At 36.2% G+C, this 72,089-nt stretch overlaps 1 long non-coding RNA gene across 1 annotated transcript; it reads right to left on the minus strand.

The window, feature by feature from the left end:
- Positions 1–27,146: 27,146 nt before the first annotated feature.
- LOC146999713 (uncharacterized) lies at positions 27,147–40,921 on the minus strand. Its single transcript, XR_015046420.1, has 3 exons — positions 40,873–40,921; positions 39,240–39,374; positions 27,147–27,204 (listed from the first exon to the last, which is right to left on the minus strand). It is a non-coding gene; the product is annotated as an uncharacterized LOC146999713 (long non-coding RNA).
- Between the last annotated feature and the right edge of the window lie 31,168 nt (positions 40,922–72,089).

A 72,089-nucleotide genomic window follows, 5' to 3' on the forward strand; every position in this document is an offset into this window, starting at 1 on the left:
AGGGAGGGAGAGAGGGAAGGAAGAAAGAAAGAAAGAAAGAAAGAAAGAAAGAAAGAAAGAAAGAAAGAAAGAAAGAAAGAAAGAAAAAGAAAGAAAGAAAGGAAGAGATTAAGTAAGAAATTTACTGTATGGAATTCTTTTGGGTTCTTTCATATTTTTTTTATGAATATTAGAGTTTTGTGAAAACGTTTTTAGAGATCTTAGATGACTGTTTTATAGTTTTTATTTTTTGGATTTTTTTGATTTTAGTTTATATTTAGTGTCTTTTACTAGGTTTTAGAGTGTTTTTTTTTTACGGTTATATTTTAAGGTTTTACTATTTTGTATGAGTGTATCTGTGTGTGTTTGTGTGTGTGTGTTTGTGTCTGTCTGTCTGTCTGACTGACTGTCTGTCTGCCTGTCTGTCTGTCAGTTCTTGAGTATTTTTCAAAAATTTATGGTTTTATTTTGTAGTATAAAAATTTATTTTTGCCAGTGTGTGGTGACCCATCCATTTTATCCCAGAACTTTGGTGGCAGAGGTCTTGGATTTGAGTTAATGGTCAGACTAGTATGCATGGTGAGTTTCAGGATAGACAGGAATACAAAGAGAATTTTTTAATTGGGGGGGTTTAGAATCATTTTTAGATTCTTGAATATATAAATATGAATATAAACATAACATAAACCTAAATAAATAAATATATATAATTTTAGGGTTTTTTTTTATGAGTTTTGTAGTTTTTTTTTTTTCGCGTTTTAGAGATTTTTGGCGTTAAGAATTTTAGTATATGTATACTATTTTTTTTCTTTGTTTATTAAGAATTTAGGATTTTTTTTCTTGATTTTCATTCTTATTGGGCTTTATTTCATTTTCTTAACGTTTTCCTATTTTGTGTGTTTGTGTTCTTGAATGTTTTTACAAAATATTTAAGTTTATATTTTTTGGGTTTAAATGTTTTAGTTTTGCCAGGCAGTGGTGATCCATGCCTTCAATCCCACACTTGGTTAGGCAGAGGCAGGTATATTTCTGATTTCTAGGGCAGCCTGGACTACAGAGTAATTTCCATGTTGCCAGGGTATACATATATATTTTTTTTAATGATTTTAGTGTATTTACGGATTTGGGATTTCATTTAGGCTTTATTTTACTTTATTTTGTTACCATTTTAATGTATTTCTTTGGGTTTGGTCATTGTCTTTGTTCAGGCTTCTAGTGTATTTTTAGTGTTTTTTCTTTTTCTTTTTAATGATTTTAGTGTATTTTTGGGTTTGGGGTTTAATTTAGGTTTGATTTTACTTGACTTTTGTAGCATTTTACTGTATTGCTTAGGGTTTTGTTTTTGGTGGTGTTGTTTTTGTACTTGATTTTTTCTAAAACATTTAGGGGTTTATATTTGAGATTTCCTAGTTTTGGGTTTGCCAGGCAATGTTGACCCATTTCTTTAATCTCAGTAATTGGGAGACAGAGTTAGGTTTTTTGTTTTGTTTTGTTTTGTTTTGTTTGTTTTGTTTTGTTTTGTTTTGTTTCGTTTTGTTTTTTAATTAGAGTTCTTTGAGGCCTCCACATGGAGCTGGAAGTCAACCAGAGATACACAAAAAACTCAAGAGAGAGAGAGAGAGAGATAGACAGAGACAGAGAGAGAGAGAGAGAGAGAGAGAAAGAGAGACAGAGAGACAGACACAGACACAGTGAGAGAGAAATTTAGGAAGAAACAAAAAACAAAGACAAAAAGAAAGAAGAAAGAAAAAAATGAAAGAAAGAAAGAAAGAAAGAAAGAAAGAAAGAAAGAAAGAAGGAAAGAAACAAAGAAAAAACAATGAAACAAACAAACAAACAAACAAACCAACAAAGAGAAAGAAAAAAAGAAAAAGGAAAAAAAATGAAAGAAATACTGTACATAAGAAAGTTACTCTATGGAAATTTTTGGAATTTTGAAAGCGTTTTAAGGGTTTTTAGAAGGGTCTTTTATAGTTTTTTTTTGTATGAATAGTGTTTTTAAGATTGTGGAGGGGTTTTTTTGGATTTACTGTTATATTTTAGTGTTTTAGTATGAGTTTGTGTATGTGTGTGTGTGTTCATAAGTATTTTTAAAAACTTTAAGGTTTTATTTTCTAGATTAAAAATTTTAGGGTTTCCAGTTTGAGGTATCCCATGCCTTTTATTCAAGAACTTTAGAGGCAGAGGTCTTGGATTTCTGAGTTCATTGTCAGGCTAGTCTCATGTAAGTTCCAGGACAGCCAGGGATACATAGAGAAACCCTGTCTACAAATAATCAAAGAAAAAAAAATATAAGGAAAAAATAAGGAATATTTTGGATTCTTAAATATGTATATATATATTTATACTTTTAAGAATTTTAGAGTTTTTTTATGGGTTTTGTAAGATTTTTAGAATAGTGTTTTAGAGATTTTTGGTTTTAAGTGTTTTAGTATATTTTTATAGTTTTTTTTCTTTGTTTATTATGAATTTTAACATGTTTTCTTGAATTTCGGTTCTTATTAGGGTTTAGTTTTTTTTTAATGTTTTACTGTTTTATTTGATTGTGTGTGTGTTGTGTGTGTGATTTTAAATATTTGCTTAAAAATTTTTAGGGTTATTATTTGGGGGTTTAAGAGTTTTAGTGTTGCCAGGCAGTGATGATCCATGCCTTCAATCCCACATTTGGTGGGCAGAGAAAGGTGGATTTCCTAATTGAAGGCCAGCCTCATGTAAAGAGTGATTTCAAGGACCTCCAGGGTATACACAGGGAATCCCAATCTCCAAAATCCAAGCAAGAAAGAGAGATAGAAAGAAAGAAAGAGAGAAAGAAGGAAGGAAGGAAGGAAGGAAGGAAGGAAGGAAGGAAGGAAGGAAGGAAGGAAGGAAGGAAGGAAGAGAGAAAGAGACAGAGATAAAAACATCGGGAAAAAGACAGCATTTATAAAATATACAAAATTAATTAAAAATATATGAACAAAAAAATAAACAAATGTTTTAGGGATATTTCAGATTCATGTGAATTCTTTTTAGATTTCTATGGTATTTTAAATCAATTTGTAGAGTTTTTAGAATAGTGATATAGAGTTTCTTGTTTTTCAGGCTTCTAATGTATTTTTAGTGTTTTTTTTTTAATGATTTTAGTGCATTTAAATATTTGGGTTTTAATTAAGCTTTAATTGACTTCAGCCTTTTCCTGGGTGATCAAATAAAATGCATGGGAGTATTTCGAAATATTTATATCTGTTGAGAAATTGAGAGAAAGTAATACAAAAAGAAACAAAGAAAGAAAAAAAAGAAAAAAGAAAAAAAGATGGAGAGAGTGAGAGAGAGTGATAGGAAGGAAGGAAGGAAGGAAGGAAGGAAGGAAGGAAGGAAGGAAGGAAGGAAGGAAGGAAGAGAAAGAAAGGGAGAGTGGGGAAAAGATGGAAAATAGAAAAAAAAACAACTAAAGAAAGAAAGAAAGAAAGAAAGAAAGAAAGAAAGAAAGAAAGAAAGAAAGAAAGAAAGGAAGAGGGAGACAGAGATAAAGTAAGGAAGGAAGGAGGAAAAAGAAAGAAAGAAAGAAAGAAAGGAAGAAAGAAAGAAAGAAAGAAAGAGAGAAAGAGAGAAAGAGAGAAAGAAAGAAATACAGAATTTATACAATAAATATGTAATTATTCATAAATAAATAGATATATAAATAAATGTATATAAAATAAATAAATAAATAAATAAATAAATAAATAAATAAATAAATAAATAAATAAATAAATAAATAAATAAAATATCTTAGGCATATTTTGGCTTCTTGAGTATTCTTTTCAGATTTCTAGGGTATTTCAAAAGTTTTGTACAGACTTTAGTATAGTGATTTAGAGTTTCTTGGTTTTAGTGCTTCTAATGTATTTTTTTGGTGTTCTATTTTGTTTTGTTTGTTATTTTTTAAGATGTTAGTGTATTTTAGGGTTTCAGTTTTAATTTATGCTTTAATTGACTTCATTTTTTGAAGGATTTTATGGTATTATTATCGTTTTGTTGTTGTTGTTTTAATTTTTGTTGTTCTATATTTTCCAAAATAAAATTTAGTGTTTTATATTTGGGGTTTAATTGTTTTGGTTTTGCCAGGCATTGTTGACCATGCCTTTAATTCCTACAATTGAGAGGTAGATGTAAATGATTTTTTTTTTTTTTTACTTAGAGTTCAGCATGGTCTCTACAGTAAGCTGGAGGACAGTAAGAGATACACAGAAAAACTCAATAAAAAAATCAAAAAAATCAAAAAAAAAAAAACTAGGGAGAGAGGGAGAGAGAGAGAGAGAGAGAGAGAGAGAGAGAGAGAGAGAGAGAGAGAGAGAGAGAAAGTTAGAAAGAAAAAACAAACAAACCAGAAAGAAAAAAAAAGAAAGACAGGGAGTTAGGGAGGAAGGAAGGAAGGAAGGAAGGAAGGAAGGAAGGAAGGAAGGAAGGAAGGAAGGAAGGAAGGGAGGGAGGGAGGGAGGAAGAATAAAGTTAGGACGGAAAGGGGAGACAAAGAAAGAAAGAAAGAAAGAAAGAAAGAAAGAAAGAAAGAAAGAAAGAAAGAAAGAAAGAAAAGGAAAGAAATAAAGATAGAAAGAAAGAAAGAAAGAAAGAAAGAGAGGAAGAAAAAAAGAGGAAGAGAGAAAGAGAGGAAGAAAGAAACAGAGAAAGAGACATAGAATAAAAACAGCTGAAAAGACAGAATTTATAAAATATACAAAATTAATTAAAAATGAACAAAAAAACAAACGAACGTTTTAGGGATATTTAGGCTTCATGTGTATGCCTTTTAGATTTCTATGGTATTTTAAAAGGTTTTGTAGGTTTTGTAGAGTTTTTAGAAAAGTGATTTAGAATTTCTTTTTTTTCAGGCTTCTATTGTATTTTTAGTGTTTTTTTTTTTTTAATGATTTTAGTGCATTTAAATGTTTGGGTTTTAATTTAAGCTTTAATTGACTTCAGCCTTTTCCTGGGTGATCAGATAAAATGCATGGGATTATTTCGAAGGAAGAAAGGAAGAAAGGAAGGAAGGAAGGAAAGAAGAAATGAAGGAAGGAAGAAAGGAAGGAAGGATAGAAGGAAGAGAGGAAGGAAGGGAGAGTGAGGAAAAGATAGAAAAATTAAAAAAACAAATAAAGACAAGAAATAAAGAAAGAGGGAGACAAAGAGATAAAGTAAGAAAGGAAGGAGGAAAGCAAAGAAAGAAAGAAAAAAGAAAGAAAGAATTTATAAAATAAATATGTAATTATTCATAAATAAATAGATAAATAGATAGATAGATAGATAAATAAATAAATAAATAAATAAATAAATAAATAAATAAATAAATACATATCTTAGGCATATTTCGGCTTCTTGTGTATTCTTTTCAGATTTCTAGGGTATTTCAAAAGTTTTGTAGAGGCTTTAGTATAGTGATTTAGATTTTCTTGGTTTTTGGGCTTCTAATATATTTCTTTGTTGTTGTTCTATTTTGTTTTGTTTGTTCTTTTTTTTAATGATGTTAGTATATTTTAGGGTTTCAGTTTTAATTTATGTTTTAACTGACTTCATTTTTTGAAGGATTTTACGGTATTTCTTATGGTTTTGTTGTTGTAATTTTCGTATTCTCTTTTTTCCAAAAAAAAAAAAAAATTAGGGTTTTATATTTGGGGTTTCATTGTTTTGGTTTTGCCAGGCAGTGTTGACCATGCCTTTAATTCCAAATATTGAGAGGCAGATGTAAGTGATTTTTTTTTCCTTAGAGTTCAGCATGGACTCTACAGTAAGTTGGAGGACAGTAAGAGATACACAGAAAACCCCAGTTTAAAAAACTCAAAAAAAAAAAAAACAAAAACGAGGGAGACAGGGAGAGAGACACAGAGAGAGATACACACATACAGATCGAGAGAGAGAGAGAGAGAAAGAGAGAGAAAAAAGAAAAAAACAAACAAAGAAAAAGAAAAAAGAAAGAGAGGGAAATAGAGAGGAAGGAAGGAAGACAGGAATGAAAGAAGGAAGGAAGGAAGGAATGATTGAAGGAAGGAAAGATGGAAAGAAGGAGAAAGTTAGGATGGAAGAGAAAAAGACAGACAGACAGACAGACAGACAGACAGACAGACAGAGAGACAGACAGACAGACAGACAGACAGACAGACAGACAGACAGACAGAGAGACAGACAGACAGACAGACAGACAGACAGACAGAGAGAAAGAAAGAAAGAAAGAAAGAAAGAAAGAAAGAAAGAGAGAGAGAAAGAAAGAAAAAAGAAAGGAAGGAAGGAAGGAAGGAAGGAAGGAAGGAAGGAAGGAAGGAAGGAAGGAAGGAAGGAAGGAAGGAAGGAAGGGAAAAAGAGAAAGAGACAGATAAAAACATAGTTAAAAAGACAGAATTCATAAAATATACAAAATTAATTAAAAATCAATGAACAAACAAACAAACAAATGTTTTAGGGATATTTTGTCTTCTGTGTATTCTTTTTAGATTTCTATGGTATTTAAAAAAAATTGTTGGGTTCTTAGAAAAGCGATTTAGAGTTTCTTTTTTTTTTTTTTCAGGCTTCTATTGTATTTTTAATTTTTTTCTCTTTTTATTGAGTTTAGTGTATTTAAATGTTTGAGTTTTAATTTAAGCTTTAATTGACTTCAGCCTTTTCCAGGGTGATCAGATGAAATGCATGGGATTATTTCAAAATATTTATATCTGTTGAGAAATTGAGAGAAAGTAAGAAAAAAGGAACAAACAAACAAAGAAAAAGAAAAAAAAGATGGAGAGAGTGAGAGAGTGTGATGGGAAGGAAGGAAGGAAGGAAGGAAGGAAGGAAGGAAGGAAGGAAGGAAGGAAGGATGAAGGAAGGAAAGAAGGAAGGGAGGAAGGATGGGAGAGTGAGGAAAAGATAGAAAAATAGGAAAAAACAAATAAAGACAAAAAATATAGAAAGAGCGAGACAGAGATATAAAGTAAGGAAGGAAGAAGTAAAGGGAAACAAAGAAAGAAAGAAAGAATGAAAGAAAGAAAGAAAGAAAGAAAGAAAGAAAGAAAGAAAGAAAGATAGAAAGAATGAAAAAACAAAGAAAGAACGAAGGTAGAAAAAAGGAAGAAAGATAGAAAGACAGAATGTATAAAATAAATAAGTAATTATAAATCAACAAATCAATCAATCAATCAATCAATAAATAAATATTTCGGATTCTTGTGTATTCTTTTCTGATTTCTAGGGTATTTCAAAGTTTTGTAGAGTCTTTAGTGATTTAGACTTTCTTGGATTTCAAGCTGGTAGTGTACTTTTATTGTCTTTTATTATTATTTTTTAATGTTGTTAGTGTATTTTAGTGTTTCAGTTTAAATGAATACTTTAACTTTTTTACCATTTTAGTATATTTATTATGGTTTTATTGTTGTTCTAATTCTTCTTGTAATTTTTGTTGTTTCTTTTTTCCAAAAATATTATGGTTTTATAATTGTGTTTTCATTGTTTTGGTTTTGCCAGTCAGTGTTGACCATGTCTTTAATTCCAGCTATTGAGAGGCAGATGTAAGTGATTTTTTTTTTATTTAGAGTTCAGCATGATATCTACAGGAATCTGGAGGACAGTAAGAGATACACAGAAAATCTAATCTAAAAAACTCAAAAAAAATAAACAGAGGAAGTGAGAGAAAGGAGAGAGAAAGAGAGAGAGAGAGAGAAAGTAATACACACACACACACTCTCACACACACACACACACACACAGAGAAACAAAAAAAAACAAGGAATGAAAAAGAAAAAAGAAAGAGAGGGAGAGAGAAAGGAAGGCAGGATGGTAGGAAGGAAGGAAGGAAGGAAGGAAGGAAGGAAGGAAGGAAGGAAGGAAGGAAGGAAGGAAGGAAAAAAGGAAGGAAGGAAGGGACGAAGGAAGGAAGGAAGGAAGGAACGAACGAAGGAACGAAGGAATGAAGGAAAGAAGGAACGAAGGAAGGAACAAAGGAAGGAAGAAAGGATGGAAGAGAGAGAGAAAGAAAGAAAGAAAAAAAGAAAGAAAAAAAGAAAGAGAAAAAGAGAGAGAGATAGGAAGGGATAAAGATAGTAAGATTCAGAAATAGAAACTTAGGGAGAAAGAGATAATTTTAAAAATATACAAAATTTATTTAAAATAAATAAATGAATGAATGAATAAACAAACAAACAAACAAATAAATAAACAAATAAATAAGTAAATAAATAAGCAAGCAATCATTTTAGGGATATTTCGGCTTCATCTGTATTCATTGTAGATTCCTATGGTATTTTAAAAGAATTTGTAGAATTTTTAGAAATGTGATTTAGAGTTTCTTCTTTTTCAAGCTTCTATTGCATTTTTAGTGTTTTCTATATTTTTTAAAAAATGATTTTATTGTATTTAAGTGTTTGATATTTCATTTAAGCTTTAAATGACTTCGGCCTTGTCCTGGTGATCAGATAGGATGCATGGGATCATTTAGAAATATTTATATCTGTTGAGAGATTTAGAGAAAGTAATACAGAAAGAAACAAAGAAATAAAGAAATGAATGAAAGAGGAAGAGAGTGAGCGAGAGTGAGAGGAAGGAAGGATAGAAGGAAGGAAGGAAGGATTGAAGCAATGATGAAGGAAGAAAGAAAGAAGGAAAGAATGAGAGGAGAGTGAGAAAATGGTAGAAAAAAAGAAAAAAAAGACAAAAAATAAAGAGAGACAGAGAGATAAATTTAGGTAGGAAGGAAGAAATGGAAACAAATAAAGAAAGAAAGATAGAGAGAGGGAAAGAAAGAAAGAAAGAAAGAAAGAAAGAAAGAAAGAGGAAAGAAAGGAAGGAAGAAAGATAGAAAGAAAAGAAGAAAGATAGAAAGACAGAATGTATAAAATAAATAAGTAATTATTAATAAATAAATAAATAAATAGATAGATAGATAGATAGATAGATAGATAGATAGATAGATAGATAGATAAATATTTTAGGCATTATTCGGATTCTTGTGTACTGTTTTCTGATTTCTAGGGTATTTCAAAATCTTGTAGAGTCTTTAGTGATTTAGAGTTTCTTGGATTTCAAGCTTGTTGTGTACTTTTATTGTTTTTCATTATTATTTTTTAATGATGTTAGTTTATTTTAGTGTTTCAGTTTTAATGAATACTTTAATTAACTTTTTTTTTTACCATTTTAGTATATTTATTATGGTTTTGTTGTTCTAATTCTTGTTTTAATTTTTGTTGTTTCTTTTTTTCCAAAAATATTAGTGTTTTATATTTGTGTTTTCATTGTTTTGGTTTTCCCAGTCAGTGTTGACCATGCCTTTAATTCCAGCTATTGAGAGGCAGATGTAAGTGATTTTTTTTTTTTATTTATTTAGAGTTCAGCATGATCTCTACAGGAATCTGGAGGACAGTAAGAGATACACAGAAAATCCCAATCTAAAAACTCAAAAAAATAAATAAATAAACAGGGGAAGTGAGAGAGAGGAGAGATTTTTTGTTGGCAGCTAGGATGGTCTTCAGAATAAATTCCAGAACAGTGAGGGATACACAGAGAAACCCACTCTCCAAGAAATTACAAATAGATCAATGAAAGAAACAGAGTGAGAGAGAGAGAGAGAGACAGAGAGACAGAGACAGAGACAGAGACAGAGAGACAGACAGAAAGACAGAGAGACTGACAGACAGACAGACAGACACAGAGACAGAAAGAGAGAGAGAGAGAGAGAGAGACAGAGAGAGACAGAGAGAGACAGAGAGAGATAAAGGGGGAGAGGAATAAGAAAAAAAAAGAGAGAGAGAGAGCGCGAGGAAGAGAGAGAAGGAGGGATGAAGGGGTGAGGGATGAAGGAATGATCAAAGGAACTAAGGAATGAAAGAAAGAAAAAAGAAAAAAGGAAAAAAAAAGAATTGTGATACAGGGTCATTTTTGGTCTCATGTGCACTTTTTTATTTTTAGAGGTTTTATTTAAGATTTTGAAATGTTTTTAAAGGATGTTTCAGAGAGTTTTTTTGTTTTCAGAATTCTAGTGTATTTTTAATATTTTTTCTGTTTTTTTTTAATTTTTAGTGTTTTGTAATTTTCAGGTTTCATTTAGACTTCAAGAATTTATTCATTTTAATATTTCATTGTGTTCTTTATGTTCTTTTTTGTGGGTGTATTCTTAAATATTTATTTAAAAATTGAGGGTTTTTATTTTGGTGGTGCATAATTTTAGAGTTGGCAGGCAATGGCTGCCCCTTTCATAAAAATGCTAGCCCTAAGATGAACTGGTAGGGGATCTTTTATTTGGAGGCTATCCTGGTCTTGAGATTGATTTCCCAGAGAGCCAGGGATAAACAGAGAAACCCAGTTTATTAAAATTAAAAAATATAGAAAATGAAAGGGAGAGAGAGAGAGAGAGAGAGAAAGAGACAGTGACAGAGAAAGAGAGAGAGATAGAAAGAGACAGAGACAGAGAGAGAGAGAGACAGAGTAACAGAGAGACAGAGAGACAGAGAGACAGAGACAGAGAGAAAAGATAAATAGATAGATACATAGAGAGAGAGAGTGAGAAAGAGAAGGAAAAGGAAAAAAGAAAGAAGGAAGGAAGGATGGAAGGAAGGAAGGAAGGAAGGAAGAAAAAGAAAGAAAGAATGAAAGAAAGAAAGAAAGAAAGAAAGAAGGAAAGAAAGAAAAAAGAAAGAAAGGAAGGAAGAAAGAAAGGAAGAAAGAAAGAAAGATAAAGAAAGAATAGTTCTTTAAGTTCTTTAACTTCATTTGATTTCCCGGATTTTTAGAAGAGTGCTTTTGAGGGTTTTTTTGTTTTCAGATGTCCAGTGTATTTTTTTTTCTAGTTTTTTAAACAATTTTACTGTGTTTTAAGATTTGAGGGTATTATTTTCCCTTCAGCAATTTATTTTTTAGTTATTATTATTTTTTATTTTAATTCACATTTGGATTGTGTGTGTGTGTGTTCTTGAATATTTATTTAAAATTTGTGGGATTTAACTTTGGTTTTTCATGGTTTTAACGTTGTCAGGCAATGAGGGTCATTGCCTATAAAACCTAGCCCTAGGGATGAACAACTAAGGGATTTTTAAGATGGAGGCTAGTTTATTGCATGGAGTGACACCCAGGATGGCCAGAAAAGACAGAGAAAGTCATTCTCCAAAATTCAAAAAGAAAGAAAAAAAATAGAGAGAGAGAGAGAGAGAGAGAGAGAGAGAGAGAGAGAGAGAGAGAGAGAGAGAGAGGAAGGAAGGAAGGAAGGAAGGAAGAAGAAGGAAAGAAAGAAGGTAGGAAGAAAGGAAGAAATTAAGAAAGCAAAAAAGGAAGAAAGGGAGAAAAGAAAGAAAGAAAGAGAGAGAGAGAGAGAGAAAGAAAAAACGAGTAAATAAATAAATAAACAAATAAACAAATAACTTTTTGGACATTTTGGACATTTTGGTCTAACTGTGTTTTTTTGTTTTTCTTTTTGTTTTGCTTGTTTGTTTGTTAGTTTTTACAATATTATTTTTTCATAAGGGTTTTGTAGGATTTGTTGAAGCAGCTTTTAGAGTTTTGTTTGTTTGTTTTATGTAGTTCTTAACTACTACTATAACATCTGCCAGCATTCTACCATGCTTCTGGAAATTATTCTGTCTTAGTACCATTTTACTGGTTATACTGTCAGTCTTTGTGGTTCCAATGTCTTATTCAAATTTTAAGGAAGACATTTATGTTCCATACAGTATTGTGTGGTTTCCCTGCCTTTGCTTGACCTCACTAACCCTGACCTAATCACGAGACAGGGACCTAGGGCCTGAAAACAAAACAACAAGAGTGTACAACTCAGTGTACTAAGTGGAGAGATGGGGTTGTTGTTTTGTTTGTATTTTGACTCTAAAGGTATACCTCCTAGTTAACTTTGTAATCACATCATTGAGATTTAACTTCCTTCAGAGAAGCATCAGAATAACAAGGATTAAAGAACCTTTCAAACTTTGTTTTATAGGAGACAAAAAAGTTAGCAATTTATTTTATTTGTTTACAAATGTACAAGCAAGTGAAAAATGTGCATGCTTCATTAGTCTGAAGATTGGAAATTAGAAAAGTACTTCAGAATATTCTCCATGATGTCTCTTTTAAACACAGACATTTTTTCTCCGTTCACCATCTGTATCAAAAAGCATATCTTAGTTGTTGGTCCCCAAGTTCATCAAACCCTAAAACAGAAAAGAACTTCATTAAATAAACTCCCAAGGATACAAATATGAAAGATTCTGTGAAAATGATTTATAGGGTAAGGGTTAGGTAGGGTTGGGATTAGGGTTAGTGTTAGGGTTAGGATTAGGATTAGGGTTACTTTCAATGCTTGTTGTTCTTTTTGATAATTGTTCTACAAAGGTAAAAGGAAAACATTACTATAACAATTCTGTTTATTTTTGGTGTTACTGCCATGCAGCATGAATGCTAGGCTAACAATCAAGCAGTTATGTATCTCCAATACTAAAATATTTACATGAGCAAAAATAATTCCATATGAAACATAAAAGGAATAATCTTCCAACTGACTTAAATTTTTGACAACGATTATGTCTAAATATACTTATATTTTTAAAATAACATGAAATAAAATTATGCTACCAATTGTGGGGTAAGAAAACTTTTTTTTTTAATGAAAAAGAATTTTCCATAATGCACAGAATGACCTTAGCCTCCCAAATACTTATATTTATAGGCATGCACCATGCAAACATGGACTTGGAAATATCCTAGTCTGGGAAGCTTAACTCTAGCTAGCGTTAATGCTTTTACCATATAATGTCATCATTTTGCTAAATAGCATAAGCAATCCTAGGAGGTAGTTCACTACATCATCTCCGTATCTACCTCCCCCCCCCACACACACATGTGTATGTGCCATGTCTTCTACCTTCTCTTCCATTCTTAAGGATGACATATACTTGTTTTTTACTAACTCCAAGGTTTTCCTTTGTCTCAACTATTGTCAAAAGTTACAGCAATTGTAATTTTGATTTTACATTTATGACTCTAGCTGGCGGTCAATGTAATGCCTATAGAACTAAATTTTATAAAGTTTGATTTAGAATGATCACAAGGTCATGAATACTCATGATCAATAAAGATACACTGCCTCAAAATAAAGTATAAAAATATGTCTGAGGACAAATTTTAGTTGCTGATTGGTTTTCTCTAGGTTCCAATCTCAAGTAACACAGGGAAGTAGTAACATAAAGTTCTCTTTGTATTCTTTATGTTGGCACACAACCATGGTAATTTTCATTTAAAAAAAATATTAAGACAAGCCCTTTACACCTTTTCTCCTTGGGCTACTACATACCTATTTTGTCCTTTATTCACTGTGATCAGTTTTGTACCTCACATTTCCACGCAAATCATCTTTATTAAGTAAATTGACCTCCAATTTGTTAAGTTTATCTTTAAAAAAAAATGCACCTGCATACATATGGAGACAAAGGGTTAATATTGGGTGTCTTCTTTGGGTGCACGCTACTCTTTCGGAGACAGAATCTCACTGAACCTAGAATTCATCCATTACGCTACACCTGGTTGCTACGAAGATCTGGGAATCTTCTTATCTTTGAATTAAATCTGAGTTTGGTCTTTGTAAAATGCTCACCAACACACCAACTTTTTTTGTTGTTGTTGTTGTGTTGGTGGTGGCTTTTTTTAGTTTTGCTAGTTTGTTGTTGTTTTTGGTGATGGTGGTGGTGGTGGTGGTGGTGGTGGTGGTGGTGGTGGTGGTGGTGGTGGTGTGTGCATGCATGCTGATCAGGGAATATAAGCTCGGGTCTCCATGCCTACACAGGAGAAAAATTACCAACTAAACCATCTTCCAGCCCTGAAAATCAATCTTATTTGGCCCATTTGCAGAATATGACACAGTTAGTGATCTTTTCTTCCTCAAAATTTTCCTTCACTCATGGTAGTTTTCTTTCTATCATTTGTTCTCTTCCATTAATGGCTCCCACTCACCAGCTGCCTCATGCAGAGTTACAAATATTGAAGTACTCTGAGGGGCTGTCTTTAGACTCCTCATTTACATGGATGATCACTCATCCTTTAAATTTCATCCCGAGGTCAATGTTTAAAAATTGCCTTCAATTGGAGTATTTATTTATTTATTTATTTATTTATTTATTTTGTCTTTAGTTCCCATCTCTTTCCTGAACTGACTCATAATGATACCTTCATCAATGCCTTCGGAGGCAAGAATTGTTTTACTGTTCATTTCCAATTGAATACTTTCCAAACTATTAACCAATCAAGTAAAAAATAAAATTAGTTAATAATATCATCGTTGTCTCATATCTTACTTGGAAACCATGTGATGACTGCAGTGATTGGTACAGTAATGGAGAGATGATATAAAATGTTTTGGTGATATTCTTCCAAAGGAATATTCTGCCAGGACTGTTGAGAAAGGTTGTTTCCATCCACTGTTGTTACTAAATTTGTACTAAGTTTAAGATTGTAAGAATGTATTTGCCAATTTGAGTGGTTTTCTAATATTAACAACAGAGTCCAGATGACAACAGTAAATAAGCTTTCTCTCTCCTTTAAGCTCTGGTGTATTGTGCTTCATTTTGTAGACACTGGTAATCCTCTCTTCATCTTTCTGCAAATGTCTGCCTCTTGAAAATTTATGATCTGGTCTACCATAAAACGCCTAGTGTTTTTCATTGATATAGTATGTGATCAGTGGTTTACATCTCAGTAGGACTACAACAGAGCCAAGGATAGATAGATAGTGAAACTTAATTTAGTTTCATGTGCCCAAATCAAGGCTTGTTTCTCCATTCCTACTTGATACTTAGTTATACTAGGTTAAATATAAAGTTAGTTATGGTACCAACCGCTGATTTTCTTTTTCTTCACTGAATTTCTATACATCCATATCAGACTTCTGAAATGTAGTTATATACTGATCACATAATTTTTTATTGATGTTTTTCCTGTAAAGCACAGTAATGAAAGCAGTCACATTTCATACCAATATGAAAAAGAACACTCAAAACAAATTAAATTGATCATTTCATATTATAAAGAGAAAAATAGCAGTATAAAATTATCTAATGGGAAATCATTATAGATTTTTTCCCATAACATATTATGAGAGAAGTATTCTTTTATATTTTACCTTTTCAAAATTAAATTAGTTTGTGTGTGTATATATAAAAATAAATATATATAAATAAAAATAAATATAAATGTAAAAATATGAATGTGAGTATGAATATAACTATAAATATAACTATGAATATAATGATAAATAAAAATGAATATAAATATAAATCATATATATATGAGAAATAATTATATTTCACAGTGTTTTTTCATTATTTCCTACCAAATATAAGGTCTAATTTATTTTTCATATATTGCCTCAGTTAAGACATAGTGGAAAACATAAGTCAATTAAAATATAGATAATGCCCACATATGTAACTGTAGTTGTTGTTTTTCCATATTGTTAAGCATAATAATCCATAAATTACATTTCTAAGACTATGTGCAGGACTTCTGTATTTCCACAATGAATGTAAATTAAATTTAAAATCTCATTAACAGTTACTTAAAGAAGAAAATAAAATTTTCACAGATTTCTAAGAATTTGATTTAGTTTCCTTGAAGGCATTAAGTTATAGGGTTTACCGTTTAGACAAAATCAAAGCCACATATTTTTACTAAAGGAACAGACGTGATATATTTTTTTTAATCTTCAGCCATATATAATTTTTCAAATGATACACATGTGGTCCTACAAATCTAACAACTCTACCTCTTTCGATTTTTCTTTTTGCAAAGCCTTTCTAATTTCTGGTTGCTGTCATTGAAAGAATCTTTCATATACATTTCCATCCATTTTTTCTTTATGTGAAGCTTCTTATAAATGTCACCTATATTAAAAATTAAAGGTCATTTTGAAGAAACTTTAGGTGATTCCATGTATTCATAAAAATAGATATAGATAATAGATAAAATCCATTCAATAATGCCAAGAAAACTTAAAATTAAATGAAAGATATCACCAACATGCTTCATACTTTAGAATACTTTAGGGTTTTGTATGTTCAGATGAAGGATGTTCAACCAGTAAAGTCTACAAAAATGTTCCACAACACAGAAAAAAAAAAAAAACACTCCATGTATTTTAGACAAGAAATATCTAATCTTATCTGAATTTTAATTTCCGTAAGTAAAATAATTTTAAGCTTCAAGAACAGTTTCCAAAGAACAAATGGACGAAACAAAGGATCAAAGGTGGGCTTTAATTCTTCATAGGGAAAAACTTTTAATACAGGCTAATTCTTTTCTAAATCTACAAAAGATGATGCAACTGAAAGAACAAACTTGACTGTGGAATTGTTAGACTCATTATTTAAAATATTCAATTTCAAATAAGATGGCAGCCAGGCATATTGGTTCCATTTTAATCCTAGTACTCTGGAGGCAAAAGCAGGCAGATCTTTGTGAATTCCAGGTTAACCTGGTCGACATAGTGAGTTCCAGGACAGCCTGAGCTACAAAATGAGACCCTGTCACAATCAAACCTGAGTTTGAATCCTAGCACCTACATGATGTTCACAAATATCTCCAACTCCAGTTCCAGAGGATGTGATGCCCTGTTCTAAATTCTGCATGCACCATAAAAACCAATGAGAGTATTGGAAAGATAATTCAGCAGTTAAGAACACTGGATCCCTTCCAGAGATCTGAGATTGGATTCCCTGCACCCACAAGGTGGCTCACAGCATATAACTTCAGATGCAGGGGATTCAATGGTTTCATCAAGACTCCACAGGTACCAGACACACATGTTGTACACATACACACGTGAAAGCAAAACAACCATACCTATAAAATGAAATGTAAAAAAAAGTAATAAGTGTTACTTTAAAGAATTCAGTTTTCCACTGTGCCATATAAAGAAAGAAGCACAGAGGCGTCCTTGAAAAGGAACTGACTAAATATAAAATTAAAACTGGGTCAATGAAAATATGTTTCATGTACAGAATTTTGTATACATATCACTTAGGTTTAAGTACATGGAACTGTAAAAGTGTTTACATAAATTTTTTCCTCTTAAAATCCTTTCAAAGAAGTTATGAAGATGCCTCAATACTTGAGGGCCTACTGTGAAAAGAGCAAGTTCACAAATTAGAATCTAGTACCCATCTACAAAACCAACCATGGATGGTTGTTTCTACAAGAACAGCACTGTGGTTGACAGAGTGAGAATTGCTAGGTCTTGCTGGATGCTTGTCTACCTGCATGTTTGGTGAAAGACCTGTCTTAAGGAAATAAGATGAAAAGTAATAGAGCATCACCCAACATCCTCCTCTGCCCTCCACATGTGTATATATGTACCACAGACAAAAACATACAAAAAATAAAAATTAAGTTTCATTAATGTCACACCAAAGCACCATTTTCATTTTCTGTATCACAGGAAAAAATTATTCCACGATGCTAAATCAAAAATATTTGCAAGAGTCTGTGTCATGAGTTGACCTTGGGATCTGACTCTGCACCTAATCCCACAAGAGCCAGAGGAAACTCAACTTCCAGGTGCTCTACCACTCACAGGATCAGAGGAAAGGCCCTCACATCAGGAGTAACTGAGTCCCAAAAGATCTAGGGACAGAGGAAATCCTGCCAGGCCAGTGGCCTGGATTTCTTCCTGACTGAACCTGTACATGGGGCAGACCTGAGGTCCTGGCTCAGAAACCACTCTTAAGACATCCAGAGGGAGTCCCACTCCAAGGTACTCTGAAGTGCCCAAGATCACATGATCACAAAGGAAGCTTGACTCTCAAGAGATGTGAAAACACACCCAGGAACACTGGAGTTCTGACAGAAGATCACAGCTGAGGACTCAGCATCTTTTGCAGCACCCTGTGTAACTAGGACCATCACAAGATCCAGGGCAACAAAAACAACCTCCCAGGCAGAGGCACGGGTTCCTTGTGGCTTGCATCTCTGTCCAGAGAAAACCTCGGGATCTGGCACCCCACCAAACCTTGCAACACACAGAGAAATCTAAACTCCCAAGAGCTCTGACACAGCAGGATCTCAGGAGATTTTTCACACCAGGATTTCAGGATTCAAGAGGCAACTTGAGGCCAGCACCTGGACACTTAGGCATGGAATCTGCAGACACCACCAAGGTCCCCACAGGACTCTCCACATAATCTTAGAACCTCTGGTGAATTGAACACAACTTCTGCTCCAATCCAATCTCGAAGGACCTGAGACAGCATTAAGGAGGGAAGCAGAAAACCCGGCCTTACCAGAGTCACAAATCCCTTCCAGTTGGCACTAGCACTGGGGCAACAATGGCTCGGAGTCTACGGACACCCCCAAGGTCCCCAGAGAACTTTCCATGGGATCTTAGGCCCTCTGGTGAGTGGAAAACAACTTCTGCTAGGAGACAGATTTGAACACCACATATCTGGGCACCTTCCCTGCAAGAGGAGAGCTTGCCTGCAGAGAGTACTCTGACGACTAAAACTCAGGAGAGAGCTAGACACCCAGGTGTTCTGATAGAGGCTAACATAATAACCTGAGGAACAAGCTCTAACCAGAGACAGCTATAACAACTCACTCCAGAGATTACCAGATCGAAAAAGGCAAACATAAGAATTTTTTAACAGAAACCAAGACCACTCACCATCATCAGCACGCAGTACTCCCACCCCACCCAATCTTGGGCACCCCAACAAACCCAAAAAGATAGACCGGGATTTAAAAGCATATCTCATGATGATGGTAGGGGACATCAAGAAGGACTTTAATAACTCACTTAAAGATATATAGAAGAACACTGCTAAACAGGTTGAAACAAAAAAAAAAAAAATTCCTTAAAAAATTGCAGGAAATCACGACCAAACAGGTGATGGAATAAATAACATCATCCAAGACCTTAAAAGAGAAGTAGACACAATTAAAAAAAAAAAAAAAAACCCAAAGTGAGGCAATGCTGAAGATAAAAACCCTAGGAAAGAAATCTGGAACCATAGACTTGAGCATCAGCAACATAATACAAGAGATGGAAGAGAGAATCTCAGGTGCAGAAGATTCCATAGAGAACATTGGCACAACAATCAAAGAAAATACAAAATGCAAAAAGATCCTAACTCAAAACATCCAGAAAATCCAGAACACAATGAGAAGACAAAAACTATGGATAATAGGAGTAGATGAGAATGAAGATTTTCAACTTAAAGGGCCAGCAAATATCTTCAACAAAATTATAGAAGAAAACTTACCAAACCTGAAGAAAGGCATGCACATGAACATACAAGAAGCCTACAGAACTACAAATAGACTGGACCAGAAAAGAAATTCCTCTTGACACATAATAATCAAAACAAAAAATAAAGAGAGAATATTAAAAGCAGTAAGGGAAAAAGGTCAAGTAACATATAAAGGCAGGCCTATCAGAAAAACACCAGACTTTTCACCAGAGACTATGAAAGCCAGACGATCCTGGACAGATGTTATACAGACAGTAAGAGAACACAAATGCCAGCCTAGGATACTATAACCAGCCAAACACTCAATTACCATCGATGGAGAAACCAAAGTATTCCATGACAAAACTAAATTCACACATTATCTTTCCGCCAGTCCAGCCCTTCAAAGGATAATAGCAGGAAAAAACAAAACTAAAAAACAAACAAAACAAAACAAAACAAGAACAGAAACCACGCCCTAGAAACAGCAACAAAGTAATTCTTCAACTAACCAAAAAGAAGGCAGACACAAGAACAGAATGCCAACTCTAACAACAAAAATAATAGGAAGCAACAATTACTTTTCCTTAATGTCTCTTAATATCACTGGACTCAATTCCCAAATAAAGAGACCTAGACTAACAGACTGGCTATAAAAACAGGACACAATATTTTGCTGTTTAGAGGAAACCCATCTTAGGGAAAAAGACAAACACTACCTCAGAGTGAAAGTCTGGAAAACAATTTTCCAAGCAAATGGTCTGAAGAAACAAGTTGGAGTAACCATTCTAATATCGAATAAAATCAACTTCCTACCCAAAGTTATCATAAATGACAAGGTGGGACACTTCATACTCATCAAAGGTAAAATTCTCCTAGAGGAACCCTCAATTCTGAATATCTATGCTCAAATACAAGGGCAGTCAAATTCATTAAATAAACTTTAGTAAAGCTCAAAGCACACATTGCATAGTGTGAGACTTCAACACACTTTCATCAATAGACAGATTGTGGAAACAGAAACTAAACAGGGACACAATGAAACTTACAGAAGTTATGAAACAAATAAACTTAACAGATATCTACAGAAGATTGTATCCTAAAACAGAAGGATATACCTTCTTCTCAGCACCTCATGGTATCTTCTCCAAAACTGACCATATAATTTGTCACAAAACAGTATTCAACAGATACAAAAATATTGCAATTGCCCCATTGCATTCTATCAGACCACCATGGTCTATGGATGATCTTCAATAACAACATTAATAATGGAAAGCCAACATTCATGTGGAAACTGAACAACATTCTTCTCAATGATACCTTGGTCAAGGAAGGACTAGAGAAAGAAATACAAGACTTTTTAGAGTTTAATGAAAATGAAGCCACAACATACCCAAACTTCTGGGACACAATGAAAGCATATCTAAGAGGGAAACTCATAGCTCTGAGTGCCTCAAAAAGAAACTAGAGAGGGCACACACTACTAGTTTACAACACACCTAAAAGTTCCAGGACAAAAGGAAGCAAATTCACCCAAGAGGAGTAGAAGGCAGGAAATAATTGAACTCAGGGGTGAAATCAACCAAGTGGAAACAAGAACTATTCAAAGAATCAATCAAACGAGGATCTGGTTCTTTGAGAAAATCAACAAGATAGATAAACACTTAGCCAGACTCACTAGAGGGGACATGGACAGCATCCTTATTAACAAAATCAGAAATGAAAAGGGAGACATAACAACACATCCTTAAGAAATCCAAAACTCCATCAGATCCTTCTACAAAAGGTTATACTCTGGAAAACATGGACAAAATGGACAAATTTCTAGACAGATAGCAGGTACCAAAGTTAAACCAGAATCAGGTTAATGATCTAAACAATCCCATATCCCCTAAAGAAATAGAAGCAGTCATTATTAGTCTCCCAACCAAAAATAGCCCAGGACCAGATGAGTTTTGTGGAGAGTTCTATCAGACATTTAAATACGATCTAATTCCAGTTCTTCACTAACAATTCCACAAAATAGAAGCAGAATGTACTCTACCCAACTCAATCTGTGAAGCCACAATTACTTTGATACCTAAACCACAGAAAGGTCTAACAAAGATGGATTACTTAAGACCAATTTCTCTTATGAATATTGATGCAAAAATATTCAATAAAATTCTTGCTAACTGATTCCAAGAACACATTAAAATAATCATCCATCATGACCAAGTAGGTTTAATTTCAAGGATGTAGGGATGGTTTAATATATGTAAATCCATCAATGTAATCCATTATATAAACAAACTCAAAGACAAAAACCACATGATCATCTGCTTAGATGCGGAGAAATCATTGACAAAATCCAACACCGATTCATGTTAATAGTCTTGGAAAGATTAGGAATTCAAGGCCCAAACCGAAACAAGATAAAAGCAATCTACAGAAAACCAGTAGCCAACGTCAAAATAAATGGTGAAAAGCTGGAAGCAAACCCACTAAAATCAAAGACTAGACAAGGCTGCCCACTTTCTTCCCTCCTATTCAATATTGTACTTGACATCTTAGCCAGAGCAGTTTGACAACAAAAGGAAATGAAGGGGACACAAATTGGCAAGGAAAAATTCAAAATATCTATTTTTGCAGAGGATATGATGGTATATATAAGTGACCCTAAAAATTATACCAGACAACTCCTAAACATGATAAACAGCTTCGGTGAAGTAGCTGGATATAAAATTAACTCAAACAAGTCAATGGCCTTTCTCTACACAAAGAATAAACAGGCTGAGAAAGGAATTAGGTAACAACACCCTTCTTAATAATCACAAATAATAAAAAATACCTTGGCGTGACTCTAACTTCTGGGATCAAATTAAATGGAGAGAAACGTGATGCAATCCCACTAAAATAAGACAAGACAGGACTAGACAAGGATTCTCAGTCTCTCCCTACTTGTTCACTATAGTACTAGAAGTTCTACCCAGAGCAAATAGACAACAAGAGAGGTCAAAGGAATAAAAAATTGGAAAGGAAGAAGTCAAAATATCACTATTAGCAGATGATAAAATAGTATATTTAAGTGACCCCAAAAATTCCACCAGAGAACCTGTAAACCTTAAAAACAACTTCATCAAAGTGGCTAGATATACAATTAACTGAAACAAATCAGTAGCTTTCCTCTATTCAAAGGATAAACAGGCTGAAAAGAAATTATGGAAACAACACCCTTCAAAAGTCACAAATTATAATACCTTGGTGTGACTCAAACCAAGCAAGTGAAAATTCTCCATGACAAGAACTTCAATTCTCTGAAGAAAGAAATTACAAATCTCAGAAGATGGAAAGATCTCCCATGCTTCATAGATTGGTGACCCGATTAATTTAGTAAAAGTGGATGTCTTGTCAAAAGCAATCTACAGATTCCATGCACTCTCCATCAAAATTCAAATTCAATTCTTCATAGCGATAGAAACAGCAATATGCAAAATCATTCGTAATATCAAAACCCCAGAATATCGAAAGACAGATCTCAACAATAAAAGAACTTCAGGGGGAATCATTCGTGACCTCAATGTGTATTATACAAAAATAGTGATTAAAAAAAAAAAGTGTATGGTAATGGTACAGAGACAATGGCTTTATGAAATTCACAGGCAAATGGATGGATCTAAATTATATCATCCTATATGAGGTAACAAAACCCCAAAGTAAAAAACATGGTATGCACTCACTGATAATTGGGTATTAGCTTAAAAGCTCAGAATACCCAAAATGTAATTCACAGTCCACATGAAGCTCAAGTAGAAGGAAGAAAAAAGTGAGGGTGTTTCGGGCCTTAGAATGGGGAACAAAATACTACTGGGAGGAAATATTGAGACAAAGTTCAGGGCACAGACTGAAGGAATGACCACACAGAATCTGCACAACCTGTGGAACCATCTCATATACAGACCCAGTACAGACACCAGACCCAGTCACCATTGTAGATACTAACAAGTACTTGCTGACAGTAGCCTAATAAGGCTGTCTCCTGAGAGGCTCTGCCAGAGCTTGGTAGGAACAGAGACTGAATCTCACAGCCAGAAATCAGACTGATCATGGGGTTCCCAGTGGAGGAGTTAGAGGAAGGACTGAAGGAGCTGAAGTGGTTTGCAACTTTATAGGAAGAATATCAATATGAACCAAACAGACCATCCAGTGTCTGCTCAACATATGGATCCATCCCATACACAGACAGCAGACACATACACTATTGTCGATACCATGTGCTTGCTGACAGGAGCTGAATATGACTGTCTTCTAAGAGGCACTGCCAGAGCTTGGCAAGAACAGAGGGTGATGGTCACAGCCTGATCATGGGGTCCCCAGTGGAGGGGATGAGGAAGGACTGAAGGAGCTGAAGGGTTTTGCAACCTTACAGGAAGAACATCAATATGAAACAAGTAACCCCCCAGAGCACCCATGACTATGCCACCAAACAAAGAGGGGGACCCATGATTCCAGCTACATATATATTAGAGGATGGCATTGTCAGACATCAGTGAGAGAAGAGGTCCTTGGTCCTGTGATCCTGTGAAGGCTGCATGCCCCAGTGCAGACAACTGCCACAGTAGAAATGTGGGAGTGGGTGGTTGGGAGAACATGCTCATAGAAGCATAGAAGGGTAGAATGGAATAGAAACTTTCTGGGGTGAAATCAGCAAAAGGCTAATATTTGAAATGTAAATAAACACACACACACACAATGATGGCTTTAACTGTGACTTCAAGTAGGTTTATATGTAATCTCAGGATGATATAAATTTTGGTACCATTCCTGCTAAGTTTTTGATAAATTAGAGTAAATGTCTCTGCATCTCAGTCTCCAAATGAAATCATGGTTGCTTTTATCACAACCAAGCTCCTCAATCTTTTTCATCACAATACAAACCTAAAGCAGATCTAAAATATAAAGTTCTTCCTGGTTGGACAAATATTTTACTGCTACAGCAAGAAGTACTGGTTTCAAACTTCAACAATGAAAAAAAAAAAGGATAAAAAAATTAAATATAAAAAAATAAAATATATATGTTTCCTCAAGTCCAGGTACATTTGTAAGGATGAGGACTTTAGGTTCAAGGCCAGTCCAAGCTGCAATTGAGGATTCAGACAATCCTGAGATATAGAGTTACAGCTTACTTCCCTAAACCAAAACAACATATAAATAAAGACTGCCTGGCCTAAATTATGTCTGAAGTCCCAGTACTTCTGAGGCTGAGAGCAGCCTCTGTATTTTGAGGCAGTTTGGAGACTATATATAGAAATTTCAGCAATCTGGCATTTTAACAACAGGTAGAAGAAAATGAAGACTGGTCTTTAGTTTATTTATAATGAATTCCTGTTTGGCAGCAGCAGCAAAAGGAAGGTTTTATTCTGTTGGTGCCACTAACTGACATCCAGTTTACTCACACCTCACATCTCCAGGCCCCAAGAAGACTTTCAGGGTCTGCAATACCCTGGCATTCCTGCTTTCTGCTAGGAGCTATTCTGTGCAAACTCCTGCCCTTAGTGAAGTTCTCTGTTTTTCTCAGCAGATGCCGATGGGAAAGTCAATTGTGAACTTGGAAGCAGTACCTTCCTGTGTCCAGTGAGAGTCACCTCCTCTCCTTACTCTTGAAGTAACACGTCCACCCTTCCACCTTCATCCCAACACAGACCTCCAGCTCAAACAGGATTAACCATCTTTCAACAGACAATTGACTACCTCCACTGAGACTTCTCCCTACCATGCTTCCTCACGCACATTTCTTCCTCAAGAACTGGGCTTCATGACCACTACAAAGCATACTGGGTAACAGGGTTTGGATAGCAGGAAAGCAATCTCAGCAAAGCCCCTTGCTGATTGGCTGTGTTTTCACATGTATACTAAGGGCGAGTTAGGCTCTATCACTCATCTGTCATCCAAGCAGCAAAAGGGAGGTAGTATTTTAGCTGCTACTAATACCCAGAGGCTTTCCATTTTCCAAGTTTGCAATACTAACTTGAAAGTTAAAATAAATGAACCCCTAAAAAGACTCTCCTACTTTTTTTTTCAGATGAAGGGCCTCTTGATTGTAATTTAAATTGTTTTATTTTTTATGTAATGTGTTTTTGCGTGTTTGTATTTATACAACCTGCATGTATGTTGTTCATAGAAACTAGAAGATAATTCCAAAACCCCTGGATAAAGAATTAAAAATGGTTGTGAGCCATTATATGGGTTCTAGGAACTAAAACTTGGTTCTGTCCAAGAACAACAAGTGCTCTTAATTTCTAAGCCATCTTTCCATCCCTGTCCTTTGCATGTTTTAAGGTGTGCTGGATCATGTCTCTTGATAGATGTTCATTTTTACTATACAGGAGAGATCATAAAATTATGACACTTTCTTAATATTATCTATTTCAAGAAAGAGAAAAAGAAACACCATAATTTTACTGGACTGTGTAAATCTTAAAAAGAGTTTCGGCAAAAAAATGATGTGTATATATTTCAGTATGAGTGTACACAAGAAAGCCACAAATAGACATCTACTGCATTCTAATCATATTCCAACTTACTTTAATTTTATTTTTTTATTCAAGACAGGGTTTCTCTGTATAGCCTTGGTTGTCCTGGAACTCACCCTGTATACCAAGCTGGCCTCAAACTCAGAAATCTCCCTGCCTCTGCCTCCCAATTGCTGGAATTAAGGCATGTGACATCACTAGCTGACCAAACTTAAAACTTGAGACATGGTCTCTCAGAATCTGCAGCTCACCAATGCCACTAGCCTTGCTAGCCAGCAAGGTGTCTCCACCTACTCAACACTGGGTTGCAGCCTGCATTTTTTAAGTGGATTCTATGTCCCCACCTTAACTCCATATACTTTCAAGGCAAGCGCTTTACCAAAACAGCTTGTAGCCACTCTCTTTTTCCCTCTCTCTCTCTAATCATGCTTAAGTTTAGGCTCCTAAAATGCTTAATGCTGGTTTTGCTCGTTTCCTTACAACAACAAATTGGGTTTCTTGCTCACTTTACAATCTGAAGTTGATTTGGAAAACTGCACAAACTAACATTTCATTGGAGAGGCTTATTGCAGAGTTTTGTTTGTTTGGTAGTTTTTTTGTTAATTTGGTGGGTTGGTTGGATTTTGTTTTGTTTTTGTTTTTTTCTTTTTTTTGTTTTGCCCACTGAAGATGAAACTCATAACTTTTACATGGTATTTTACCACTGAGCTACACCTTCAGCTAATCATTCATTCTGAATGTTGGTTGAGAAGTCATCTCATATGGGTTTTAAAGAGAACTACAATTACTGTGAAATCTAAAATTATCCCCTATGGTATAGGGGTTATAGAGATCTGATTCCCTCTTCTGACCTCTTCAAAAACCAGGCAAAAACCTCCAAAAACACATACCTCCAGATTTATCCAACATACTGTCTAGTTCACCTCTGTTAAGAAAGGAATATAAAAATTAATGTAAGAAATATCGTGAAGTGGTAGGACATTTTTCTTCCCCACAGAAAACTTTAAACAGAACCTTCTTTTAATTATTTATAATAAATATATGTTTGGTTCGGAACAAATGGCATATACATATAAAATACATGGTGGACTACCAAAGTGAACTTGTATGATTTACTTTTTACAATTCATACATTTACACCCCACAGTAGTTTATTCATACCTCTACGACTCTTGCTGAGACCCTTCTTCTTCCCAGATGGCCCCCCTCTTATTCTTTTGATGTTTTTCCTTTTCTTTTTGTGTATACCTGGGAAGATCTCATGCAGGTGGTCCTACTGTATGAGTTGCTATGTGTTTGTGATCACAAAGTCTCAAGGACCTCAATCTGGGCTTGAACACAACATATAGCAGTGTCTGACTTTGAATTGTTCATCTTCCTGAATCCACTTCTCCAGTGAAGGGATCACAAACACTACTTATGAAGTACTCTATTGAACTCTATTGAAATACTCTATTGAAAATTTTACCCCATATCTCCATCCTTTTTTATGTGAGTCGATATATTCTCATCTTTGTCAAATGCTGGGCTCTTCTTTACTGTATTGACAAGAGAAAATAGAAACATTTGAATGGATGCTATATAAATAATAGTTAAGAAAGTACTAAAGATTTGAATTTCTCACAAGAAACTGCCCATGTGAGTTTTTGAAAGAGATTTTAGAAAGGAAACAATCACATTGATGAAATCCAGGACACAAAGAGATGACGAAACTTAAGGATAATAGGTATCGATGAAAAGTAATTTTTCCAAACTATAGGGACAGTGAGTATATTCAACAAAATTATAGAAGAAAATTTCCCTAACCTAAAAAAAGTGTTTCCCGTGAATATACAAGAAGTCTACAAAACTCCAAATAGTTTAGACCAGAAGAGAAATTCCTGCCATCATATAATAATCTAAACATCAAATGCAAAAAAAAAAAAAAAAAAAAAAAAGGAAAAGGAAAAAAGAACAGAATGAAAGAAAGAATATTAAAAGCAATATGGGAAATTTCAAGTAACTTATAAAGGAAGACTTATCAGAACTATACCTAACTTAACCTCTGAGACTATGAAAGCCATAAGATCCTGGGCATATATCATACAGAAATGCCAGCCAAGGCTATAATACACAGCAAAAATATCTTACCATAGTTTGAGAAAAGAAGGTATTCCATGAAAAAACAATATTTACACAATATTTATGAACAAATCCAGCCCTCCAAGGGATAATAAAGGGAAAACTCCAATATAAGGAGGGAAATTACACTCTCGAAAAAGCAAGATATTTATCTTGAAGCAAACATAAAAGAAGATAGCTACATGAAAAAATTCCATCAAAATATCAGGAAGCAACAAAGACTTTTCCTTAGTATCTCTTAATATGAGGGGATTCAATTCACCAATAAAAAGACATAGACTAACAGACTGGATGTGTAAGCAAGACCCATCATACCAGAAACAAACCTCAGGGACAAAGACAGATATTACTTCAGAGTAAAAGGCTAGAAAACAATTTTCCAAGCTAATGGTCCAAAGAAACAAGCTTGTGTAGCAATTCTAATATCAAGTACATTTGACTTTCAACCCAAAGTTATCAAAAAAGAAAAGGAGGGACACTTCATATTCATCAAAGTTAAAATTTACCAAGATGAACTCCCAATTCTGAACATTTATACATCAAATGCAATGGCATTCACATTCCTATAAGAAACTTTAGTAGAGCTTAAATCACACATTGTACCCAAGACAATAATAGCGGAACTCCCCTCCCTCATTAATAGACAGATACTGGAATCAAAAATTAAATGGGACTCAGCGAACCTAACAGAAGTTATGAAACAAATAGATTAGTTGATATCTATAGAACATTTTACCCTAAAACAAAATGATGCCCATTCTTCTCAGCACCTCATGATGCCTTCTCCATATAATCAGTCCCAAAACATGCCTTAACAGATATAAAAATGTTGTAATAATCCCATGCATCCTACCTGATCACCAAGGACTAAGGTTGATTTTCAATAATGTTATAAATAATTGAAAACACACATAAACATAGTAGGTGAACAACAATATAGTGAGTGATAACTTGGGCAAGGAGGAAATAGAAATAAATTTAAGACTTTTTAGAGTTTAATGAAAATGAACCTGCAACATACCAAAAGTTATGGGACACAATCAAAACAGTTCTAAGAAGGAAACTCATAGCTATGAATGCCTCCAAATAAAAATTGGACAGAGGATATAGGAGTAGGTTGACAGCACACCTAAACATTCTAGAACCAAAGGAAGTAAATTCACTCAAGAGGAGTAGAAGGCAGGAAATAATCAATTTCAGGGTTGAAATCAACCAAATGGAAACAAAGGAATTCTACACACACACACACACACACACATACACACACACAAAAAAAATCAAACAAATTAGGAGCTGATTCTTTGAGAAAATCAAGAAGATAGATAAAATATTAGCCAGACTAATTACAGGGCAAAGGGACAGTAACCAAATTCACAAAACCAGAATTGAAAAGGGAGCCATAACAACAGAAACTTAGGAAATCCAGATCAGATCTTATTAAACAAGCATGTATTCAAAAAAAAATGAAAATAAGGAAATAAGGAAAAAATGCACACTTATCTAGAGAGATAATAGGTAGGAAATTGAAATCAGTATCAGATAAATCCTGTAATTACTCCCATAACCCCTAAAGAAATAGAAGCAGTCATTAAGTCTCCCAACCAAAAAAAGCCCAGGATCTGATGAACCCATCAGATTTCTATCAGATCTTCATGTGTGAGACCTCCACTTAGAGCGTTTCTCCCTGGAAGGTAAAGCCCCTGGACTTTCCCCAAGCTTGTTTTCCCTAATCTCTAAACATACAGCTAGAAAGAAGCTCTTTGTTCACTATAGCCTGCAAAAAGCCTTTTTTGTTTCTGAGCCTTACAGCCAGAGATGTGATAATTGTAATTTTACCAAAGACATCTGGGCAGAGAAGAACACTCCTCCCAACTCTTCCCATCTCTTCCCAACTGCACCCAGTTCCTCCCAACTCCTCCCAACTCCTCCCAACTCTACCCACCTCCTCCTAGCTATCCTCCCAACTCTTCCCAATTCCTCAGCTAGCTTTTAAAAGCCCCCCACTGTCACCACTCGGGGTTGAAATCCCCACACTGTATGGTAGAAGGACTTCATCCTCAGCTAGCTGATAATAAAACGTCTTGTAGTTTGCATCAGGTGTGATTATCTCTCGAGTTTGCTGTCCAGCTCATTCCGGCACATGAGTGGAAGCCCAACTTCGGGAGACTTACATGTGCATTCTCATACACCAGGAGGCCTACTACAGTTCACAGAGACCCCACTTGGAGGTAGGATCCTGTCTTTGCAATGTCTTTGTCTGTCGGCTGTGTTTGAATTCAGCATTATGGTTTGCAGTTGTCTGCACTCCTGAGAGCAACGACCTCCCTGTTCTGGATGGAGGGCAGGGATACTGACAGACATGTTAGTCGTAACCACTTGCTGCACTGGGAGACATCCCAGAAGGTCTGAGGGAGCTCCAGGGATGCATGGAGATCTCCAATCGAGGTGCCAAATGAGAGTGCGCTCACTTGGCTGTCTGTTTCTGTTACTGGGTGCCAAGTGAGCATGTGCTCACTCAGCTGTCTGTTTCTGTTTATATATATATATATATATATATATATATATATATATATATATATTGTGTTTGTCTCCCTGTATGTGACTCTGATGATGGGACAGACTGTTAGCACTACTCTTGGACTGATTCTTGAGAATTGAACTGAAATTACTACTAGGATTCACAGTCTGTTTGTAGATGTCAGAAAGAGATTTTGGAGAACTTTCTTATCAACAAAATGGCCGGCTTTTGGTGTTAGTTGGCCAACAGAGGTCACTATTGAACTGATTGTGATTTCTGCAGTTAAAGATGTTGTTGCACAGAAGAGACTAGGGTCTCAACCAGAACAAGCACCCTACATTGACATCTCGGAATTTTCCGCGCAGGAAGCTCACCTGACCCCATCCTGGTTGAAGCCTTGGGTTCAGAAAAACAAGCTGGACTCCCAAGTCCTAGCTTTCCACCACTCACAAAAAAAAAAAAAAAAAAAAAAAAAAAAAACCTAAGATAAATATGTTGGGGGGTGAACTGCAACCCTTGGCTCCTCCCAAGATCTATCCAGAGATAGAAGAACTTCTAGAATATTGTAACACCACACCCTCATATCACTAACCGGTCTCACCCAGATACCTCACCAGGGTACCACTGCAGACACGAGGGAGGGTCCAGCTGCTGGAACACAAGACAAATGAGCATGGAGTCCAGAGAGACTAGACTCAACAACCTTGCTGGCCTTAGGTACTTATGGCCTACTCCAGCAGACCCCGGAACTGCAGCCTCTTCATTACTGGGCTTTTTCCTTCTCTGATCTCTATAATTGGAAGGCAAATCACGCCGCCTTCTCTGAAAACCCCTCTACCCTTACTAATCTAATGGAATCTCTCATGTTCTCTCATCAGACAACTTGGGATGACTGTCAACAGCTTTTAAGGGTTATTTTTATCACACAGGAGAAGAAAAGGATTCTGCTGGAGGTAAGAATGAATGTGCTGGGGGCAAATGGATGGCTGACACAACTTCCAAATGACATAGATGCATGCTTCCCCCTCTGACACATACTGACTGGTACCCTAACAGGCCTGAAGGTAGTGAGCAGTTGACAGTTTGGCGCAGGGATACATTACCAGGAATGAGAGGAGCTGACAACCCAGCAATGTGGCCAAGGTAAGAGGGATCCTACAAGAGGAAAAGGAGCTACCAGCAGAGTTTCTAGAGTGCCTCTTAGAAGCATACAGGCATTACACTCCCTGTGTCAGAGAGCCAGCAGGCCACTGTGGCCATGGCTTTCATTGGGCAGTCTGCTTCTGCCATTAGGAGAATGTTACAGTGTCTAGAGAGTCTGTAAACACTATCTTTGCAAGATCTGGTTAAGGAGGCAGAGAGTGTACCATAAGAGAGAGACTAAAAAAAAAATAGGAGAAAGAGAATAGAGAGCAGCTGAGGCAAGAGAAAGTAGATGAGATGGAAGGCAGGCAAGAATTTTAAATAGGATTTTGGATACATTTGCAAGTGATAAGGAAGTTTATAAAAAAGTTGGAGGGAGAAGGCAGACAGGGTACCTGGGCAACACAGGGCCAAAAAGACCTCAGAACTCCATAGGACCTTTATGACCACCTCTACATAAGGACCAATGTGGGTACTGTAAAGAAAAGGGACACTGGGCAAGAGACTGTGCCATGAAAGAGACAGATATCAGAACAACTAAGTCCTTACTCCAGAGGATGATGACTAGGTGATATGGGGCACAGACCCATTCCCTGAGACTAGTGTAACCCTAACTGTGGAAGAGACCCCTACGGCTTCCCTTCTTGGTATCAGAGCAGTTTTTTCAGTCCTGACAAAGTCACTGGAGAAATTGAGAAACCAGAAATACGAAGTAATTGGGGCTACTGTTCAGAAACCATTCTCACCTTGCGTGGTAGCACACGCCTTTAATGCCAGCACTCGGGAGGCAGAGGCAGGCGAATTTCTGAGTTCGAGGCCAGCCTAGTCTATAGAGTGAGTTCCAGGACAGCCAAGGCAACACAGAGAAACCCTGTCTCGAAAACACACACACACACACACACACACAAACAAAAAAAAAAAACAAAAACAAAAACAAAACAGAAACCATAATCTTGGACCACTGATAAGAAAATTAATCTAGGAGTAAGGCAAGTAACTGATTCCTTCCTCGTCATTACTGAATGCCCCACTTTATTGTTGAGAAGAGACATAGTAGCAAATTTAAAAGTCCAAATAAGCTTTTCTTTTGAAGGAACTTCAATCCCTTGGCAAGCCTCTATCTCTATAATTTGAACTTTAAAATTAGAAGAAGAATATAGATTACATGAGCCTCAATCCCTGTCAAGAAAAGTATTAGAAGGGACCAGGTAAGGGAGATATCCTAAATGCTGGGCAGAGACTTGGGATATAAGAGAGGCAAAGAGGGTGCACCCCATCCTTGTGACACTGGAAACTGATACAACAATACCCCATGAGCAAAGAGGCCCAAGAGGGCATTAGACCTCACATTCATAGTCTCTTAGAACTTGGTGTTTTGGTCCCTTGTCAGTCTTCCTGGAATACTCTGTTGCTACCTGTTAAAAAGCCAGGCTTTGCCACCCTGGCACTCTCTACCATACCCCCTTACTAAAGAGACTGTGACTTTCTCATGGACCCCCAAACACCGGAAGCCTTTAAAGAATTAAAAAAATCTTGCTTAGTGCATCAACTCTAGTCCTGCAAGACCTGACCTAGTCTTTCATTCTCTATGTAGACAAAACAGCAGAAATAGTGAGATGGGTCCTGACCCAAGATCTGGGGAAATAGAAACGACCTGTGGCCCAATTGTTTAAAAAAAAAAAATTAGACCCAGTGGACAGTGGATGACCATCTTGCTTAAAAGTTATTGCTGCTGCTGTGTCAGTATTTCTCAAAGAGGCTGACAAACTGACTCTAGGTCAATGAACTATAGTAGTAGCCCCTATATCCCCATGCCTTAGAAAGCATCATTAGACAGCTGCCTGATTGCTGGATGACTATTGCTCACAGCACCCATTAACAGAGCCTTTTACTGACTGAAAGAGTATAGTTTGCACCCCCTCCTATCCTGAATACTGCCACCTTGCTGCCGGAAGCCGACGACTTCCTACAAATACACCAAGGTATAGACATCCTGGCAGAAAAAAACTGAAATTAAGAAAGACCTTACTGACCAGCCATGGCCAGGCTGCCCTAACTGGTACACAGATGGTATACACTTTTTGGTTGAAGGTAAAAGAAAAGCAGGGGCAGCAGTGGTCAATGGAAAAAAAACCATCGAGGACAGCAGCTTGCCTGAAGGCATGACAGCCCAGAGAGAAGAGCTAATCACACTCCCCCAAGCCTTGCAGCTGGCCAAAGAGAAAAACATCAATATCTACACAGACAGCAAGTATGCTTTCACCACTGCTCACATACATGGGGTGATCTATAGAAAACAGGAGTTACTCACATCTGATGGGAAAGATATTAAAAATAAAAAAGAAATCTTGAACCTATTAGAAGCCAAACACTTTCGAAAAAAAAATTAACTGGCCATCATACATTGCACCCATCTCCAAAAAAGTCATGATGCCATAGTGAAGGGAAATCAGATGGCTGACCTTGCTGCCAAACATGCGGCCCTAGGGAAAAAAAAATAAAGAACTTAAAAACCATTTAAACTCAAAGACGCAGGCTTGGACTACAGTCTAGAAGATCAAGAACAGAAAAAAAAATACCTGAGATATGTGTATATACTACCCAAGGAGTGGCCAAGACCCAAGATGGTCACTGGATCCTGCCCACCAGAGAAGGGTTATAATATGTAGCCAATCTACACAGGCTCCCCCACTTGGAAACTAAGAAGCTAAAGAAATTGTTAAGAGCTCAAACTACTATGTTACTAGATTGACAGATGTTGCCCAGGAGTTTGTTAATGAATGCCAAGCCTGTGCACTCACCAATGTCAGGCACCAGAATAATGCTCCCCAGAGGGGGGGTTAAGAGGTGACGGCCTGGTACATTCTGAAAAGTAGATTTCACTGAAGTTAATTTCGCCAAGTACAGTAATAAATATCTATTACTTTTTATAGACACCTTTTTAGGCTTGGTCGAAGCCTTCCCCACTAAGAAGGAGACCGACAATGTTGTGGCAAAGAAGATATTAGAGGAAATGTCCCCATCATTTGGCATCCCTAAGGTACTTTCATCAATCAAGTGCCCCTTCTTCTTTGCCCAGGTAAGCCAAGGGTTAGCCAGAAAATTGGGGATCGATTGGAAGTTACATTGTCCATATAGACCCCAGACATCAGAACAGGTAGAGCAGATGAATAGAGAATTAAAAGAAACCTTGACTAAATCGGCTTTAGAGACATGCAGAAAAGATTATGAAGCTCTCCTTCACTTCACCTTATTGTGAGTATGGAACACCACAGGAAAATTTAAACTTACACCCTTCCAAATTCTCAATTGGGGACCACCTTCCTTAACAGAAGCAGGGGGAATGTTTGACCCTGATGTTCCTTTTTTTGAACCCCTGCTAGCTCGCTAAAAGACCCTAGAACTGGTCATAAAAATGCCTTGGAATTGCTGAAAAATAAAACAAAAAAATAGCAAAAAACAAACAAACAAACCAAAAAAACAAAAACAAACAAACAAACAAAAAACACCTACCTGCTGCTTTTGGCAAACACCACCACCGCTACTCCAGCATGTGCTGGGCTCCTGCACCCAGCCCACCATGGCTCAATGGCCCAGTGCTGCTCATATTCACCAGGCAGTGCACAGGAACCTCCTCCCTTCCTCGTACGACGGCAAGAGAAACTTTTGTCTCATTCAAGTGCATTTTGAGGCTCTCAAGGTTACAAATCCTAGAGCTGTGACCTCATGTTGGCTTTGTTTGGCAGCTGGGCTAGCGGTTATTTTTCCTAGTTTTAAGACTAGAACTATGTAGAAGATGTAGTGGGGAATGTGAGACTCCAACTTAGAGCAGTTCTCCCTGGAAGGTAAAGCCCCTGGATATTCTCCAAGCTTGTTGTCCCTGATCTCTACAAATGCAGTCAGAAAGAAGCTCTTTGTTATTTATAGCCTGCAAAAAGCCTTTTTGTTTCTGAGCCTTACAGCCAGAGATGTGATAATTGTAACTTTACGAAAGACATCCAGGCAGAGAACAACATTCCTCCCTACTCTTTCCAACTCCTCCCAACTCTTCTCCCAACTCCTCCCATCTGTTCCCAACTCCTCTGAACTTTCATCCCAATTCCTCAGCCAGCTGTTAAAAGCCCCCTTCTGTCACAGCTCAGGGTCAAACTCCCCTGCCCTGCACGGTGGAAGGAGTTTGTCCTCAGCTAGCTGATAATAAAACCTCTTTCTGTTTGCATCAGGTATAGTTTTCTCTTGAGTCATTGGGGTGCTGGCCAGCTCATTCTGGGACTTGAATGGGCTTCAGTGGAGGTCCAGTTTCGGGGGTCTTACACATGGAGACCTAATACCAATATTCTTCAAACTATTATGCAAAATCAGAAGAGAAGGAATACTATTGAGTTTATTCTATGAAGCCAGATTACAATTATATTCAAATGATACAAAGACCCAATGAAGAAAGGAAACTTCAGACCATTTTCCCATATGAATATCAAAGCAAAAATACTCAATAAAATCCTTGCAAACTGAATCAAAGAATACATCAAAACGATCATCCATCATGGTCAAGTACGCTTCATCCCTGGGATGGTTTAATATATGGAAATCCATCAAATTAATCCACTATAGAAATAAACTCAAAGACAAAAACAACATGCTCAACTCATTAGATGCTGAGAAAGTATTTGACAAAATGCACACCCATTTATAATGAAAGTCCAAGAAAGATCAGGAATGCCAGGCCCATATCTAAACATAAAAAAAAAAAAAAACAATGGACAGCAAACCAGTAGCCAGCATTAAACTAAATGGTGAGAAACTTGAAACAATCCCACTATATCAGGGAATAGACAAGTCTGCCCACTTTCTCCCTACCTATTCAATATAGTAGTTGAAGACATATCCAGAGTAATTAGACAACAAAAGGAGAACAAATGAATAAAAATTGGAAAGGAAGAAGTCAAAATATCACTATTTCCAGATGATATGATAGCATGTATCAGTGACCCAAAAAATTGCCAGAGAAATCCTAAACCTGATACACAACTTCAGTGCTGTAGTTGAATATAAAATTAACTCAAACAAGTCAATGGCCTTTTTCTACACAAAGGAAAAGCAGGATGAAAAACAAACTAAACAAAAAACAAACAAACAAACAAACAAAAAAACATCTTTCACAATAGTCACAAATAATATAAAATACCTTGGTGTGAATCTAACTTATGAAGAGAAAAATACATATGATAAAAACTTCAAATCTCTGAAGAAAGAAATCAAAAAAGATCTCAGAAGATGGAAAGATAGCCCATGCACATGGATTGGAAGGATTAATAGAGTAAAAATGGCTGTCCTACCAAAAGGAATCTATAGATTCAATGCAATCCCCATCAAAATACCAACTTAATTCTTCACTGAGTTAGAAAGGACAATTTGCAAATTCACCTGAAATTAAACAAAACAAACAAACAAACAAACAAAAACAAAACAAGACAAAAAACAACCCTAAGATAGGAAAAACTATCCCCAACAATAAAAGAACCTTTTTTGGAATAACCATGCGTGAACTCAAGCTGTACTACAGAGCAATTGTGATAAAAATGGCATGGTACAGGTAGAGTGATGATAGACAAGTAGATAAATGAAATAGAACTGAAGACAGAGAAATAAACCCACACACATATGGACACTTGATCTTTGACAAAGGAGCTAAAACAATCCAGTGGAACGAAGACAGCATTTTCAAACAGTGGTGCTGGCTCAATCGGCAATTAGCATGTAGAAGAAGGCATATTGATCTATTCTCATCCCTTGTACAATGCTCAAGTCTAAGTGGATCAAGGAACTGTACATAAAACCAGAGACCCTGAAACTTATAGAGAAGAAAGTGGGGAAGAACATGGAACAAGGGAAAAGGGGGAAAATTCTTGATGAAAAGAAAAAAAAAAGAGCAGCAATGGCTTGTGCTGCAAGAATAACATGGAAAAATTGAACCCCATAAAATTGCTAAGCTTCTGTAAGGTCAAGGACACTATCAATAGGACAAAACTGCATCCAACAGATTGGGAAAAAAATCTTTCCCAATCCTAAATAAGATAGGGGTCTAATATCTAATACATATAAAGAGATGAAAAATCTGGACTCCAGAAAATCAATTTTCTCTATTTTTAAAAATTGGGACAGAGCTAAACAAATAATTCCCAACTAAGGAATACCGAATGATTTAGAAGCACCTAAAAAATATTCAACATCCTTAATCATCAGGGAAATGTAAGTCAAAATAACCCAGAGATTCCACCTCACACCTGTCAGAATGGCTAAGATGTAAAATTCAGATAACAGCAGATGCTGGCAAGAATGTGTTGAAATATGAACACTCCATTGCTGGTGGATTTGCAAGCTGTTACAACCAGTTTGGAAATCAGACTGGTGGTTCCTCAGAAAATTGGACATAATTCTACTAGAAGATCCTGCAATAGTCCTCCTGGGCATATACCCAGAAGATGTTCCAACTTGTAATAAGGACACATGCTTCACTATGTTTATAGCAGCCTTATGTATAATAACAAGAATCTGAAAAGAAATCAGGTGACTCTCTTTAGAAGAATCAATATAGAAAATATGGTACTTTTTCTATAATGAATTACTACACAGGTATTAAAAGCAATGATTTAATGAAATTCTTAGACAAATGGATGGCTCTGGATGATATCTTCCTAAGTGAGATAACCCAATCACAAAAGAACACATATAATATGCAATCATTGATAAATGGATATTATCCCTGAATCCCAGAATGACCAAGGTAAAATTTGCAAAACCCATGAACCTCAAGAAGAAAGACCAAAGTGTGATTATGTTGTTCCTTCTTAGAATGGGGAACAAAATATCCATGGGAGGAGTTACAGAGACAAAGTTTGGAGCTTAGACTGAACGAATCCATACACTGCCTCACTTGGGGATCCATCTCATAAACAGCCACCAAACCCAGATACTATTGAAGATACACCAAGAGCTTGGGGACAGGAGACTGATATAGTTGTCTCCTGAGAGGAACTGCCAGTGCCTGACCAATAAAGAAGTGGATGTTCACTGACATCCATTGGACTGAGCACAGGGTCCCCAAATATGGAGCTAGAGAAAGTACCCAAGGAGCTTAAGGAGTTTGCAGGAACTTAGGAGGAAAAAAAAAAACATAAACTAACAAGTAACCCCACAATTCTCTGGGACTAAACCACCAATCAAAGAAAAGAAATAGTGGGGCATATGGACCCAGCTGCATATGTAGCAGAGGATGGACTAGTTGGTCATCAATGGGAGGAGAGCCACTTGTTCCTATAAAGTCCTATGCCCCAGTATTGGGAAATGCCTGGGCTAGGAATTGGGAGTGGGTGTGTTGGGGAGCAGGGGGAGAGGGGAGAGGACAGGGGATTTTTGGAAGGGAAAGTAGAAAAGGGGATAACATGTGAAATGTAAATAAAGTAAGTATATAATAGAAAAAGAAATGAAATAATTTATTTGCAGGTTTTATGAAATAAATTCATGTATGGCAAAGATATTATAGGAACTATGTCAGGTTTTTTCCTGGGCAAAATCATAGCAAGTTATTGTTTCTCAACATATTGTGACTATAGTTTCAAGAGTAGGTATATGTGCTGCTAAAACTCGTGTATAAGAATAGATAAATATAGGTAAAATTAGAAATGAAGTCTATGAAAACTCTTAACAAAGATTTCTTCCATTTTAGGAGACTAGGTAAAGGTCTAATGAAATGCAGGACACAATTAATGCCCAACACTGGATATGCTATACCTTTAGTAAGAGATTCCTCTGAAACACTTATGTCATCTTCTTCATCATCAAAGTCCAAATGTAATAAGTAACCTTCCTTTGGTATCACCATCAGTTTCTTAAGCGCCATTCTTCTCTTAAGAACTTAATAGTCCTCTTAGTTTAAAAAAAAAAAATTAAAAGAAAAAAAAGAACTTAGTTATCTGAATAAAAGGTATCATTTAAATAATTAAAATGACAAAAAGTCAAATAATTATCTTAGCTCAATGAAAGATCATTTCTTTTGTTTTTTAACATATAGTATTTTTAATCATTTGTCTTTATCAGAGAGTTCTGTATACATATTCAATATGATGATGCATATATATATGTGTGTGTGTATATATACACAAATATACACATACACACACACACACATACACACACACACACACACACATACACACATATACCCATACACACACACACACACACACACACCACACATATATATATATATATATATATATATATACTTCCCAGGAACATTTTCTCCATGTATCCTATTTACCATGTCCCTTTCCCTCACAACTTGTTTCAAAAACTTCTTTAACTTATTTAAAAAAAAAAAACTCCTTCAGAACCAAAGTTAACAATCTGCCATTTCTCAGTTTAAAAAAGACATAACCTGGCCACACTTCAATATGTGATTCCTCCCCTCCTTCCAGAAAACGATGAGCAAAATTTGTTCGCCTGTAATCTTTGAGGCATCTGAATTTTGGTTGAATCTCCCATACATTCCTTTTTAAACAAAACATAAGCAATTCTGTTTATCAGTTTATCTCAGTCTAAGGTAAACTCACAGTTCTATCCAGAAAGATAACGAACATGGTAACTTTATGTTCATATCAAAAAGGCACAACGCTTAGTCTACAAGAAACACTCATCACCACCACCCAAACATAAAGGCCTTATATTGGAGAAAATGGGGATTTGGGGAAGCCGAGGATTTCAAACATCTGAAGATTGTAAGTTCGAGGCCATCCCAAGACAGGGCAGCCGGAACTACAAAGATAGATCCCATCCTACAGAAATAAAATTGAGAGAAAAAGCTGAACATGGTAGTGCAAGTCTTTAATCCCAATAAATGGGCAATTGAGATGGAAGGATCCGTGGTCAGAATCCATCCCAGTTGACTTATGAATCTCTTGCAATATCTCCTCTTCTTCTTTTCATTCATTCTTCTTATACAACTCTACTGTCTGCAATGTCCATAAAGTGTATATCAAAGGAACACACCGTTGACTAGACAACGAGGAGGGAGGAATCCTCAGTGTGTTTCTAATGGATCCTGAACAGCACACAGGACAAGCGCCAAGGCTTCTCACCCATGGCTCCCTGGCCCCCGACCCCTAGTCCTGCAGCCGGCTCTCTGATCCTATCCCAAGGCCCCAAGCTTTTCTCTTCAAAGGGTTCCCAATCCTCTATGCCCCTGACCTGTTCAATCCTCTTCCATGAATACGGTCCTCCACCTTCCATTCTCCCTCAGATCCCAGAGGAAATGACTATGAGGAGCCTTTTCCTCACATAATGGCCACCTGGGCCTGAGATGCCCCACCACATAACACCTCGATTAACTGTCCAACAACCATGATCAGAGCCAACTATCACTTACAGATCATCTAAGAGATGAACACCTTCCAACCGCACCCTTCCGTGATCAGAGCCTCAAAGGAAAAAAAACTGTTGTCAGGAGCCATGCCCGGATAGAGGTCTCTAAGTACACTTAGTGATGCCAAATGGACAAAAAAGGTCTCACCCAAGGCCTGCGTTGATTGGCTGAATATACCCTGCGCATGCGTACATGGAGTACCAGGTACCATCACTTTGAAGTGAGTTTTCAGGAGGTGGGAATAAGCTACTGGCTTTAAGACAAATGATTTCCTGTTTATAGGTTGATAAGCCCTTACAAACTTGAAAAACTTGAACAAATGTGTAACATATGAAACACTGCAAATGACACTAGTTAATTTCAACTGTAGAGGCTCTTGTAAGCATTTTTGGATTTTATTTATTTATGTGCGTAAGCATTTAATGTTGTAGACTTCTGCATGTATATAAGCAAACCACAAGAGTCTATGCTGTCCTAAGGGTTCAGAAAGGAGCATCCAGAATCCCTACAACCTCTGGTACCCTCCTGTCTCCACCTTCCTAGTATTGAGCTGGATTAGAAGAGTGTGCTAGGCAGTGCAGGCCCTCTCTCTCACTTATGTGCTTAGCCTCTCCGGCCCTCTCTCTCACTTATGTGCTAGGCAGCCCAGGCCCTCTCTCTCACTCATACATTAGGCCTTGCAGGCCCTCTCTCTCACTTATGAGCTTAACTGGGCAGGACCTCTCTCTCACGTATGCCTTTGTTGCATACAGAGGCTGGAAGAGAGCACTGATTCTCTGAAAACGTGACTGTGCACAAATTGTGAGCCACTATGTGGGTGCTTTGTGCCCCGTCCTCTGCATAGAACAGATGATTTTGTTTGTTTGTTTGTTTTTGTTTTTGTTTTTTGGTTTTATTTATTATTATTATTATTTTTCTAAACCGGGTTTCTCTCTGTAGCCCTGATTTTTCTGGAACTTACAACAGGCTGGCCTTGAATTCAGAAATCTTGGCTTCTGCCTCCCAAATGCAGGCATGAACCACTACTGCCAAACCAACAGTTGCTCTTAATAGCTAGTTTTTCTTTTCTTTTTTTCAACTAGACTTGTGTGTATTTCATGCATCCTAGGGCATTCTGCCCATTTACTTTCAATGTTTTCCTACTTGTATATTAGTTTTTCAAAAAGGCTATAACTTTAAAAAAGACCAAAGAGGGATATATGGGCTAGTTTGGTGGAAAGAAATGGAAGGAAGAAGTTAGGCATAATAATAATAATAATAATAATAATAATAATAATAATAAACAATAATAGAAACATTTTAAAGTTTTTAAGTCTATCATTATTAAAATGTGTGAGTGCTCTGTTTATGTGGTCACCTACATGACAGAAGGCGGCATCAGAACACTTTATAAACGGTAGTAAGCCACCATGTTTTTGCTGAGAAATGAACTCAGGATCTGTAAAAGATTAGCCAGTGCTCCTAACTGTTGAGCAATCCCACCAGTTCTAGAAATAGTTTTGATTTAAGTTTTAATGCATTATGATAAGAAAATATACATAATTTCAATTTATCTGAATTTGTTAACATCTAAAAGCATATTTTATGTAAACAGACTTACATCACATTCTTATTTTTCTTTTGTACCACAACTCCTCTAGCTGATACCCACTCAAAACCTATTAAACCTTTCATTTTTTATCATGTTCCTTAATATTTATAAAATATTGTAACAATAAAAAGAATATTATAAAGTTTTTTTTGATATAAAACAACAATCAATTGAATAGTCTTATGTAGATGTTTGTCTGCAGCAATACTGAAAATACATTTTTCTCAATATAAATTTTAAGTAACTCCAAATATATTAACTGTATTATATTTTCAAATAATATATCACTATTAGTTTTTTTAATGAACATAAATAGTATTTTTTTTTGTTTTTTTGTTTGTTTGTTTGTTTTGTTTTTAGTAGAGCTTAAAAATCTTGACATACAGATTATGCTAACAGGACTCTGAAGCTGTCTTGTGTGAGGCTAGTTCAATGACTGGCAAATACAGAAGTAGATGCTCACAGTCACCTATTGAGTGGAACACATGGCCTCCAATGGAGGAGCTAGAGAAAGTACCCCAGGAGCTGAGGGGATTTGAAACCCTAAATAAGGAACAAATTATGAACTAACCAGTACCTCCAGAGCTTGTGTCTGTAGTTGAATATGTAGCAGGGGATAGCCTGGTAGGCCATCTGTGGGTGGAGAGGCCCTTGGTTTTGAGAAGGTTATATGCCTCAGTACAGAGTACTGCCAGGGACAGGAGTTGGGAGTAGGTGGGCTGGGGAGCAAGGACGGGGAAGGGTGTAGGGGAATATTGGAATGTAAATGAAAATATCTAACAAAAAATGAAATTAAAAAAAAATCTTGGCTTACTGTGATTCAAAAAAATAAGAACAGTTTATGAACACTGGATTTCATTGTAATAAGGATCTACTTGAATTTCCCTCACATCACCAAAGAATTTTACCTACATAGTAGCTAAGATAAGAGTTCACAATTCTGCTGCACCAAGGAATGAATTGAAGGCATGATTTTGGATACTAATTTCCTGCTATGGTCAAAGCTATTTGACTTGAGTGATTGTTGTCATTCTCAGAATACATGTTACAGGGTACATTCACTTAAGGAATGGTGTGTGTATTAAGATGGTCTATCCCTGAAGTCATTCATCAACTGTTTCAAAGAAGAATGGTTCTGCTTGGAGGGTGTCACAGAAATTAGTTGAGGGTAGGATTCAGTTTCATTGGATGTGATTTTTTTTCAAAAGCATTCATCTCAGAATAGTAGTAACTTATAAAGTCCTCTTCTTCAGAATTGATATAATAATAATAAATATCAAGCAAAATCTTCAGTCTCACTCTTTGTTTTTCTCTTATAAGCCACCTCCCAAATTAATTGTCTACATTAATTTTGGTTTATAAACAGTTTTGAAATATATAACCTGTTTTGAAAACCATAGTATAGTGTAAAAACAACAAATAAACAATCCTACAAATAGAGAGGCTGAGATAGGAGAAGCATAATTTCAAGACCATTATGTGGCACACAGCAAGACTGTATTATGTACAAAAAAGCAGAAAGACTATATGGATTGTACAACATTGGACCTATTAATCCCATTTTCCAAATTAGGGATAACAGAATGACACACGGCTAATTTCTAAATACTAACATTTTTGAATTTCAATTAATTAGGTTATGTTGGTAATATTAATTTTCATATTAACAGATATTAAGGTATATGATTACTTCATATTAATTTTCTTGTTAGAGGTGGAAGTACGTTTGTGTGGATTTGTTGAAAGATTACTTTCTTGCTTCTTCTATGGTGTAGTTTCACTCCTTCAGTGGGTGTTTTCCATCTATTATTCTTTGTAGGGCTGGATTTATGGAAACGTTATGTGTAAAATTGGTTTTGTCATGGAATATATTATTTTCTCTATCTATGGTGATTGAGAGTTTTTTTCAGTATAGGAGCATGGGCTAGCATTTATGTTCTCTAGAGGCAGAATAGATACTAGGACTCGTATCCTTTTATGAAAATACATCCATGAGTTGAGAGAGGAGGACTTCCACTGGCCTGTGTACCCTAGTGCCATGTTCTAGGTGCTGCTAGTGATGGGGGAACTAAGTGACAACAGAAACCACCTCTTTCATAATCCAACCTAAGAATGTCAGGTGGAGTTTATTTTGGCTGACTCATGGTAACCAGATCTTATAGAGAGAGGTTGGGACTCATGTATAACTTCAGATAGTGCTTTTAAGTTCAGTCTTTTATATTTTACAGAGAAGGAAAAGAGAGAAATCACTTCATGAAGGATAACACCCAAGAAAGCAAATGATCAGGGCAGCTTTATGGCAACACAACAATGTGCCCAACACTAGTATTTCCTAGTGGTTTGGTGGTGTTAAGTAGCCATGAAGGCTACCGGACCTTAGAGGGGTTGGAGAAAGTCAGATTGCTTTTTGTTATTGTTTTCTTTTATTTTAACATTTCCCTTTTTCAGGCAGTCTCATTTAGTTTTTCCCTGCTGCTAAGACACCAAATGTTATCGGGTACATTCGACCTTACTGATCTCCATGGGACTATACTTGGCACGATCAGAGTGGAAACTGGGTATTTTACAACCAATTAACTTGTCCACTTGCCTACCTCTGGTCATCTCAATTTCTCCACCTAAATCCTTTACTGATAATTTCTTCAGCATGCAGCCTATGACATGATTCACAGGCAGGTACTAGAACTGCTTCTGCTTCAGTACAAAATTCAAGTCCTTTCTCTTCTTTAGGACTTGTTAACATTTGAAGATATACAAATGCATTTATCTGAGGAAGAAGGGGCTATACTTAACCCATCCAAGGAGGCACTATACAGTGCTTTAATGCTGGACCTCTACAAGCTAACCACCTCTGTAGGTAAAAATAACTCCTTTCCTTTGTGTATGCACTGTGTAACCTGGACTGTGCTCATGAAAAATACACCTTGGGAGAAATTACCTTTTGGGTTATAATTGATTTAGATTGCTTCTTCACTGTTGAATCAGGAACTGCTACAGAAAAATATTTCTTTTCTATGTTATTTTTTGTTTTTTGGGTTGTTTGTTTTTCAAGATATATTTTCTCTGCATAACCCTGGCCATCTTCAAGATAACTCTGTACACAGGCCTGACCACAAACTCACCTGCCTTTGCCTCCCAAGATCTGAGTTTAAAACATGTACTACCACCACCACCACCACCACCACCACCACCACCACCACCACCACCACCACAACCACCACCACGATCCAGCTCAGCATAAAAGTTCTTAGTTTTAATGAGGATCAATTATTCCTTTTAGAATGAATATTTCTTCCATGAAATCTAGAACTCTTAATTCACTTAGTCATAGATATCTTCCAGTTTTCCTAAATCTTTTATTTTGTTCTTACATTTAAATCCATGCCCTTGTGAATTAATTTAAAAACAGTTTTAAGTTGAGATTGAGGCTGATTCTTTTACCTATTATGTGTCATGGCTCTCTAGGGAAACAAAACGTACAGCAAAAATAATTAAGTAAATAAATAAAAAAATAAAAATTATATATATATATATAATTCATGATTTTATAAAACTATGATGTATATGTATATATTTTATATAATTTTATTTATTTATTTATTTATTTATTTATTTATTTATTTATTTTTATTAGGTATTTTCCTCAATTACATTTCCAATGCTATCCAAAAAGTCCCCAATACACTCCACCACAAGTCCCCCACTCACCCACCCCCACCCCTTGGCCCTGGCATTCCCCTGTACTGGGGCATATAAAGTTGGCAAGTCCAATGGGCCTCTCTTTCCAGTGATGGCTGACTAGGCCATCTTTTGATACAAATGCAGCTAGAGTCAAGAGCTCTGGGGTACTGGTTAGTTCATAATAATGTTCCACTTATGGGGTTGCAGTTCCCTTTAGCTCCTTGGGTACTTTCGCTAGCTCCTCCATTGGGGGCCCTGTGATCCATCCAATAACTGACTGTGAGCATCCACTTCTGTGTTTGCTAGGCCCCGGCATTGTCTCACAAGAGACAGCTATATCTGGGTCCTTTCAGCAAAATCATGCTACTGTATGTAATGGTGTCAGCGTTTGGAAGCTGATTATGGGATGGATCCCTGGATATAGCAGCCTTTAGATGGTCCATCCTTTCTTCACAGCTCCAAACTTTGTCTCTGTAACTATTTCCATGGGTGTTTTGTTCCCAATTCCAAGAAGGGGCACAGTGTCCACACTTTGGTCTTCGTTCTTCTTGAGTTTCATGCGTTTAGCAAATTGTATCTTATATCTTGGGTATCCTAAGTTTTTGGGCTAATATCCACTTCTCAGAGAGTACATATTGTGTGAGTTCCTTTGTGAATATGTTACCTCACTCAGGATGATGCCATTCAGATCCATCCATTTGCCTAGGAATTTTATAAATTCATTCCTTTTAATAGCTGAGTAGTACTCCATTGTGTAAATGTACCACATTTTCTGTATCCATTCCTCTTTTGAAGGGCATCTGGATTCTTTCCAGCTTCTGGCTATTATAAATAAGGCTTCTATGAACATAGTGGAGCATGTGTCCTTCTTACTGGTTGGGACATCTTCTGGATATATGCCCAGGAGAGGTATTGCTGGATCCTCTGGTAGTATTATGTTCAATTTTCTGAGGAACGGCCAAATTGTTTTCCAGAGTGGTAGTACCAGCTTGCAATCCCACCAACAATGAAGAAGTGTTCCTCTTTCTCCACATCCTCGCCAGCATCTGCTGTCACCTGAATTTTTGATCTTAGCCATTCTGACTGGTGTGAGGTGGAATCTCAGGGTTGTTTTGATTTGCATTTCCCTGATGATTAAGGATGTTGAACATTTTTTCAGGTGTTTCTCTGCCATTCGGTATTCCTCAGGTGAGAATTCTTTGTTCAGTTCTGAGCCCCATTTTTTAACGGGGTTATTTGATTTTCTGGAGTCCACCTTCTTGAGTTCCTTATATATATTGGATATTAGTCCCCTATCTGATTTAGGATAGGTAAAGATCCTTTCCCAATCTGTTGGTGGTCTTTTTGTCTTCTTGAGAGTGTCTTTTGCCTTGCAGAAGCTTTGCAACTTTATGAGGTCCCATTTAACAATTCTCAATCTTACAGCATAAGCCTTTGCTGTTCTATTCAGGAATTTTTCCCCTGTACCCATATCTTCGAGGCTTCTCCATACTTTCTCCTCTATAACTTTCAGTGTCTCTTGTTTTATGTGGAGTTCCTTAATCCACTTAGATTTGACCTTAGTACAAAGAGATAGGAATGGATCAATTCACATTCTTCTACAAGATAACCGCCAGTTGTGAGAGCACCATTGGTTGAAAATGCTGTCTTTTTTCTACTGGTTGGATTTTGCTCCCTTGTCATAGATCAAGTGACCATAGGTATGTGGGTTGATCTCATGGTCTTCAATTCTGTTCCATTGGTCTACTTGTCTGTCGTTATACCAGTAACATGCAGTTTTTATCACAATTGCTCTGTAGTACAGCTTTAGGTCAGGAATGGTGATTCCACCAGAGGTTCTTTTATCCTTGAGAAGAGTTTTTGCTATCCTAGGTTTTTTGTTGTTCCAGATGAATTTGCAGATTGCCCTTTCTAGTTCGTTGAATAATTGAGTTGGAATTTTGATGGGGATTGCATTGAATCTGTAGATTGCTTTTGGCAAGATAGCCATTTTTACAATGTTGATCCTGCCAATCCATGAGCATGGGAGATCTTTCCATCTTCTGAGATCTTCTATAATTCCTTTCTTCAGAGACTTGAAGTTTTTATTATACAGATCTTTCACTTCCTTAGTTAGAGTCACGCCATGATATTTTATATTATTTGTGACTATTGAGAAGGGTGTTGTTTCCCTAATTTCTTTCTCAGCCTGTTTATCCTTTGTGTACAGAAAGGCCATTGACTTGCTTGAGTTAATTTTATATCCAGCTACTTCACCGAAGCTATTTATCAGGCTTAGGTGATCTCTGGTGGAATTTTTAGGGTCACTCATGTACACTATCATATCATCTGCAAAAAGCGAAATTTTGACTTCTTCTTTTCCGATTGGTATCCCCTTGATCTCCTTTTGTTGTCTAATTGCTCTGGCTAGGACTTCAAGTACAATGTTGAATAGGTAGGGAGAGAGTGGGCAGCCTTGTCTAATCCCTGATTTTAGTGGGATTTCTTCCAGCTTCTCACCATTTACTTTGATGTTGGCTACTGGTTTGTTGTATATTGCTTTTACCATGGTTATGTATGGGCCTTGAATTCCTGATCTTTCCAAGACTTTTATCATGAATGGGTGTTGGATTTTGTCAAATGCTTTTTCAGCATCTAACGAGATGATCATGTGGTTTTTGTCTTTGAGTTTGTTTATATAATGGATTACATTGATGGATTTTCGTATATTGAACCTTCCTTGCGTCCCTTGGATGAAACCTACTTGGTCAGGATGGATGATTGTTTTGATGTGTTCTTGAATTCGGTTAGGGAGAACTTTATTGAGGATTTTTGCATCAATATTCATAAGAGAAATTGGTCTGAAATTCTCTATCTTTGTTGGGTCTTTATGTGGTTTAGGTATCAGAGTAATTGTGGCTTCATAGAATGAGTTGGGTAGAGTACCTTCTGATTCTATTTTGTGGAATAGTTTGTGAAGAACTGGGATTAGATCTTCTTTGAAGGTTTGGTAGAACTCTGCACTAAACCCATCTGGTCCTGAGCTTTTGTGGTTGAGAGACTATTAATGACTGCTTCTATTTCTTTAGGGGATATGGGACTGTTTAGATCATTAACCTGATCTTGACTTAACTTTGGTACCTGGTATCTGTCTAGAAACTTGTCCATTTCATCCAGGTTCTCCAGTTTTGTTGACTATAGCCTTTTGTAAAAGGATCTGATGGTGTTTTGGGTTTCTTAAGGGTCTCTTGTTATGTCTCCCTTTTCATTTCTGATTTTGTTAATTAGAATAATTTCCCTATGCCCTCTAGTGAGTCTGGCTAAGGGTTTATCTATCTTGTTGATTTTCTCAAAGAACCAGCTCCTCGATTGGTTGATTCTTTGAATTGTTCTTCTTCTTTCCACTTGGTTGATTTCACCCCTGAGTTTGATTATAAAAAATAAAAATTATATATATACATGATTTTATAAAACTATGATGTATATATTATATATTATTTATTTATTTATTTATTTATTTGTTTGTTTGTTTATTTATTTATTTATTTTTAATTTTTAATTTTCCTCTGTAGAGTTCTCTTGAGATGATATTAAATAGATGCTCAACCTCAACTGGCAGTTTTGTTTTCTTTTTTTTTTTATTACATATTTTCCTCAATTCCAATTCCAATGCTATCCCAAAAGTCCCCCATGTCCTCTGCCCCCCTCCCCTACCCTCCCATTCCCACTTTTTGGCCCTGTCATCTTCTGTACTAGGACATATAAAGTTTGTTTGTCCAATGGGCTTCTCTTTCCAGTGACGGCCTTCTAGGTCATCTTTTGATACATATGCTGCTAGAGTAAGAACTCCGGGATACTGGTTAGTTGATAATGTTGTTGCACCTACATGGTTGCAGATCTCTTTAGCAACTTGGATACTTTCTCTAGCTCCTCCACTGGAGGCCCTGTGATCCATCCAATAGCTGACTGTGAGCATCCACTTATGTGTTTTCTAGGCCTCGTCCTAGTGTCACAAGAGACAGCTATATCAGGGTCCTTTCAGCAAACACTTGCTAGTGTATGCAATGGTGTCATCGTTTGGAGGCTAATTATGGGATGGATCTCTGGATATGGCACTCTTTATATTGTCCATCCTTTTGTCTCAGCTCAAAACCTTGTCTCTGTAACTCCTTCCATGGGTGATTGTTCCCAATTCTAAGAAGGGACAAAGTATCCACACTTTGGTGTTCGTTCTTCTTTAGTTTCATGTGTTTTTCAAATTGTCTCTTATATCTGCGGTATACTAAGTTTCTGGGCTAATATCCACTTATCAGTGAGTACATATTGTGTGAGTTCTTTTGTGATTGGGTTACCTGACTCAGGATGATGCCCTCCAGGTCCAACCATTTACCTAGGAATTTCATAAACTCATTCTTTTTAATCGCTGAGTACTCCATTGTGTAAATGTAGCACATTGTTTGTATCCATTTCTCTGTTGAGGTGCATATGAGTTCTTTCCAGATTTTCCACATCCTTGCCAGCATCTGCTGTCACCTGAATTTTTAATCTTAGCCATTCTGACTGGTGTAATATGGAATCTCAGGCTTGTTTTGATTTGCATTTCTGAGATGATTAAGGATGCTGAGCATTTTAGAGGTATGTAATATTTTCTACCATTTGTAATATTTTGTTATATAATATACTTTACATATACTTTAAATATACTTTAAAGTTACATGAGGTGAATCAACAATTGCTTTCTACCAACTGATGTTCAAAGAATCTAATAGATGTTCAGTCAATGAGGCTGGATGTCTCAGGTCATGTTCAGTGTCTTCTGTAATTCTGAAAAATGGCCTGTAATACCAGGGAAGGAATGGACTTGCCAATGAGGGCAAACAGGCAAAAAAAAAAAAAAATCAAAACAAATCAAAACAGAAAAAAACAAAACAAAAACAACAACAACAACAACAAAATAACTTTCTTTTTCCATGTCTTTTATATAGGCTGCAGAACTTTTATATAGCTGTGTGCCAGGTTGAAGGTGACTTTTCCCATTTGAAAAATACAGATTCAAAGTGGATCTTACCATTTCAAATTATAAAGAAGAAATTCCTTTACAGTCTTGCCCAGTCAGTTGGGTTTTATTTAATTCTAGATGTAGTCAAGTTCAAAACCAAGAACACTCATCCCCGTTTCCAATTGGTGCCGCATCATTTATTGAAATTTCTAGCCTTCCTTCATTGAATTTCTTGTGTGTTTTGTTGAATGTTACTTGGCATCTTGTATATATATGTCTAGACTAAGATGTTTTACTTTTTGTTGTGATTATTGAACTCTTATACAATTATTGATAAGCCCTTATATCCATTATACATAATTTTGCTACCTGATTCATCTTTGTTATTTTTTGCATTGTGATGGGAGAGATGGCTCAATGGTCAACAGTACATGTTAAATTTCCTGTTCTTTTTATAGCCCCGAATATAGTTAAAAAAAATAAAAATAAAATAAAACTGCCTGATGCTAGGTAGTGGTGACACATGCCTTCAATCCCAGGAATTGTTGAGGGCAGAGGCAGGGAGATTTCTGAGTTTGAGGCCACCCTGGTCTACAGAGTGAGTTTTAGGACAGCCAGGGGTAAACAAACAAGCCTCGTCTAGAAAAAAACAAACGAAACCAAACAAACAGACGAAAAACAGACATAAAAACCACTTGTATCTCCAGATCTTCTGTTCTCCTTGGGCCGTGCACACATATCAAACACACACACACACACACACACACACACACACACACACACACACACACACACACACACATGCAGAAGAACACAATTCAGATTTTAAAATGCATTACCTGACTCACCAATAAATAAAAATACATCAGTGTTCCTACTGCCAGAAAACCTTTAGTCATAATACAAACTTAGTAAAACACCAATGATTTCATACAGGAAAGAAGTCTTTTAACTGTATTGAATGTGGGAGACTATTCTTTCAGATATGACACCTCAATAAACACCAGCTGACCCACATTGCTGACAGTCCCTATACATGTAACCTGTGTGAGAATACATTTAACAGATGATGGACCCTTCTCACTATGAACATACATAGTCAGAAAACTCAGACAGAATTCCCAGGCTAAGGAAGATTAGCATATTGCAGGGACAGAATGTAAAGAAAGTTAAAAGTCTAGAAAATTTGGAAGAGCTATATTTCATATCATAAAAATGATATGATAGAAATCTATGCTGCTTCCCACTGTCTTTTATTTTCAGTGTTATCTACACAATTTTTGTTTCTGTTAGGAATAAAAGAAATGGGTATTTGTTTGACATCTGTGTCCATAGTTATGTTTTTGTTTGACATCTGTGTCCATAGCTATGCTTTTCTAAGACCCTATCATCTGGTGTTATGTTTTTTTTGACATCTGTGTCCATAGCTATGCTTTTCTAAGACCCTATCCTCTGGTGTCAGGTATCACTCTACACACTTTCTCAGAAGGGCCCTTGAATTCAGAAAGAATTAGTATTCATTGCCTAGTTTCAGTGGCTATAATTTTGATTGCCATAGAAGACCAAAACAAAGAATCGGGTAACTTTATGTACAAAATGAGAAGACTGTGTCTTCCTTGAGTGTTACCACTGTAGTTGTTACCCAGAGTTTTTCCTGTGACATTGATTATTTTCAAGGAAGCTTGAGGAACACAAGAAGACCTGAAAGCCAACACAAACCTAAGAAACTTTTAAGCATTTGAAGTCCACTTGCAGTTCTGTCAATACTAGTTATCCATCTGTGTGGAAAAACAAGAAAGCAGTAAAGTTACTTTGAAATTTTTGACTTTTAATACACACAATGAAAATTTTTAAACAGGTGCATACCACTCCCTTTACTAATGGGATATCCACTTTGTGATTTCTTCATTCTATAGGAGAATAGTAGGTTTGTCTATAGAAAAGTTTTAGCATTTAATTTACTGATAAGGGCAATGCATGGGAGCTTATGTACCCTCTCCAACATGTTATGCATCTGACACTAGAAGGGCTCATCCACTAGTAGTCTGGTAAAGAAACACATGTAGCTTATACTTATGATCCCCATTAGAAATAGGGTAGATTGAATCCCAGGTTTATGATAAAATAGTAACTGCTTGACCAGGAGGATTGTTCAAAAGATTGCCAAGGAGTCAGGGAAGTGAATCCAGGCTTGTGAGTTCATGAAAAATGGATTATATTGTGCTAGATACTTTAAGTGACAGGGTAGGTTCACACACACAGACTCACAGACAAACACAAAATCACATACACAGACACACACAGAGACACACAGACACACAGAAACACAGACACACACACAGACACACAAACACACAAACACACACACACACACACACACACACACACACACACACACACACACACACACTAGTGTGAATTCACTCCAGGAACTCAGAGAATAATAAGCTCCTTTATTAATAATTGTGTGAGATGAGTTTTCTCTAATAGCAGAAAAAAAAATCTGTTCTGGAGCTGAATTTTTTAAATTAATTAACCAATTAACATCCCAAACCTTGTTTTCCTTCTCTTCTCTGCTCCCTGTTATCTCCTCCCCTCCTGCTACCCCAATCCACTCTTCCTCCTTTTCTCTTCAGAAAAGAGTAGATCTCCCATGGTAACACCCAGTCTTGGCAATTGTAGTTGCAGTAAGACTACTCATCCTCTCCTATTGCTGATAGACAAGGCCTGGCAGAATTGCATCCCATTTGCTATGGAAATAGAACACAGTGGAAGGCAGGCTAGGTGAACAAATCTTAACAAAAATTTACCCTTGGTAGCCATACACTCATAATTATATTTCAAGTACAGCTTTACATTTTTCTCTTTAATCTAATTAAAGTGTCTACATCTTCCAAGCCTGGTTGAAACAGTGCTCTTTTCGTTAAATTAAACTTTTTCATAACAGTATTGCCCAGAGAGGTATCTTGGTAAGCCCTTTAGCGCATCAATTTCTTGATTTCAGCTGTTCCTTCATCGTGAGGAATAAAGTAAAAACACAGTACCTAGTCACAGTTTCTGTGGATGGTAATAAATAAAATAATGAAAAAAAAAAAAAGAGCTGGTGCTTTAGAGCAGAGACATTTGTCCCTGTGGAATATGAAAAGTTTTATACATTTCTTGAATGTCATCTACTGAAAATTAATAAATTTTAAGTTTAAATTATTTAATAACAAAAAGAAAAAAATGAAGATGAAGATGAAGAAGAAGAAGGAGAAGTAGAAGGAGAAGGAGAAGGAGAAGGAGAAGGAGAAGGAGAAGGAGAAGGAGAAGGAGAAGGAGAAGGAGAAGGAGAAGGAGAAGGAGAAGAAGAAGAAGAAGAAGAAGAAGAAGAAGAAGAAGAAGAAGAAGAAGAAGAAGAAGAAGAAGAAGAAGAAGAAGAAGAGCAAGAGCAAGAAAAATAAGAAGAAGAACAACAACAAGAACTAGAACAACAACAGTAATAATAATAATAATAATAATAATAATAATAATAATAATAATAATAATAATAATAATAATAATAATACAGTGAGACTGATAAGCCAGCAGTGACAGTACTTTAGCTCCTATGACAGAATTTGAGTCAGGCATTGTGTACTCACCCATAATTTAATTATGAGGATCTTGCTTAATTTTGTTTATATATAAGTGCATTATCACATGGATGTTTTTGCTCTCTTAAATTCTGAGTGTGTCAAGAAAACTGATGTTTCTCTTACTTATACTATTAAGCAGATTGCATAAAAGTTTGTTTATCTTTTACCATTTCTAAATAAGCATTTTATTTCAATTTGTTTCCATATTGTATGCTTTAACTGTTTGATAGTTGTCTGTTAATTTTTGGTTGATCTTACATAAAAAGCCAATTTGACAAAAAATTTGGTATGGAATACTATGTATTTTATAATTTTAAAATATTTTCCACTCACCTCAAAGTGCTCTGTGGTTATAAATTGGCATCTAAGTTAGCAATAAACAACACAAATTCTATTCCTCTTAACCCTTCTGGAAATGAACTTGTATGGTATTATCTGATTTGAAACAAATAAATCTATTTAACTAAACCAGAGCCATGTTCATTAGCAAGGAAACTACTACTGTCTGTTGTTCAGAAAATGGAAAAGATACTTCTTCAGTAAAAGAAAGAAAGGAGGTCCTGCCTTCAGCAGTTGTGGGAAGTCTATGTTGCATGTGTGTTTTCCTGATTCTCCAGCATCTAGGGCACTCAGAATATACAGAGGCTTCTGGAGATGTGGCGAGAAAAACGAACTCTTAAGGAATCACAGGCAAGTGCTTCAAGGCAAGTCTTACTTGTGGGAAAGTAGGTGTAAAACCTCCTGTCTGCATGGAGGTTTGTGGTAAACAAACACCCTCTAATTCCTATATCTATAGTAGCTCTGAAACTTCCGGTTGGAGGTCTGCTTGTTTTTATATTATTTTATACATTTTAATGTATTCTCATTGTGTGTACACCTGTTTGAGTGTGTACATATGTATGTAACTGTGCACACACCACTGCATATTTGTAGAGATTTCAGGAAAATGTGGAAAAACCAATCCTCTTCTTCTACCATGTCTATTTTTCAAAGATGAAGTTCAGGCACTCACAGTGATCCATCTCATACATTCCTTGAGCTTTACTTCTATATATTCTCTGAAGATTACCTGTTCATTCATCATGTCAAAACTCACAGAGACTATGAAGGTGGTCATGCTGCAAGCCAGCATGAGAATAGAAAATGAAGCAACCAATGAACCATTGATATTTCTTATCATCCAGTTAGTTTCATAGATGGATGTGGTTAAAACTCTCACCCCAAGGCCTTCTAAGCACAGGTGCATTGAACTCAAAGAGACTGTAGCAGCATCTGCATGCACAGTGCCTGCAAGGTCTCCGACAAAAAGAGTCCAAACAATGAGAGGGAAGGGAATAAATGCCCCTACCTTTAATTCAGAAATTATTTCCAGTCTGTAGCTTGGAAAGGAAAAAAAAAATGTTCTTCCATTTTTTTCCCATTTTTTTCATATCCAGTGATAGGGTATCACTGGGTATGCAAACCATGCTTAAATCTAAGCCTCTAGTTCAGCATTACCTGGCACATGCAAATTAAACTTAATGACAATCTTGGAGGTTCTTTATGTAATAAAGTATTGGCAGGGTTCTTTAAAGAAAACATTAAGGGCCACTTGTTTATATATTATGGTTTCCAGTTTTATCTTTTTATGGGATTTCAGAGTGTTTGTGAACATGTATATCTCTGTGTCTACATGTGTATTTCTTGTGCTTTTTCTTTGGCTAGTTATATTCTGTTTGCTTTCTTCTATTCTTGTTCTTTTTTTTATTATTGTATCTTAATTATCATTATTGTTGTTATTATTATCATTACTAGTATCATTATTATTTAGATGCCTGCTTGTATTTTAATAAAGGGAGAAAGAAAAAGCTGTGAATTAGGGTGAGAGGAGAAATAGAGAGGATGTAAAAGGATTTGGGGGCACTGTAATCAGAATGTATTGAATGAAAAGATGTATTTTCAATTAAAAGTGTCTTCACAGAAATGTTGATCTTATTGTTTGTACAAAGGGCTTAGAAACTTATTTTTTAAAGAATCATATTGTAAACAGAGGACAAGTATGAAAGTTTTTCATACTGAGAAGAGTTTCATTTTGAAGGTATTGTGAGGACCCTAGAGTTAATAATCAAGAACACAGAGCATGACACACAGCAGACAAAAGTACAAAGCACACACAAATAGACAGGTACGCATCAAATTAGTGAATGTATGGACCATTTTCATGGAGCAGAAATCCTCTCCCATTCTCCTTAAGAACAAAACAGAATCGCTGTTGTCTCCAAAGCCTTTGAGTAGGAATTCATCCAGTATCCTTTTTCTTCTATTTGATTAGAACTGACTCAACACTGCCAAGATTCCAGGACAGGAAAAGAGACTCCCTCATCCAATTGGGCATGTGTCTTTCCAGGTAGTGTTACAGATGATCACATTCTTAGACAACTAAAATAGAGCACATCTATCCTAGTTCAGTTCCGGAAGGCAGAAAGTGTGAAAATCTAGGGACTGGCTAGTTTTACTTGTGCCTGGCACCTTGAATGGCAACCTCTAGGTTGTGAGTCCTTGTGACACTTTCATGGGAGTTGTCTAAAACTATCTTTATGTCAGATATTTATGTTAGGATTTATAACAGTAGGAAATTATAGTTATGAAGTAGCAAAAAAAAATAATTATATTGAGGAGCTCACCATAGCTTAAGGAAGTATATATGTGAAGGAACTACAGCATTAGGAAGGTTGAGAACCATTCTCTGGAAGCTTGAAAACAGAAAGCATGATGTGCCTCACAGCCTGGGCTTGGCATCAGTATAAGACCTGCTTCTGACTCTGATCTTGGCTTCCTTTTGTTTCTTGTGACCATGTGGGGATAACCTAGATAGTATAGTAAAATGCCCTATCTGAGAACATGATCAGAATCCATCTTGTGAAACCATGTGCTATAGTATCATTAGGATAGGGCTGTCTTTGGAACCAGTTCTACTCTGCATGCATGTGAGTGCTTTGGTGCTTTGCTCTCTTTCTTTCTTTCTTTCTTTCTTTCTTTCTTTCTTTCTTTCTTTCTTTCTTTCTTTCTTTCTTTCTTTCTTCCTTCCTTCCTTCCTTCCTTCCTTCCTTCCTTCCTTCCTTCCTTCCTTCCTTCCTTTCTTTCTTTCTTTCTTTCTTTCTTTCTTTCTTTCTTTTTTATTTTCTTTCTTTTTTTTCTGAGGCAGGGTTTCTCTGTGTAGCGCTCTGTCATGGAACTCATTCTGAAGATCAGGCTAACCTGGAACTCATAAATTCGCCTGTCTCTGCCTACCAAGTGCAGGGATTAAGGCTTGTATCACCACACCCAGCGTCTTTGATTTTTTATTCTGGTATTAACTTATTGTTCCCAATGTGGTTTATTTAATTTCATTGTTTTATTTTACTCTCTTCTCTTCTCTTCTCTTCTCTTCTCTTCTCTTCTCTTCTCTTCTCTTCTCTTCTCTTCTCTTCTCTTCTCTTCTCTTCTCTTCTCTTCTCTTCTCTTCTCTTCTCTTCTCTTCTCTTCTCTTCTCTTCTCTTCTCTTCTCTCCTCTCCTCTCCTCTCCTCTCCTCTCCTCTCCTCTCCTCTCCTCTCCTCTCCTCTCCTCTCCTCTCCTCTCCTCTCCTCTCCTCTCCTCTCCCTCCCCTCCCCTCCCCTCCCCTCCCCTCCCCTCCCCTCCCCTCCCCTCCCCTCCCCTCCCCTCCCCTCCCCTCCCCTCTTCTTTCTTTTCTTTTCTTTTCTTTTCTTTTCTTTTCTTTTCTTTTCTTTTCTTTTCTCTTCTCTTCTTTTCTTAAATATTTTCTATTTTTACATTTCAAATCCTTTCCTAGTTTCCCCATCGAAAACACACTATCCCATCCAACCTCCCCCTACTCACCAATATAACCACTCCTGCTTTCCTGTCCTGGCATTCCCTTACTATGTGGCATGGGGTCTTCCAGGGCCATGCTTCTATTCTCCCACTAGTGTCCAACTAGGCCATTCTCCCATACATATGCCGCTGCAGCCATGGGCTCCTCCCTGTGTATTATTTGGTTGGTCTTTTTTTTTTTAATTGGATATTTTTTTAATTTACATTTCAAATATTGACCTCTTCCCCAGTTTCCCACTTTCCCAGAAACCCCCTGTCATATCCCCTGTGCCCCTGATTCCATGAGCGTGTTCCTCCACCTGCGCACCCACTCCCATCTATCAGTGTGGTGGTTAGCAAGGTTACTTCTCTGTCTCCTCATCATTCAACATCATATTGCAGATCCTGCGGCTGATGGGGAAAAGATGTCCAGATTCTGGGCATTGCGGTGCACCCTCCAGGACATCGATTTCAAGTCACATGTGGGTACATCTTCTTCAAAAACATCTTGTCCGGTTCATAGCTGTCAGCTGGCTCTTTAGTACCTCGGCCAATACTGATGTGTCTGCTGCCTGCACAAGCACTTGCCCACTTCACTTTGAGGAGCATCTGTGCCAGAAAGTCAGGGTTGAACTCCACAGGGTTGATGAGGATTTCGGTGTCCTACAAGTACAGATGGAAAACATGCATCCCCAAGCTCCACACATGTGAGTTTAGGAGATTATAGGTAAGCAATTTCATGTGTTCTGCACATTGTTTTTCTGCACAGGACTAATTTTTTTCATTAATTTTGGGATTTATTTACATTTTATACGATAGCTCAATTCCCAGGTTGCCTTCAGCAAATCCCCATCCCATCCACCCTTTCCTTTTTTCCCTTTGAAAAAAGGCTTAGTTTGTGTTAATCTTCTACATTGCACTCCATCACTGAGAGAAATCAAGGCAGGAACTCATGTCGGACAATAGGAAGGGCAAATGGATAAAGGCTACTTATTTGCTGGCTTTCTCAGCACAGTTTTCTCAGCTTTTCTTCTTACAAAATATATAAGCTACTTTTAACTTTTATTTTAATAACATTATATATACATTAATGTACATATACATTATTAGAGTGTTTTGCTTGGGTGGATATCTGTGGGCCTTTTTTGTCCAGGATTCACAGACCAGTATAGGGAACATGGTCCTTTGATACTGGAGCTACATATGAGCTGCCACCTGAGTTCTGGGATTCAAACCCTGACCTTCTAAAAGAGCAGCCAGTGCTCTTAAACACTGAGTCATCTTTCAAGCCCCACCCTCAGCTTGCTTTCTTATTTATTTTATCAACATCTTTGAAGGGATAGCACCACTCACTGTATACTGGATCCTCTCCCATCAACTGTTAATCAGGAAAATGTCCAATAGGCAAACCAGACCCAGAAAGACACAAAATGCCTGCTTTCACTTATGTATGGAATTAGCTTGTAAGTTTTATTCATGTGTGTGTTTCATTTAGAGTAAGAGAGATGAGCTATCTAGTATGGGAACATGAAGGATGAGGAGCTCTTCTAAGGAAAGGGAAATAGAGTACAGTTGTATAAAGAATAAAAAAGAAACTACTAAAGAAGGGTTAATTTGGGAGTGAATCTCAGGCAAGCCTCTGACAGTAGACAGTTCATAAAACCCTAGTTGAAATTTTGCTATTTTTAATTGTGCTAAATGAACACATCAGTATAATGACTTCTAATGAATCCTAATTGCTCTACCCATATGTTTATGTATATTACTCGGCCTTCATCGGAGGTGACTCTTCTACAGAAGGTGGTAATAAACAAAGATAGCCACAACTTGACAATCCACAGAGAGTGAGATACTTGGAATGTTAGGGCTTAAAGATTTCTTCATCAAGATCTCCCTTTCAAGGTTCAAGAATCTATGCAAAGATGAGTCAGAAAGACAATCATGATCAGAGGTGTAGGTGATGGATAGTACCAATGAGTTGTATCATCGGTATTCCATGTTCTTTATCTAATATCTACTTAACAGTGAGTACATATCATTTGTAGTCTTGTTTTAGGGTGAGATGTTCTATAGGTATCTGTTAAATTCATTTGGTTCATAACTTCTATAAGTTTCACTGTGTCTCTGAGTTGAATGGTAGGGAGGTAAAGAAGGGAAAGAATTTGTTAAAACCATATTATATGAACAAAATTTAAATGATTTTTTTTAAATCATAACAAGCATTCCTATAGACCCATCTAATGTAGGCAGATCCTATTTGATGTTTCCTCTTCATAAGTGACTATAGGTTTTTGACTAGGTGGCATAAGATTACTAGCAGAATCAGATTAACATAAAGCATTTCCTGTCACGTCTAAAACCATCACAACAAGGGACTAAGATAATCTCTGTACATTCCATTGGTTAAATGTCAGAAAGACATGAGTTTTTACAGTGTGTCTCAGCTTTAAAGTGTAAATCCTGAAATGACGGCCATGGTTCTGCTTCCTACTCCCTGCTTTGTGCCACTACTTCCTGCTCTGTGGTACTACAAAGACTTCATTCCTAACCAGGTACCACTGTGACACAGATATCTTGAAGTCACAGAGTGGACAAGCATCCTTGGAGATCTAGATGCTGATGAGAACACTCTTATACCACCTCCGCCTTCACAATGTACTTGTTAAGATAGGAACATAGTGGGACTGACATGGTGGAAGAAATTCTTTAAAGTCCAGCACATTTCTCAATAGAAATCTCCTGATTTTCACATGGACCGCATATGTTACTCTTTGAAGTCAACCTACACTTTCCTGTTCCTTGTGCAAAACATTAGAGATGTCAATTAAAGCTAGACTTTTGAAATATATTGATAAGTCTGCCTTATCTTCATATTCCCTGCCCTTAATTATAGGAACCACGCTAAGACTAGATGTCTGAGCCATTCTCACTGACAGTTTTCCTGGTAAACAGTTGAGAAAAAGAAATTCTTCTAAGGCCCAACTAATCTAATCAGTACATGCGAAGCAGGACTGACATCACTCAGCACATAAGATAAAGAAAGTCTCTTGTTTTGTGGAGAACTGAGAGAGAAGCAGGGACAGGGGCCTGGAGGATAATGACTGTCCTTAAGGATAGTCAGTCCAGACCTTGAGGCTGGGTCTGACAGCATCCAGAGCAATGCAGTCCAATTGCCTGGAGCTTCCTAGAGGAGCACAGTTTCTCTTCAAAATGTGACAGGGATGGCACCCACAAGGGGACAGAATTCAGTGTGTTCTAGACTTCTTTTGAGCCACCAGTGTACTGATCCCCCTCCCCCACTTCCCTTGCTATTACAGATGAGCAACGTAAATAGGGGACAAGTAAGCCCTGCTGATACCAGAATATCTAATTGCAAAACCCTTACAAGAAAGACCAGTTTCCCTCCACTCTCAGAATAAAAAGTAAGGATTGGGCTCACAGTGATAAGCACTCTCTGACTAGTTTTGAGAGAACAGGCTGCTCCAAGGTCCAAATTTCTGACACACCAAGTAAATGAATATCTGTTCGACCAGAACTTCAAACCTAAAATTTCAATCTCTTTAAAATATCCATCTCTTTTAAAATCCAAAGTATTTTTGCAATTAAAAGTCTCTTAAGAGTAGGCTCCACTAAAACAGTTTTTTCCTTCTGTCCAAAGGAAAGACAATGACGAAAAAGGGAACAGAGACTGAAGGGAAGATCATCCAGAGACCATCGCACATAGGTACCCATCCCATCTGTTTTGCAGACATCAAAACCCCTCACTAGTTCTAATTCCAAGAAACACTTGCTGACAGTAGCTACAAATGGCTGTTCCATGAGAGCTTCTACCAGCACCTGACCAATACAAATGCAGGTATTCACATCTGGCTGAATCCAGGAACTATAACAGTGTAGATAATGGAAGGACTGAAGCAGTTGAAGGGAATTGTAACCTCAAAGGAAGAACAGTATCAACTAATTGGACCACTCAGAGCCCCCAGAGAATAAACCACCAGCCAAAGAGTGGAGTGACCCATGGCTCTAGATACATATCTTACACAAAATGGCTTTATCTGAGGGAGGGGAGTCCCTTGGTCCTGTGTAGGATTGATGCCCAAGAATAAGGGGATGCTAGAGTGGTGAGGAAGGAGAGTGTGAGTGGGTAGAGGATCAACCTCATAGAAGTAAAGGGGAGTATGGAGAGGATAGATGGGATGGGCGGTTTGTGGAGGGGTGACTTGGAAGGGGATATCATTTGACATGTATATGAATTATAAAATAAAAAATAAACAGAGAAATAAAACCTACCAAATCTAAAATGAAATAAGAGCATACTGTTTTATTTCTACTACAAAACCCCTATAACTATAGCATCTTTAGGGGTTTTGTGTCAATTTGGTCTTGTATATGGTTGTATATAGTTTATAGTTTTCTCAGCTGAGTAGAAATTTTGGCTGCCTTCTTCCTTTAGAAGCTTGCATCCATGGAAGTTTGTTTGTTACCATGGAAGTTAGTTTTCAAAAGGGAGGAATTGAGGTCAATTTCAGCTCAAAGTTTTCATGGCTATTTCTAAAGCTCATGATATTTCAGCTTTAACTGGGGTTTTCACTTTCACCTCTGGTGTAATCAAGTGTACTATTATATTTTTGCACTTAATCACACACACACACAAATCTATGGTCTAGTAATGACATGGGATGATGAAACCAAAAAGAACTATAATGATTCCAATAGAAACATGAAAGTACAATTTGGAAAGAAAAGTTCTTCCAAGTGTGTGTGTATGGTTGTGATCCTATGAAGACATTGTTCATACACATATTTTTAATCCTCTTAATCTTACTCCTGTGTAATAAAAATTAAATTAAGTTATGTGGTATCAAATGCCTTTATAAAACAATTATTGAAGGTGTATGGGTTGAAGCAATTTTCAAAAATAGAGTTCATTGCAAAAATTCATATAAGGATGATTATTTGATATTTACTTATATTTTGGGATTGTACTTAATTGATGATTAATTTCTTCAGGAGTAGGGTTTGGAGTGCATGCACTCATGAAATGCTAGGTGAACAATATAGAAATATTCTTGTTAATCTTTATTATAAATCAGTGAAGAATCTAATTATTATTATGATGATGTAGTGTTAAGACTTATGAAGTAGATGGAAGATAAAATTAAGAGAAGATAATTGTGTTTTATTGTTTATTATGAAGAAAGCAGTTATAAAAAATAATGATTTTAAAAGCCCATCATTTAATAAAATTGGGTTTATTTTTTTGTATGAATTTTGTGCATTGTGGTAAAGCAAAACATAATCCACTTTTCAATCATGAATGATTTTTATTGTTGATTACATGAGTGAGTTACATTCTAAAATTAGTTAAGATGAGTAGTGTTTAACTGGGTTTAGGTTTTTACTTAGGACACATGTCTATGAATATAGCAAATAGACAGAATGAAATAGGAAATTAATCATATCATTTTCAAGGAAGTTAATTGCTAATATTTTCATGTAGAGGGACAATGAAGATTCTTGGCTAGTAATTTCTCTTCATTTTTTTATGAACAAAGAACAGTAAATTTACCTGTTTGGTACAGATTTCTGATGTTTATTATTGGAATTCCAACTATTCTTGTCAGTTTCATATATACTTCTTTCATTTCTTCAGTAAGATTTCTTCCTTTTGCTATATTTAAGGGGGGAAAAGATAAACGTGATAGCCCAGAGAACTTGCCTCAAGTGTTTATTCATCGAACTTTCCAAGGGAAAATCCTTCTGCAAGCTCCAGCCTACTGTGTTCATGCTAGTGATGAAAATCTTAACAAAACTGTGTCACAGAACAGAGGACACACCCAGAATTTATCACTATATTCCTTTTTCTGCTCCTAGTAAATTGATATCTTACAAGGTGATTTTTCTGTATTTTTATTTTATAAACTATTTAGCAGTTAAACACCATTCAGGACTTGTCAATGATTTCTGTGAAATTTCCAAAAGTGAAATATTAGGACATTCATGATACTTCTTTCTCTCACGAAAAATCTAACACAAAATATATGTGTCACAAAACCAAAGACACAGTAATTCAGTGAAATGATCACTTAGCAAAGATCATTCACAGATTTGCCTGTCTTATGGACCTGAATAATTTTCAAACCATTACATATAATGTTGACAATATTATCTTTTAGGAAAATTAAATCAATTAGATTACAGATATGACCAAAGGAAAATATTAATAACTTTTGTGGTTTTTTATGGATATAAATTCTACTGAATGATGGTAAATATTTCCTGCAAAGTTACATGATCCTTATTGGCATTAATGTGATAGCAGAAACGATGGATAGTTGTCTGATGAAGTTGTGATAACCTCTATCTGCTGTTTTCCACAAAACATCAAATGTTTAATTTTACCAGTAGAGTCTCAGGATAGAGATGCTCAGTTGAAAGCCTGCAAACTCAGAGAGGCAGAAAGCACCCTGATGATCTACTACCTCACCCACCATCACAAAAGTATCTCTCCTTTCCACAACATCACAAAAACCTTCACAAACTCACCTCAAAATCTGCACAAACTAAATGCCCCTACCTTCTACTTCCTGTGAATTTCTCTATGTGTCCTCCAGGTCCCCCATTATCCTTCTTTTTCTCAGTTTACTCCCTGACACCTGGTTGCTTACACCACCTCTTGAACTAATGTTGACTTTACTTAATCCTGCTTATGCTAAATAGAATGATCTTGAAGGTCTCACCAATCCCTAACACTTTAAATGATACTCTGTTATGTTTTCATACAGGAGAATTTTGACCTCTGAAAGTCTCCACACATGATTTGACTCAGAAAGATACAGACATCCACATCCAAATTTTGGATGGAGCATGGGGACTCTTTTGGAAGTAAATGGGAAAGGAATGCAGGCCCCAAAGGGGATAGAAACAAAAGAGGAAGGTGGAGAGAGTCAACTAACCAAATCCTCAGTGCTCTCAGAATTGAACCAACCAAAGAACATACAAGGGATGACTCTAGGACTCTCTGCTCATATGTAGCAGATTTGCAGCTTCACTTTCCTGTGGGTCCTGAACAACAGAAAAGGGGCTATCCCAAAAGCTGTTGCTGAATGTCAGATATATTCTGCCAGCTGGGCTTCCTTGACTGGCCTCAGTGGGAAATGAAGCACCTAGCATCGCAGATAATAGAAGTGACAGGTTGGAATGGATACCCAGAAAATATGGTACATTACACAGTTACACTCAGCTATTAAAAACAGTGACTTCGTGAAATTCATACGCAAATAGATGGAACTTGAAAATAGCACCCTGTTTTGAGGTAACTCAGTCACACACACACACACACACACACACACACACACACACACACACACACACACACACACACACACACACAGTTTGCACTCACTGATAGGTGGTGGATGTTAGCCCCAAAGTTCAGAATAGGTAAGATGCAATTCACAGACCATATGAAGTTCAAGAAGGATGACCAAAATATGGATGCTTAAGCAATTCTTAAAAGAGGGAACTAAATATTCAAAGGAAGAAATATTAAGACAAAGTGTGGAGAAGAGACTGAAGACCAAACAGAGACAGCACCATCTAGGGATCTATCCCATATACAGTCACCAAACCCATACTCTACTGAGGTTACTAAAATGTGCTTGCTTACAGGAGCCTGATATAGCTGTGTCTTGAAAGGCTCTGCCAGAGAATCACAAATACAAAGGTGGATGCTCACAGACAACCACTGGACTGAGCATAGGATCCCCAATGAAGAAGCTAGAGAAAGGACCCAAGGAGCTGAAGGGGTCTGAAGCCCCATATGAGGAACAACAATATGAACCAACCAGTACCCCCAGAACTCTCAGGGACTAAACCACCAACCAAAGTGTTCACATGGTAGGACCCATGGCTCCAGATGTATATGTAGCAGAATTTGGCCTTGTCATGTATCAATGGGTGTGGAGCCTCTTGATCCTGTAAAAAATTGATGACCCAGTGTAATGGAATACCAGTGTGGGAAGACAGGAGTAGACGGGTGGGTGGGTGGGAGGTTGGGTGAGAGGGTGGGTGGGGAGCTCCCTCTTGGAGGCAGGGGAGGGGGTGGCATACGAGGTTCCTGACAGAATGACCTGAAAAGTGGAAAACATTTTAAATGTCGCTAAAGAAAATACCCAATAAAAGAAAAAGAAAATAATGTGTAATTTACCATTTTTGTTGATGTTTCTTAAAAAATTTCCATGGCAAATTTTAATATTTTTTTTTATTTAAGCTTGATGCCAATTCCCCCACCCTTTTCAATTTGTTTAGATATTTTGTCTTTCTTGCTTGTATAATTTGGTGTAGTTGCTAAGTTTTGCTAGGATTGGCCATTTCCATTAATGCCTCCAGTGACCAGTGATCTTTACCAATTATGTGGCAGTTACTACTTTCCTGTTTTGAAGACTTTATTATATGAGACATGAGTTGGAGATAATAGAAATAATGTATTTGCTTTCCTTTTTTTATAGGAAGGGGAATAACATATGAAATGCAAATAAATAAAATAACCAATAAAAAAATCATAAAAGTCCAGATTTGTTTCTCAAGTAGAGAATATATATGCTCCAGGAATGGAAGATATTTGCAGTAGATGCCAAGAGGCAAATGTTGGTGCACAATTTTTTTTTTTTTAATGAAGAATCACCAGCTGAAAATTTATCAATGATTCTGATATCCAAAATTAGTGAGAGTTAGTAGAGGGTGAATAATTAAAATGCAATCAAGATTTGGATACTGTAATTACTTTTGTATTACAGCCAAATCTCTCTCAGCTTCAACTGATAATTTTCTCAGACAATTTTATTCCTTATCAACACATAACATTTGAAAGAAATTTCTTAGCTCTTTAGTAGTTTACTCAATTATGGTTCAAAGCCAGTTCTATGCCCCGACACGTTTGAAAATGCTTAATAGTTTTTAACTGATATCTCCTGAATTTTTACTTTCTGCCTGCAAAGTTCCTGCAAACCTATCTTATGTCTTAGATAACTGACAGCATACCCTCTTTATATATCATCATGTGCAATTCCTTATTACCATTTGGTAAAATCCTAGCTACTTAATAATTTATCTCTATGGTATTTCTGTCTAATCAACCACTAAATATCATCCACATAATGGTAAATTTCAGACTGCAGAAACTGTTTACAAATTACTTATTATAACAGTTCTTGAGCAAAATATTTATATAGGTTAAATATATTTTTTTACGGTTCTTGAATCAGTTAACATTTTCCCTTTACTTTAATTATTTTTGTAAGAAACAAACTATCTATGGGCTCATAGATTTTTCAATGTGTTCAGCATTTACCTCATTCTGTAACAGCTCTTCTAGTATCTGACATCCTGATGATATAAATGGCCATTGTTCTACCCTCAGATGTTTTTCAGTTAACCATTTTAAAGGTAGCACCATTAGATTTTTTGGGAAGGCCAACAGCTATTGTGGCATTTTAATGGTCATTCTGGGCACTCAGTAAATTTTCTTGATAATAGATTTTAATATTTTACTTCAAAGCATTTTTTATTTTATGGCATCCTTCTGAGATTGCAGAAATGTTTATCCTTGTTTCTCATTGCGTTAACAATTCATATCCACGCCAAATTCCCATCTCTTATATCCACTTGAGATTTTAATTTTTCTATTTTTCTTTCTGGCTCTATAATCTTAGATCAACTTGCAGTTTATTTTCCCAAAATGGAGCATCAATTCCTAGAAGTTGAATATCTACTTCCTTAAAAGCCCAATCTAGATGCTACGGTTTAGGTGAATTTAATGTTACACCTGTTCCTGTGTCTACTAAACCTTCTATTTCAATATCATTTATTGGTATTTTTAGCTTTGGTATCTTAGCATTTATCGGACTTTGTTACAATACTTGTTTCTTTGGTCTCTCATAACTTTTTTGTTTTATCTACTAGAGCTGTCTTCTTTTAAAAAGCAGACTTTAAAATTTTAATTGTTCTGTGGCTGTTTCTCCAATGAGAGGTCATCTTTTTATATTATTTCTATAAGAAAGAATTATTTCTATGATTGCATTGCCTACAATCCCTTCTCAAATGACCCTGTTTACTGCAATTCAAACTTTTGCCATCTGGAATTTTTCTCAAAATTGTGAGAAACTTCTTGTGCCAACATGATGGCATCATAAATGTGAGATTCAATATAGGCTGTGCTCCTAATCTCTTCATCTCTTGGTTCTGATCTTGCTTTAAAGGTCCTCTCAGCCTTTTGCATTCTGAAATAGCATTTTTAGTAGCCCAAGATTCATTTAGTATTTTTCTGCCTTCTGAACCTAATACTATTTTACTAACAAATGTAGGCAATCTTTACAAGAAATCAGTGAAGGCCTATTTTTGCCTTATAAAATTTTAGTAAATGACTCAGATTTTTTCCCTGATTCCTCAGCCTTGTCAAAAGCATTTAATACTGTTAAATGAATAACTCCAAGGTGTGATAGTGAAATTTAAAATGTCTTTGTAACTCAGTTTATTAGGATTCTGAATTCCAACAAGATTAAATTTTGATGCAAATGTACATAGATGAGATTAAAATGAATTTATTCCAATACTAGTGTGTCATGAGAAAAATCACAACACCCCACTTTTCTAGATATGGGTGAAGTTTGCAAGTCTGTTTTTCATCTACAATTTACCCTTTTTAAACTCATATATAGGAAGTGCAAGATGACCCTCAACTAACAACTGACCTTGGTAAATATTCATACCTCTATCACTATTTTGTAGAACTATGGTCATAGCTTTTTCTTTCCTCGATGTTTGTCATTGTATCTGATGACTGGCTTCCAATACTGCTGCTGTCAAATATTTCAAGTCTTGGGGAATAATTCTGTTTTAATTTGCCCATGTATTTAGTATCTGCTTGCAACAGGAAGAATGCATGTCATACAAAATAATCATTTCTCTTAATTTGCTCATGTCTAATATATCTATAGGACCCCTTCTAATTTCTTCATAACCTTGGGATTTCCTATCATATGCTGTTTAGTGTTGTTCAGAAACAGGGTAGATTATGTTTGGTTTTCAATCAGTCTTGTGTTGTCCTTTTTCAGTTTCTCTATGTGGTGGCATGGTACGTTCTTCTCTAAATTGCTTTGTCAGTGTCTGATGTTTTATTCCCATTTCTATGTTGCATATGTATTGAGAAGTTTCATATGTATTGAAAGGAGAGCATGTCTACTTCATGAATTCATGATTGTATTTAAAAATATACAAAAACTATACCAAGATAATTCCTGCATTTAAAGATGCATATAAACTAAACTTTTGTACTCTAATTAAAAATAAAGAAAAAAATAATTTTATTCCCTGCAGTATCAGATGTACTTACACAATACTATGGTCACTCTTATGCATCTCCATTCCACATCAATATACAGTAGTTTAAATAACATTGTTGTATCTGATATATAAGTAATTGTAAGTTCAAATGTAAGTGCAACTGTCAAAAGAAGATAGAACATTATATCATTTAATTGATACAACATTTTGATATAAGTTGTCTTTTCTCAAAGTATCATTCTCCATTGACACACATATTTATCCCAGTGTATCTAAAACCATAACATTACTTTACACTTCAATTTTAAATATTGGATCATGATAAGAAAAGCACTGTATCCTCAACAATGCAATAGATAAAATACCATTTAATCTACATTTACTCAAATATAACAAAAGCCTTTTTTATTACATGTTAAAATTTACCTTGTAGAAGTACTATTATATATATATATATATATATATATATATATATATATATGTAAGTTCTAATGTCCCAAGTGATCCAATTAATTTAGGAAAGCTGTATATTTGATTGTACACAGTTACTCAATGGTCATCCCCACTTGCTATTTCTAGTAAATAAATACACACTAGGCTCATATACTTTCAAATTAATATCATATCGAAGATATTTGATTGGAACATAAAGAGACAAATAAATCTGAATGTCCTGTTATAGGAAAATGGTCCAGAGATTTGTAATATAATTGTTGTCTAACTCATCTTGCACTTCCTATATCTGAGTTTAAAAAGTGTAAATTGTAGATGAAAAACAGACTTGCAAACTTCACCCATATCTAGAAAAGTGGAGTGTTGTGATTTTTCTCATGACACACTAGTATTTGAATTAATTCATTTTAATCTCATCTATGTACATTTGCATCAAACTTTAATCTTGTTGGAATTCAGAATCCTAATAAACCCATGTAAAAATATCCAATACAGATATTTTATGTCTAAGACATATGCATATATTGTGAAGTTTTAGGGCTATGTAATAATTTACTTCACAGCTATAATGATATAGCTGTGATCATTATAGCTTTCTACATAAAGCTATAATGATCTTTCTACATATGTAGTTCGGATTCTTGGTCGCTGCCACCTCCTCTATGTTCCTCCACCCATCTCTCTCTCTCTCTCTCTCTCTCTCTCTCTCTCTCTCTCTCTCTCTCTCTCTCTCTCTCTCTCTCTCTCTCTCTCTCTCCCTCTCCCTCTCCCTCTCCCTCTCCCTCTCCCTCTCCCTCTCCCTCTCCCTCTCCCTCTCCCTCTCCCTCTTCCTCTCCCTCTCCCTCTCTCCCCCTCTCCTCTCTCTCTCTGTCTCCCCCCTTCTTCTCCCTCTCCCTCTCCTCTCTTCTTCTCCTCCTATTTCTAGCTGTAACAACCTTCCTATGATCCTCAAGTCCCACATTTCTCCAGTGCCCAATCACAGGCTTTAGCCTTTTATTGAGCAGTTAAATTGGGGAGAAAATTCACAAGGCATCACTTGAGTACATGAGAATCTGTTTTTGGTGGGCAACCACCTCTTGAGGAACCACTATTTATCATTAGAATTCAAACAGCATCAGACCAACCAATTTCAGTATACTATGGATCATTTGTACAGAAAATACATGACAAAATACTGTTGTCAATTTTTGTATATGTTATAAAAAAAAAGATGATAGCATTGAAACAGGAATTCATTGATAACTACATAGGCAATATGCATGTATCTTTGAATGTGTTCGAAATTCCAATTGATTAGACCAATTTTTTTTTTTTTTTTTTTTTTATATTTGAGTTCTGAGGAGTGTAACTTTCAATGAACTAAGTAGAGTAAGTCAGCTTCATGGTCATATTATTTTTTATCCAAAAATAGATAGGAATTCATCTGATTCCAGATTTTTTGTGATTATATACTGATAAGCTGTAGGACCAGACCCCCAAGCTGGTTTCAATATGGCATGCAATCACTGAACCCCTAGAAAACAAAACTCATACTTTGTTTTTTCTTTTAACGTACACATCTCATGTGGATATTATTCAGTATGAAAATATAAGACAGAAAAATTCTCATTTTATATACCCATGTGTTAACGTCAAATAGGCTAATTGTTAATACTAGCTAAAAGTTGCTTCTTAAATCAAAATTAATGACATTTCATACACAAAAACCCACTCTCACAAGTATTCATG

This window comes from Mus caroli, unplaced genomic scaffold (assembly GCF_978045245.1).
Source record: "Mus caroli unplaced genomic scaffold, Mus_caroli_1 scaffold_52, whole genome shotgun sequence".
NCBI classification, from domain to species: Eukaryota; Metazoa; Chordata; class Mammalia; order Rodentia; family Muridae; genus Mus; species Mus caroli.